Genomic DNA, 51,985 nt, shown 5'->3' with positions numbered 1-51,985 from the left:
GGCCCCTTGATGATCAAAATACAAAAGGAGCGCTTAAAGACGATAAAGTCATTGCGGAGAAACCAAATGGATTCTTTGCTTCAGTCTTCACGGCTGAGGATGTTAGGGAGATTCCCAAACCTGAGCTGGCTTTTGTAGGTGACAAATCTGAGGAACTGTCACAGATTGAAGTGTCACTAGAGGAGGTTTTGGAATTAATCGATAAACTCACCGGGACCAGATGGCATTCACCCAAGAGTTCTGAAAGAACTCAAATGTGAAGTTGCGGAACTATTAACTAAGGTTTGTAACCTGTCCTTTAAATCGGCTTCGGTACCCAATGACTGGAAGTTAGCTAATGTAACGCCAATATTTAAAAAGGGCTCTAGGGGTGATCCCGGCAATTACAGACCGGTAAGTCTAACGTTGGTACCGGGCAAATTAGTTGAAACAATAGTAAAGAATAAAATTGTCAGACACATAGAAAAACATAAACTCTTGAGCGATAGTCAACATGGTTTCTGTAAAGGGAAATCGTGTCTTACCAATCTATTAGAGTTCTTTGAAGGGATCAACAAACATGTGGACAAGGGGGATCTGGTGGACATAGTGTACTTAGATTTCCAGAAAGCCTTTGACAAGGTCCCTCACCAAAGGCTCTTACGTAAATTAAGCTGTCATGGGATAAAAGGGAAGGTCCTTTCATGGATTGAGAACTGGTTAAAGGACAGGGAACAAAGGGTAGGAATTAATGGTAAATTCTCAGAATGGAAAGGGGTAACTAGTGGTGTTCCCCAAGGGTCAGTCCTCGGACCAATCCTATTCAATTTATTCATAAATGATCTGGAGAAAGGGGTAAACAGTGAGGTGGCAAAGTTTGCAGATGATACTAAACTACTCAAGATAGTTAAGACCAAAGCAGATTGTGAAGAACTTCAAAAAGATCTCACAAAACTAAGTGATTGGGCAACAAAATGGCAAATGAAATTTAATGTGGATAAATGTAAAGTAATGCACGTTGGAAAAAATAACCCCAACTATACATACAACATGATGGGGGCTAATTTAGCTACAACGAGTCAGGAAAAAGATCTTGGAGTCATCGTCGATAGTTCTCTGAAGATGTCCACGCAGTGTGCAGAGGCAGTCAAAAAAGCAAACAGGATGTTAGGAATCATTAAAAAGGGGATAGAGAATAAGACTGAGAATATATTATTGCCCTTATATAAATCCATGGTACGCCCACATCTCGAATACTGTGTACAGATGTGGTCTCCTCACCTCAAAAAAGATATTCTAGCGCTAGAAAAGGTTCAGAAAAGGGCAACTAAAATGATTAGGGGTTTAGAGAGGGTCCCCTACAAGGAAAGATTAAAGAGGCTAGGACTCTTCAGCTTGGAAAAGAGAAGACTAAGGGGGGACATGATAGAGGTATATAAAGTCATGAGTGATGTTGAGAAAGTGGATAAGGAAAAGTTATTTACTTATTCCCATAATACAAGAACTAGGGGTCACCAAATGAAATTAATAGGCAGCAGGTTTAAAACAAATAAAAGAAAGTTCTTCTTCACGCAGCGCACAGTCAACTTGTGGAACTCCTTACCTGAGGAGGTTGTGAAGGCTAGGACTATAACAATGTTTAAAAGGGGATTGGATAAATTCATGGTGGCTAACTCCATAAATGGCTATTAGCCAGGATGGGTAAGGAATGGTGTCCCTAGCCTCTGTTTGTCAGAGGATGGAGATGGATGGCAGGAGAGAGATCACTTGATCATTGCCTGTTAGGTTCACTCCCTCTGGGGCACCTGGCATTGGCCACTGTCGGTAGACAGGATACTGGGCTAGATGGACCTTTGGTCTGACCCGATACGGCCTTTCTTATGTTCTTATTAGGGTTGGAAAAGGCCTCAGGAGGTCATCTAGTCCAACCCACTGCTCAAAACAGGACCAACCCCAGTTAAATCATCTCAGCCAGGGCTTTGTCAAGCTGGGCCTTAAAAACCTCTAAGGAAGGAGATTCCACCACCTCCCTAGGGAACCCATTCCATTCCACCCTCCTAGTGAAAAAGTTTTTCCTAATATCCAACCTAGACCTCCCCAACTGCAACTTGAGACCATTGCTCCTTGTTCTGTCATCTGCCACCACTGAGAACAGCTGAGCTCCATCCTCTTTGGAACCCCCCTTCAGGTAGTTGAAGGCTGCCATCAAATCCCCCCTCACTCGTCTCTTCTGCAGACTAAATAAGCCCAGTTCTCTCAGCCTCTCCTTGTAGGTCATGTGCTCCAGCCTCCTAATCATTTTCGTTGCCCTCTGCTGGACTCTCTCCAATTTGTCCACATCCTTTCTGTAGTGGGGGGCCCAGAACTGGACACAGATGTGGCCTCACCAGTGCCGAATAGAGGGGAATGATCACATCCCTTGATCAGCTGGCAACGCTCCTACTAATGCAGCCCAATATGCTGTTAGCCTTCTTGGCAACAAGGGAGCACTGTTGACTCATATCCAGCTTCTCATCCACTGTAATCTCCAGGTCCTTTTCTGCAGAACTGCCGCTTAGCCAGTCGGTCCCCAGCCTGTAGGAGTGAATGGGATTCTTCCATGCTAAGTGCAGAACTCTGCACTTGTCCTTGTTCAACCTCATTTGCCCAATCCTCTAATTTGTCTAGATCCCTCTGGACCCTATCCCTACCCTCCAGCGTATCTACCTCTTTCCCCAGATTAGTGTCATCTGCGAACTTGCTGAGGGTGCAGTACACGCCATCCTCCAGATCATTAATGAAGATGTTGAACAAAACTAGCTCCAGGACCAACCCTTGGGGGACTCCGCTTGATACTGGCTGCCAACTAGACATGGAGCCATTGATCACTACCCACTGAGCCTGACGATCTAACCAGCTTTCTATCCACCTTACAGTCCATTCATCCAGCCCATACTTCTTTAACTTGCTGGCAAGAATACTGTGGGAGACTGTATCAAAAGCTTTGCTAAAGTCAAGATATATCACATCCACCACTTTCCCCTCATCCACAGACCCAGTTATCTCCTCATAGAAGGCAATCAGGTTAGTCAGGCATGACTTGCCCTTGGTGAATCCATGCTGACTGTTCCTGATCACCTTCCTCTCCTCCAAGTGCTTCAGAATTGATTCCTTGAGGACCTGCTCCATGATTTTTCCAGGGACTGAGGTGAGGCTGGCCGGCCTGTAGTTCCCTGGGTCATCCTCCTTCCCTTTTTTAAAGATGGGAACTATATTTGCCTTTTTCCAGTCGTCCGGGACCTCCCCCGATCGCCACAAATTTTCAAAGATCATGGCCAATGGCTCTGCAATCACATCAGCCAGCTCCCTCAGCACCCTCGGATGCAGTGCATCCGGCCCCAGGGACTTGTGCATGTCCAGCTTTTCTAAATAGTCCTTAACCTGCTTTGGCCTTCCTGATTACACCCCTGCATGCTCGAGCAATATTTTTATACTCCTCCCTAGTCATCTGTTTGAGTTTCCACTTCTTGTAAGTTTCCTTTTTGTGTTTAAGCTCACCAAAGATTTCTGTGTTAAACCAAGCGGGTCGCCTACCATATTTGCTATTCTTCCTGCTTCAGAAGTCTCTCAATCATCATCCTTCTTCACCCGCACATTCCCGCCCAAACCCACACAGCTTTGCCATGTCACCCGGGGTGAGGGAAGTGAGTCCTGTGGAGTGAGAGGAAACCCAGGGTCTGTGTCTGTTCTGAGAATGCATTTGTGGAAGGAGCGAGGGAAACAACAGGGCAGATTCCTGTTTGGTGGCAGGGATGGGGGAGGCCGCCCAGGTGCGCAATACAGGGGGATGCAGCTCCTCTCACTCAGGCACGCTGAAGTCAGCAGAACACAACTTGTTCTCCACACCATGTGGCACCAGGGCATGCACCACTAGCATTTTACTCAGTCCCTGGTGCAGACCTGGGGCCCTGCAGCACCAGCTCCTGACAGCAGCGTATCGGCATCATAAATGGTGAAGGTGGAGGCCCAGCTAATGAACCGCTGCCTAGGCGGGAAGGAAATTAACACTAGCTCCTTCCCAGCTCTCGTCTCAGAAGCTGCTTGCCGTAATGTCCTTTACTGGGGGTTTGTCACACATTCTAAAGGTCAGCATTGCACCTGCCTATCCCACTGGGCTGGGTGCTGCAGGCATTCGATATGACAGATGCAAATGCAGCCCACGCACTGCAAGGGTGCTCATACCCTTCCCCTCTCCCACGTGATTGGACTGGATGGCGTGATGATTATGCAGAATGGCTGCTCTGGCTGTTCTGCATTTCAAACACTGTGTCTGACAAGGCGGATGGATGTAGAGTACATGCACCTTTGTCTTTCCTGTGCCATCGTGACTCTGGGGTCCATTTTGTTTTGCTGCCCCTACATTTGTTGTTTTCACGCTCTGTTGTTTGTGCACAGCTGGAGGGGGCTTGTCAGGCCTGGTGTGTGGCTGTGCAATGCCAGTGAGTTTGCACATGCGTGAACCAGATCTGAATTTGGCCTGTCCGTGTGCCTGCCAGCACTTGGGTTCCCCTTCACCTCGCCCATTGCCTCGGAGAATGATTTACAGACTCACCTTGGGGCAACTCCAAGAATGATTTTTACAAAGCCAAATAAGGAAACAACAAGTCACGCAAAACTCTTTAACCAACTTCATCCCGAGCACCTTTCCGTGCAATCGGTGGACTCCTCACAGTTTGTTCACTTGCCCCAGCTGCATTTTCACATGCTAACACGGCCGTGTAACCAACACGTTAGTAACATAAATAGCCTTGAGCAACAGCCATCCAACTCAGCAGTGAGTGCTGCAGGGTCAGGCTCCCCGATGCATTCTCTGGGACCGACGGTATTTACAAAAGGACAAGAGGAAGCCTTAGCCGTTCTGGTTTGAAAGAGCTTCCCACAGCTCTATCTGCTGCTGCATTACCCTGCGAACAGCCAGCATGAAACAAAACCTCAAGCCAGAGCAGTAACTTCCCCAGCTTCCTGAGCAGGTATTATTGCAAAGCCCCTGCTATGCGATGCCCATTCAGATCCCAACAGCGTGCACCTGGGGTCATCCTGGGCAAACTCCTCTGCTGCACGGACATTTAGTTAAAGAGACGGAGGCACCTGGTTCTGGTGAGACAAGGGGGCCCACAACGGGAAAATGAGTCGTCCCAATTAAACAAAACAGTCCCCATGGGGGGCAGAAGGCAACTCAATGGACTCCACTGAAAATGTGAGCATTGGGGAATATATTTTTACATTTCTGTTTTTACAGTGCTGAGCGGCAGCACCATCCCGTAACTTGGCATTTCACTGTGAGACTCAGTCCCTGCGTGGTCTTCTTGGGACCGGTTGTTATGTTGCGTGGGGAGAGGGATGGAGTGAGGGTCACACTCAGAGGCGCTAGGGAGAGTTGCAGGTTGGTTCTCATTGCTATTAGCTCTCTTGCTGTGGCACCCCAGGGCCCCTGTCAGGGATCGGGGCCCCAGTGCAGCAGGCTCTGGCCAGAGAGCTCACAGTACAACAGATGAACGGACAGACAAATGCAGGGACAAGTAACGGCACAGCCTGGTGCCAGCCAACCAGAAGGCCTGCCACCGCCCGACAATTCTGGCTCTTCCTCATCCGTGGTGGAACCTGCTTCCTGGCCTGTCATGCCTGACCTCAGCACAGAGGGTCTCCTGGGACAGACGCAGGAGAGAGCTCAGCAGAGCACAGAGCTCACCCAGCTCCTGCTCGTGTCTGCTACAGAACAGGCGTCATTCGGGTATGCAGGTGACAGCAGTGTGGGGCTGGTCCCCACGTACCCCTGAGCTGGGCCTGCTCCCCAGGACCAGCGCGTGGGGCCGCACCTCTCCCCAGCACCGGGGGGCTGATGTTTTTAGCTTTTTGATATTTTGATGGAATCTTGAGCCAAGCCAAACTTTCCCCTGGCGTCCTAGTTTTAATCTTTTAACTTGGGTGAATTTGAGCAAAGGAAAAACGTAGGGTGCGGCTCTGGGAAAATCTCCGAGTAATGAGAAGCAAAGAGCTGGGGAACAGACTCCCTGGGGGAAGCCCCGTTGCTTGGGCAGTTATAACAGGACTGGACACTGATCCTGGCCAATGCTCTGCAGTGCCTCACTCACCCTGACAGCAGCACCTGCCCAGAGCTAGTATGAACAACGAGCTCACTAAATCTCACAAAACACCCCACAAGCAGCAAAAATTCCTCCAGTGGAACCACACGGTGGTGAAGTGATGTGCCCAAGGCCAAGAGTGAGTCAGTGGCATAACCCAGAACAGACCCTTGAATCTCAGCTCCCTGTTCCCTCTTCTAACCACCTTGGCTGCCACTTGTAGGAACTTCACCGAGTTATCAAAACTCGTGTCACTCTCGAGGCCATTGGGTGCTTTCCAGTGTGTTGGAAATGTGGAGTAGGTGGTAAAAGCAGAGATTAGTCAATAGCTTTGAGCATGAAAGGGAAACTCAGCAGTGTTTTCATATTCTGATATGATCATGAACCTCAAACCTCACCTCCCCAGCCTGTGACCCGGTGTCCGCTCCTGAGCGGACCCCACGCCCCTCTCCAGGACGGTTAGCACGGAGCTGGACATAGGCACAGCCACGCTGCCCTCGTTTATCCTCACCCCCTGGTAGGCGGTGGGAGAGGGCTGGAGGAGTCTGCAAATGGAGAAGTGATCCAGCCCAGCACATGGCTAACCCATGAAGACGACTGCGGGATATGCAGAGGGCCGGGGCTGAGGAACAGCAAAATCTATCTTGTCTGCTGCCTACACAGGGCTGGGCAGCTTAACCCGCAGGGGAGTCCAAGGTCCTCTCCTCTTTCCTTAGTCTGACACATCAGCTCCCTGTAGCAGGATGCCGAGCCCATGTCCAGGGAGGTCTGGCTCGTCCTGGGCAGACAGATGGGAGGTGTCACATGTGGAACTAGAGGACTCCCAGAGTCAGTATGTGAACAGCTGCAGATACGGGGTATGTCTGCAGTGCATGGCACTTGCAAATGGCCCAGGCACATCCAAAACATATGTGCCTGCGATGCTGCCAAAGGCATGAGCCATGTCTGGAACACACGTGCTCGCCCTGCCGCTGAACGGCCCCAGGCCCCCGGGACTGCAGGTGCCTTTTGTGCTGCTGAATGCACAGGACAGATCTGGAAAGAATGCACCTGCTGCTCCGCAGAACCTCATAGGCACCTCTGAATCTCAGGCCTCCCGTGTGACAGCAGTGTCTGAAACACGTGTGCTGGGAACACTGCTGAAGCTACCTGACCCCTCTGGCTCTGAGCACACCTTGTGCGCAAACCCTGCCATGCTGCTGAACACAGGGTGCACCGTCTCCAGCAGAGCTCTCTTCAATTCATGGGGAAGCCAGTGGGTATGAGTGGCCATGGATGGGGGTGGGGGGCTAGGAGCAGCCCTCGATATTTCCTGCCAAACAAGCTCCAGCCCTGCAGCATCAGGCTGGGGTGTGAAACCAGCACTCTCAGAATGAGTGTGCTCCACAGCTGCGATTTCTCTTTAGTCCATTTCATTTTCTTCTAAACTGTGCACAGCCTCCCACAGGCCTCTCAACCCACTGCCCGGCTGGACATCACCGGCCATGCTCTGCTCTCCTAGTGCTTCCCCCTTCTGCATTTCTCTTCCTAAGGCTTTTTGTTTGAAGGGGTTTGCCTGAAACAGGAAGTAGCAGAGTGTGTGGAATGTTTCAGGCCTTGCAGGACTCTCTAGTCATCACTGATCAGCTCTGACTCAGGGGGCAGCTGTGAATTGACAGGGGACCAGCAGCCAGTCCCAGGGGAAAGCAGGGTATAGCAGGGCTGTTGTAGCAAGTGGAATTGTGCATAGCTGCTGCCTCATCCTTTGCCCTCCTGCTGCCACCACCCACAAACTCCACGGTACGCAGCCTGGGCCCGAGGACAGTGAGTGCCACTGCTCTAGAGCTGGGCTTGCAGGGTTCATTTTCCCATTCGTGTCGTTTCTTATGGGCTTGGGACCTTGCCCTGCATTTCTCAGCTCCTGGGTCCCTGCAAAAGCCCTGATGTTCCTGTAGGATTTCCAGGCTCACTTTGCAGGAGCTAGTTTCACAGCTGGGCTGGGTGAGGAGCTGAATTTAAGGGGCTCATCTGCAGGGGGCCAGCAGGGGCATACCCAGGAAAATGGGGACATTCAAAAGAGAAATTTCCTGCCTTCAAGATCTCATCTAGTAAGTTCTGGAATCGCCTCCTGAGGAGGGCAGTGGAAGCCTCATTGCTTAAGACATTTACAGGTACCCAGGACAAAGCCCCAGCGGACCCAATCTGCTGCTCCAGGAATGGGACTGGTTAGCTCTTCTCCTTTGTGGAGTTCTGCAAGCCAGTGACCTGAGCTCAGCCCAGGAGCTGGCTGAAGTTACCCATCACGGGAGTACCCTGGGGCTGACATCTGCTCAGTTTCTCTGGGCCTTTTCTGTCTCATTCTGTGTATTTACAAATGAGGCACAGGTGGGAAATTCTCCTCCTCCCTGAGTTCTTCTTGAGTTTCTGAAACAGAAACTGCCTCTATCACATGAAGACTGCTGCACTGCTCATCACCCGCAGGAAAAACCCTCCAGCCAGGGGCTTGGTTTGGATTCATTTTGCAACAGAAGAACAAAGCATTCAAATAAACTCAGTGACCTTACAAAGCTTGAAGTACAAAGCCAGTGCCACCTGTCCAAATCAGTCCTAGCATGCTGGGCATGAATGAGGCACTGTGGCATGGCCAGACCCACACCCCAGTGTGCAAGAAACCCCTGTTCAGTGCCTTAGATCTATATGCTCGGAGGATCTCAGAGAGACCACTTTGGCTTGGGCTGTAGGATGCCACCCAACACTTTACCCTGAAATCCGAAAAGCCCAGTGGCCCCTGCCAAAAAACATAAATGCCAAGATATCTTCAGAAAATCCCCAAAGCCTGCTGTTTAGAACAGGACATTTAAACACAACCAAGAGTTTAGGAAGAACTATCACACCTCCTGCTTCAGGGCATGATCTGACCTCTGACAACTGAGGGTCAGAAAGATTCTCTCTCTGGGGGTGGCTGATCTCATAACTTCAGGGTTTCTTGCATCTTCCTCTGAAGCAGCTGGTACCGGCCACTGTCAGGGATGGGACACTGGACGAGATGGCCCATAGTCTGATCCAGTCTGGCCATTCCCACACCCTTATGTAAAATCATTGTTAAGAGTCACTGCATGCACTAGACAATGCTGGCCTGTCTACATGGGACCGAATTTCTCCCCCTGGCAGGATGGATTGATTTAAATTATGATTTAATCACCAAGTGGAAAGCTGCAATTTAAATAATTGATTTTAATCAACTTTTCCATTTGTACTTCAGTTATTTTCTAAAGCAAGGTGCATTCTCATTTGTTGATATAACCTTTAAAATATGTAGGTTTGCTACGAAATAGAGCCTTTGCACCAAATCTGGTACATCTTTTTGCTACCAAGGAGTGGCCCTATACATATATTTATTTAAGCACAGCACATAGCTTAATATTTTCAGTTTCTTATTACTTACTTGTACATTTTACTATGTTAGAAAATGGTGGCTAAAATATTGCTTATTTATTAGATCATTTAACTGTTTGCTCATGATTTGTGTCAAGCTGCTTTAGGATGGTAACTGGAATTTAAACAAACACATCAGGAGATCAAATTATTTTATTAAACAAAACAAGCTCTTAGTACAGTACATGACCAACTGTGCCATATTTATAAAAGCTTGCTCTCAAAAGTTGGATGTTTTTCCATTAATTCTTTCTTTATATAGAAAAGCAGCCTTTAACTCAAAAGTTTTGAGACTCATGGATTCAGCACATTTAATTTTTATAATAAATTGAAACCTAAACAGATCTTGTATTAAATTCAGATTTCACTTTAAACTGGTTTATTTTTAAAAAGACAGACATTATAATTTAAATAACAAAATAAAAACTTTTTTTTAACCATTGATTTTTCTCCACCCTGCCCGCTGGGCATGAGTTGTGCTTTTCCATTCTATTGTATTAGCAAAGGGACAGTTGTCCAAGGGGTGGGTAAACTATTTGGTGCTATTTTCTTTTTTCTCTAAGTAGCAGTTTTTCATAGAAAAGGTCTGAAACAAATCATGCCAGGGACACTTGGAGGAAATACCCAATGGCTGTTGACAAATCAGCCACAGAGGAGTGGGCGGAAACTAGAGAGATGTGGAAACAGCAGAAGAGCTGTGGTGTTACACTGACGCCCCCTCAGACGTCATACTGAGCTCAGCCACCCAGAGGAAAAACAAGGGTGCTAGCGAAACCCACAGAGATCACTGCTTTCTGCTCTCCTAGCTAGGCACCTGCGGACAATGCGGGTCCCAGGATGGCACCAGGTTTCGCAGCACTGACAGTGGGGGTGTTGGTGTCCCTCTGCCTGCAGATATATGGTAAGCCATCTTCATCCCTTAATCAGCAGCCAGGTTCTTCCCTACTTCTTAAATACTAATCTAGGGGGTCTCCTACTCCCTTCCCTCCTCAGCGCTGTGATTCACAGCCCAGGGTTGGGGTTCGGAGCTTCGCTAGGTGGGCTGGGGGCAGGGGCAAGTGTGTGGAACCTCTGGGATTTTTAATATTTCATTCATATTTATTTGTACCCCTGCTTTCGCATAAGATTTCTCTGGGTGACACTGGCAGGGCGGCCGGAGGGAAGGGGTGTCGATAGCTTGTCCCTCACTCTCTCCTCTGCTTGAAGTTCACATCTTCAACGCCTGAAATCCCCATTTGTCCCTGTACATCGTCTGTCTCCATTCAAGGAATGCTAATCTGGACCCCAACTCCCTGTGAACATGGCCCCTTGTCGCTGCAATGACCCTCTGTGAAGTCAGTGTCACCAGCCCTCCTGAGCTTTGCTCACCAGTGCTGGTGCACCATGGCTTCAGGAGCAGGTGGTGGGTTCCTATTTGTTATTGAACAGCAGCTGCTGCAAAGGAGGTAAACAGGAAAGCAGCGACTGCCGTTAGCTGATAATATTTTGACATTGGACCAGGAAATGTTATAGCTCAGAAGACACAAGGTGTCTGGAGTCCAGAGGTCTTCCCCCTCCACCTAGCAGCAGGATGGCTGGATGCAAGCTGAGAACTAAGGCATTATACCCAGGGTCCCAGAGGCAGTCTGTGACAGAGTAGGAAATTGAACCCAGGTGTCCTGAATCTCACCCTAACCACTGGACCAGCCTTCCTAAGGTTTTGTCTGAAGGGTAGAGTCATTCCCAGATGTGTTCCTCCTCTGAGTGGTCTTACTTGCCATTGTATTCGTGCTTGTATTCGCTACACCAAGGAAGATGATGTCCCTCCACAGCCCACAAATCAAAATACCCAGGGCTTGCCCAGCTCAGTTGGATTAAACCCGCAGCAACTTCAGAAAGGAACACAGTGACCAGAAATTCTTTCCAAAAAAATTCCATGGACAGTGTTTTGTCTGGTTAGAAAATCCATTCTCCACGCCCATTCCCTAGAATGCCACTCTCACCTGGTCAAGGCTAGGAACTGGGTTTCCTCTGACTGGGATTTTTCTGAAAATCTCTCTGCATTTACCATAATCGGTCACTAGCAAGTACAGCACTTCTGTGTCATTTCAAATAACTGTCAGGTGGTTCTAAGTTCATCAAACTAGTGTCAGATAACCATTCCTCAGTCAAAGAGGGGGGGAGAGGATAACATCAAACAATTTAATTGTCAAGGCACAGTCAAAATATTAAATAAATATTCTTCACAACACTTCATGGTCCAGTGACTGATCAAGAGACTAGGATTTGTGGACCTGGGTCTATTCCTGGCTCTGCTACTTATTTCCTGGGTGATCTTGGGCTAGTCCCTTAACTTCCATTGGCCTCAGTTTTCCTATCTGCAAAATAAGGATACTGATTAGAGCTGGTCAGGAATTTTTCAACAAAAAAGTTTTTACCACTGAAAAAGGTGCTGATTTGTCAAAACTGAAATTGTGGTAAAGAGCCAGTTTCAATGAATTTCCCAACTCAGAAACCTGTGAACATTTGTTTATAAATTTTCAAGATGGAACCACAAGTTGGTCCTTCTCACCTCTGTTTTTTTTTGTTGGCATTAATAAGAAAGAAAGAAAGAAAGAAAGGTTTCACAAGTTCCTTGCTTGCAGTTTCACTCTGCGGCTTTCGTGTTAAGCATGGACAGCACCTAATGGATATTTTAAAAGTCACTGAAGGTGGCATGAGGCTGAGCTGCTGGCCCCAGGCATTCAGAGTTTAACAGTCAGGGTATGACCACTGAGAGTTCAGCACTCTGCTTAAAATGTTCTTTCCGTTTCCTTCGAAATGAGCGAGCCCAGGTGCAGTGATGGAGTCAAACACGCGCAGCTCACACTGAGCCCCCGGGAGGCTTGAGGACACCATACAGGGCAGCAGGAGAGACTAGGGGGTTGTGGACCATACGGCTGGCATTGCAGTCATGACTCTGTTCATGGGTTACTTATGTGGGGCTCTGAAGCTCAGGAAGGTTCTACTGGGGTGGAAGGTGGAGCAGCAGAAGACAGAACCTGATAGAAAGAGGGAGAAAGCAGAGCAGCTGATGCAGAGATGATGTAGCTGCTCCTGGGGAGGTGATATTTATGGACTATGACCCAATACTTTGCAGAAGCTCCCAGGGGGAGCAGATTTCATCCCTGTTGTTGTTTGTGGAGAGGGTCTGTGTCTTCTCCATGCTAAGTGCAGAGGAGACAGTCAGTCGGAGAAGGATGCTCTGGGCCCTGCTAGAGGATGAGTAGAATGAAAGGGTTGTTGCTTCAAATGCTGGGTTTCCAAGACAGACTGGAACTTCCCCGCTTTCCTGTCCACAGTGACATCTCCCCAGACCCAGCTCTGGAGTGTGTGCTGAGGTGAGCACATCACTGCAATAAGACCACACCCCACAATGCACCTGGGCCCCTTGGCTCCTCCCCAGGACTGGCCTGTTGCAAACTCTCCCTTTTGATTCCTTCCTGCAGGCGAGAGTCTGTCCCAACCAGGCAAAGTGCGATTTGTTGCTGACATCATAAACCACGTACTGCACTGGACGCCCGGAGTGAACCACTCCAGCGACACGTTGTATGAAGTGGAATATAAGCTGTAAGTACCCAGGACCATAGGGAGATGAAATCTCCTCTAAAACCCAAGTCACAAGGCATATTTCACATTTGCTTTACACTTGCTCTGATATTTAATGTGCAAATCAGTTCATAGAAATCTTGTGTTAACTTTCCAGCAGCCCTAATGCTTCCCACACCCAGAAAGTATTTCATTAAGGAGTGACATTCTCCCCACAGGTATGGTAAGTCTCCCTGGATGGCTGTTCCAGACTGCACTGGGATCTCTGGGCACTTCTGCAATCTGACCTACCAGACAATGGACCCTTCTAAACGCTACTATGCAAGAGTTAGGGCAGTATCTGGAAACCGCACCTCTGGCTGGACCAGGACGAACGCTTTTTCCCCAAAAGAAGGTACCTGGGGTTTTCCCATCATTTTCTCTTCTGGACCCTAAAATCTATAGCCATGAAACTGCATGCTGTAAACTTGACTTAGCTGTTAGCAAATAGCTTTCACGTGCTTGGTGTCAGAGCTATATTTCTGCTTAGCTGGGGAGCCTGGCCCCTGCCACATGATTACTCAGGTCAGTAAGTGCTAGTAATGACAGCTGCATTCATAAAGCACTCGCAGCCCGTGCTCTGGCCAAGGTGCTCAAGAGCGTCCGGGGGAGAATCAGGGTGGCAGAGCTCATTCTGACAAACTGTTTTGGTTTAGTTTGAACAAACCTCATGTGACAGGGGTTAGTCACGTCACTAATGCACTACTGCCAGGGGTGAGATGCTAGGATGAGGAGGGTGGGCTAAGAACTTGGATCGAATCAAATCGAATCAGAGAGCAGAACTTGAAATGCATGTGGGCCAAGTGCTCTCTGACACTGGGCTCCTGTGATTACTTTAAGAACTAACCTCTGTGAGCGGCATAAGAGAGAAACAATTCTCACAGATTCTGTATTATGTTTTTCCAGTTACTCTGCGTCTATCAGATGTGAGTCTGTCTGTGACAGACAACACCATCCACGTGAGCCTGCAGCAGCTGATCCTGAGAGTGGGGAATGAGACTGTCTCATTCAAAGACATACAAAAGTATGGTAGACAATACAGAACGTATGTCAAGCGGGCGTCAGACAATCTCCAGGTAAGACAGCCAGCACTTGTATCACCCAGACTCCATGGGCTGGGGGGCAGCGTCAATGGCCTTCATACTTAGAACTGGTTGGGATGTTTTGAACAAGACATTTTTAAGTTGAAAAATTGCCATGATTTAAACTAATTTTTTTTTTACAAAAAAATCAATATTGAATTTTTTTTTATAAACAATAAGTTGTGAGGTTTTCATCGACACTTGTACTGGAATAGATCCCAAATCCATCACTGGGATATTTTGTTGAGTTGGTTTTCGGTCAATGAAAAAAATGAGAATGAGCATTTCAAGTAAAAATAAAAAGAATTTCACAAAAAAACCAAAACATTTATTGACCATGAACCGTAAAATGAAAACAGCTTTGAAAGGGCAACATTTTTTAAGAGAAACATTTTAAATTTCTGACCTGCTCTAATACGGACAGAGAGTGAGACACGGGCCAAGGAGTTCTGTGTTCAGACTTGAAGGCAATCCAGGAATCAGGTGCAAGTAATTGCAATAGCACCTAATGGCCCCACCCTAGAGCAAGGCCCCATTGCACAGACCCAGAGTAAGAGACAAACCCCATTTTTCAGATGGGGCTCTGAGACCCAGGGAGATAAGTGTCTTGCCTAAAGTCAAGGAGGTCAGTGACAACACTGGCAATAGAACCCAGGAGTCCTGAGCTGCTGCCCCATGTCCCAGCCAAAAGGCGATACTTGCACCCTCAGCTATCTGCACTGTTGGAAAAGTGGGAATCTCATGAGATCAGCTGCTCACGGGAATGTCTGGCTATTCCCAGGACATGCCCAAGCCAGCCGGAAAACAGGCCCAGTTCAGACCCAGAACCACATCAGGTGAAGAAACTCCCCAGGTTCTGGTCTGCAGCCTCAGCCCAGGCCGCTCTGTGCTGGTCACTAGTGCCCAGCCTGCCAAAGGTGACAGTCCTTCTGGTGACTATTTCAGCAGGTGCAGGTGGAGAGGAGAGAAGAGTTTGACATCCCCATGCTCCTGTGGGGCGAGCAGTACTGCATCAGCGTAGAGCCCCATGTCGTCTCCAGGCCAGTCCCCTCCATCCGGACCGAGGAGAAGTGTGTCACGATCCCCAAGAAGGATGGTAAATGGACATGCTGGGTCTATTGGTCTGTTGTTACCACCTGGGTGGGTCTGAGCTCCACCCATCACTCCGGCAGAGCCACTGCTGGATATTTCCCTGCCTGCTCCTCAGCTGCCATGCAGACCCTTGGGGACCACATGCTGCTGACATTCGGTTCAGCAGCTTTTGGGCTGCTCTAACTCACGCCTGGGACTGGGTCCAGTGCAGAACAGCTCTCAGAATCAGAGAGCTGTAGCCATACCCTGATGCCTTCCATTCCCCAGATCCTCCTGTGCACCACGTGGAGCTTAGACACAAGGGAGACTGCCCCAGAGAGTGCCCCCAAGGAGGATGCTCTTGAGGTGGTATTGAGCCTCCCCACTCGAGGGACCCCACCAGGACACAGCAGAGCCACGTCCTGGGAGGTCAGGGGCATCCAGCCTCCGGTCCTGCTGCTGCTGCCTGTGCATAGCATATGGCAATAGCCACTGCGCACAGGGACAGGCGGAGAGGGAGGAGGGGCTGGAGGAATTTGTGTGGGAGGGAAGAAGAGATTGTGGTGATGTGTCCCTGGAGAATAAAGCTACTGAGGAGCCCCAAAATCCTATAGCCAGGCCATATACATGCCCAGAGATCCCCCTGTCACACATACACAACCCCCCCCCCCAAGATATTCCCCCTCACGCACACACGAGCCCCCCAGAGATCTCACGCACACACGAGCCCCACACTGATATGTTTTAAGCACATAAGCCTGTGAAATGTTACAAAGCCCAGATGGCACATTGGAGGGCCAGTCTAATCTAGGGTTCCCTCGGTGCTGGGGGTGGGGGGGAGGCTCATCCACTGAGCAAAGGACCCAGAGATGCTTTGCCACTGATTCACCAAGCGCCTTTGAGTGAGTCACTGTTCCATTCTGTACCTCAGTTTCCCCACCTGTAAAAAGGGGGATATTCCCCTATTTCACAGGAAGGCTGTTTGTGACGTCCTTGGGGCTCCTCAGATCGAAGGCTCTAGAGATGGGCACACCTTGTTTGTCAGAGCCTCAGCACGGTTCACGTCCCCTCTCTCTGAGGGCGCCATATGCGCCGATTGCCTGATAGGCAATGGCAGTGTGACTCAAGAGCCGTGCTACACGGCGTGCTAACTCCAGTCTGTTATTCCTTTCCAGAGAGCACGGGGATTATATCAGTCAGTGTTGGCATCTTTCTCCTCGTTTTCTCAGCCATTCTTCTCCTGGGCACTCTCCTACTCTGTGTATATATAAAGCAACCTGTGAGGACACCAGCCATACTGGTAAGCCAACCAGGCGCTAATGGCCACATGAGCATCGCTCTGACCCTGGGCGTGCCAGGGTCCCTCTGGCGTAGTTTTGCTAAGTGCAGGGGGCAGGCAGATCCCTGCCCCACACGGCATCGCCGGTCTGCGTGAGCACAGAGCTTTTCGGTTCCCGGCTGCGGGAGCCGTGTTCTCCAGGAGGCAAGGTGCTGACCCAGGACTCAAAGGCCCCGGGTCTAGTTTCAGCTCTTGCCACCAGTCCACACTGCTCCTGCTTTCCAAAGTGCCTCTGTCTTCCTGCCCACTTTGCGGCACCCTGGGCCTAATTATCAGACATGCAGAGCCTGGGTGGCTCCACAGGGCGTCAGCAGGAGCTGGGGCTGCTCAGATCCACTGCTGCAATGGGTCCAGCAGCCGAGCGCTGCCCCCGTGGCCAGTGCTGGTGTGGGTGTAGATATGGGGAGTGAGTCAAGTAGGGGATGAGGGAACAAAGCCAGATAACCCGTCTTTCTGCTTCTTTCCGCCCCACCCAGAAATCTCTCCTAAAACCCTCTGGGTCAGAGCACGAGCACTTCCCCTTCGGGGCCAGGGACGTGGTTGTGTGCTTCGATGAGGAGTTAATCCAGCAACTCTCCGTGTGCCAAAAGGACACCGTGCAGCACCACAGCACAGACAGCGGCTCCAGCCTGGCACAACAGCCACCAGACAAGGCTTGCACGTTCCTGACCTTCCCGGATGACCACGAACACCTGCTGGAGCTGGAAGGCCTAGCAGGGGGCGACAGCAGTTGCACCAGCACTGACAGTGGCATTTGCCTACAAGACTCTTCCTCTGGCCTCAGCCAGTTCTCGGGCTCAGAGAGCCAGGACTACAAAAGTCAGCTGCCAGGGAGTGACGACAGTGGCATAAGCCTGGCGAGACATTCCCTGTGCCTGACGCTCTCCTCCAGTGGCAGGGACTATACATCTGTGGATGAGGGGCAGGACCAGCGTGAAAGAGAGCGTGACTGTTCCCCGCTGGCCAGGGGACTCAGCCAGGAGGCTGTGGAGTTTCGTGGGTACCTGAAGCAGACGAAGGGTACAGTAGAGAGGCAGCAGGACAGAGCTGAGGGACAGCTGCCCACCCAAAGCCCTGGTGGGACAGACGTCACGCTGGAGATGGGTTACTCTGAGCCTGCCCTAGCCAAAGGCTATTTGAAGCAGGTGTCCCCAGGGCTCGCCTGCGGCAATGCAGACACGGTGCTCGCTAGGGAATCAGGCTCCCAGGGTTTTACAAGCAGGCTGGAGTGCAACAGCTCGAGTCTGCTGAACTATGGGGCATTGGGCATTTCTGTGCCCTCGAAAGCCCTTCCCGAGCTCCCCAAGGTGCCCTTTGCATTGGGCATCTTCAACACAGACCTGCTGGGCACCCTGCCTCTCATCTCCAGCTTACATTCAAATGAGCGGCTCTGCCTGGAAATCGACTCTCCGAGCCTGCTGGGGTCTGAATGCAAGGACAGTCGCCTATAGGCCAGGCTGGGGCGAGTCTGCTCCTGGACTGAGTGACGTGTCACAAGGGGAGCTGCGAGCATAGCAGGCTTTCTTTGTAGGACTTGTTCTTAACTACCTCATGTAGCGGTGTCTCTGTGGGGGCAGCTACTGTGATAAGCTATTCCCAACACCATGAAAGTCGTGCTGACATCAGAACTGCTGAGCTGAGGCAGCTGCTACCTGCCCCCCATGCACAAGCGCAGCCTCCATCAAACAGAGCCGCTGGCCAGGGCTTTCAGGGCAGAGATTCGCACACTCTTTCTCCCACCCATTCCCACTCAGACAGAGAACGTGTTTCTCCCCTGCTGGAAATATATAAAGTGTCTGTGGGGAGAAAAGGATAGAGGCAGTAAGTTGTATTACAATGGTGCAGCATTTCTGCATTGGACATTAGTCCTGGGGCCCAGAGATATCCTTTTCCTCTCCTTTCTCATGCAAGGGCTGTTAGCAGCAGCAAGATCCCTGACATATTTATGAGCGTTGTGTGTTGACTATTGGAAATGTTTTGCCTCTTTCGTTCAAAGAAATGTTATTTAATTTTTAAATATATAAAAGACAAATGGTGTTATTTCTTTCAGTGTATCTACTTGTGTGTGAGTATTAAAGCCACAGTTGGGTTTTCCCTTCTAGGGAGCAGGGAACTGCAACATTGTGCAGTTACTGTGCACACGAGAAAGAGAATTTTTAGATCAGAACTGAAGGAACAGGAGCAAGATAGTCAGCTCCTCTTCTGCGGTTCCACATAAGCTGGCAGCAGTGGAATGCAGTCTTCCCAAGCGAATCCTGTACATTTGGAGTATTCGGTGACAAATCACCAGCAAAAGGGAATGCACCAATTGTTGTGTTTATACCCGTGCAAACTGGGCAACTGGGACAGCACTGAGAGTCAGCTTGTGTTACACCACTTCCTCCTGCAAAAGAGACTTGCTGGTGCTTAACTGGGTGTCAGCTCCCTGACAACTCCAGTCTGTTAGCCCCCAAACCATCTCCCTTAGGTCTATCCAGGCCCTTCCTTTGCCTTGCAAGCTAACAATACATGCACCGAAGTCCCCTTGAAGCATTCCCCTGTAGACCCCTGTGTGGTGAACGCTCACAGTAATACCAGGTTTGCTGTCTCCAAGGGAACAGTGTACACAGCTTGGACAACTCAACTCTGGATCAGCTCCTATATAACACCACAGCACTGAGATCCATTTATAGTGAAACCACTCATTAGATTAAAACTGTAGCGCCGGGGATTAAGGGTAATGGAAACGGGATGGTTACGTATAAAACAAAACCATGACATGCTTTCTAAAGACTAAACTTAGCAGCTAACAGACGTTCATCTCACCCCGTTTTAGCCAAGCCTGACTGAGATCTCGGTTTCATGACTGTACATGCACTGTCCATTTGCCTCCTCAGGTGCCAGACAAAAGGGGTCTTTCTGCCTTGCTGTTTTATCCCTCAAAGTTCATTGTCTGCCCTCAGAGATAGGGCAACTGCCTGTGGATCATTCTCCAGTGTCTTGTCTCCCTCTTGACTGCCCAGCCTCCAGGAGACGTCCCATGGAAATAGGGCTTCCATTACAAAGCTCAATTTCCATTCCAACAGAGCTGCACCTCCTACCTCCTGGCTGGAAGAAACCTGTTTTTCTCTTGGTTGGTGACAGCCTTTGAACGGTATTATCAGCACCTATACTCAACTCCTTAAATGACATCCCTCCACACATCTCATGCTGATGATGCACATCAGCATGACATACGTCTTCTATTAGAGCCCTCACATGACATCATCGATGGACTCTCCCCATGAAAGAGGTGTGCTAGGCGGAGAGTGTTTGTCAGGCCTGGTAGGAGTGGCTGTTACCCAACAGTGAACCCTTTGACCGTTGGCAGGGAGAGATTCTTAAGGTCACAGCAACCCCTCTCCCTTCTGAATGGGAGTAATTTTACCTTCATGTCACACAGATTTAATTGATGAAACAAGCTACAAAGCAATGGCACACCTCACCCCATTTCCACTCTTCTTATATTTAGAAATGGAAACAACAAAAGGTCAAAATGTGTTTTGTTGTGGGTTAAATTAAACTCCTACCAGGGCATTTCAGGAATTCTCCTAGAGTCACCCAAATTTCACAGAAACTTCACTGTGGGTTTTTTCAGTAAAAACCGGTTACCTAAACACAAGCTGATGAGTAGGACTTTGGAGTAATACCATGAATCAGCTCTATTAGTACAGTCCTTATCGGAACAACAGGAAGTTTCCCCTTGTAACATTCAAGTTTAATTTCTTTTTCAAACTGTGCAGCATTTGGCAGAGGGCTGGATGAAACTGTTTCTTTCAGTGACAGTGTAGAAGTTCCTCTAATGAAAGGAGGAACTGACCCAACTCAGTTCTAGAGGAAATTCCACCAGTGTTGCACATTTTCCTATGTTATCAAACAGCTAGAGCCATGGAGGATAGTTACATCTGACTTTTGCAGGAAGTTGCAACTAACTCATGCCAGCAGCATTTCTGCCTATTTTTGCCACTTCCAGCGGGCTTACTTCATAATTTAATTCCGGCGTTGGCTAAAGAGAAATGCTAATTAGGGCTCATTTTTCGCTAGCACCTTGAGTGATCTCTTTATGGCAGGTTTCCACATATGGAAAAGACCCTCCCCTAATGGAATAACGACATAACCATATATACCCACATCTCTGGTATGTCTGTCAGTGCCTGCCCCTGAAGTGCTCTCATTTGAGGCCTCCTCTCTTTTCAGCCAATCAGGTTGCAGTATGTAAATGATTGTGCTTACTCTTCCCAACCAACAGGACTACACATGTGCAAATTCCTTTCAACCAACAGGCTTACAGTGTGCAACTAAATGTGGATGCTTACCAACCAATAAGATTAAAGTATGTAAATATTTAAGGGGACCTAGAAGTACAAGGAGAATCTGCGGCTCGGGATACCTTGTGTCCAATGTCCCAGGCCCACCATTCAGCATGAGCTGTATGTAGTGCAGCCACCCGAGCAGGGAGAAGGGGGAGGGTACGAGAAGCAGGACAAGGGGACAGGGAAGAGAAGACAGGAAAGGGAGTGGCCTCTGCTGTTACAAAGCCATCAGTCATCGCGCTAGGATAGATGGACAAATTAGGCAGACAGACGTGCGCACACAAATACAGGGGCGCAGCTCTATGCAGGGCTGGAATCCAGCTGAGAACCCTGTGGGAGTCCTTTATCATTTAGTAACCTCCCACCCCCAGAGGCAAAGGTGGATATTAGAGCCAGCCTCATTCCCGCCTTGCAGAGAATAACACTGTCTCCCTGGGTCCTCGTACTGCGCCATCAGGCTATCTGTATCCATCCACTGTTTCCAGTCTCATACTTTGATTGTCAGCTCCTTAGGGCAGGGACCGACTTTTGGTTTTGTGTTTGAACAGTGCCAAGCACAGTGGGGTCTTGGTCCATGGCTGGGGGTCCTACGTGCTACATGATACAAATAATAAAGAATACCAATTTTAAGAAACACTTTTTCAGAGCCAATACCCCGAGGAGTTGGGGGGGGGAGGCAGGAAGGAGGCGAATTTCATCTGGCCTCACTAATCTGGTCTATAAGCAGGGGCGGCTCTAGGCACCAGCAAAACAAGGTGGTGCCTAGGGCGGCAAAATCTAGGGGGCATCCCCTGCGGCCGGGGGGGGCGGCAGGGTGGGCCGGCGGACCTGCCGCAGTCATGCCTGCGGGAGGTCCACCGGATCCCCGGAACGACTGGACCTGCCGGACCCGCGAACCGTCCGCAGCCGCGGGAGGTCCAGCCGAGCCACGCGGGACCAGCGGTCCCTCTGCAGTCATGCCCGCAGGAGGTCCGCTGCTCCCGCGGCTCCGGGGCACCTCCCGCTCATGACTGCTTGGGGCGGCCAAAAACGTAGAGCCACCCCTGTCTATAAGGGCTGAACACACTCCCTCTGGCTGGCTCCAGGCCCAGGCTGATACCAGTTTCTCAGGTGCAGGAAGTGAGCGAAAAAGCCACAGAGCCCAGCCCCCAGGTGCTGCAGCCAGTCTGTAGCTCTCCAATCACTTCTCTTGCACTTCTCTAGTCCTACTGCGCTCACGAGTATTTACACAGCACCCCACCCCCAGAAGGGGGCCATGAGCAAGGACAGCTTCTTCCCCCTGCTGCGACTTTTACCCCTTCTGTTTCCTGTTGATGTCCCAGCTCAATGCAGCTGCAGATCTCCTGCACTCTCAGACTTAGCACCCTTCTCGCAGACCTTCTCTTGTGGTTGTAGCTCTGCTCCCCTGCAAACCCTGCCGTGGAGCTAGTCTGTTTTGATTCCATTCTCACTCCTTCCGCTGAACTAGACCATTAGTTTTGATGTGTGTTTTTCTTTCTGACAAAACATGCCCTGTTCAAGAATCCCTTCCCTTCTGCCCTGCGCAACCTGCACGCAATCCCCGAGGGCACCTACCTGCCTAGCATAACCAAACTGCCACAGGGCACTTTCCTAGGGTTATTTCTGTGTTCTTGGGACAGCCGAGTGTATGCATTTGTAGCAAGTTAAAGGTGGTCACTCTTGATGATGATGATGTTTATTGGCAGGTTTGCATTGCAGTGCAGAAGAGGAGGTGTCACGAAAACTCTGCTTATGGCATGTGCCTATACAAACCCCCTGCAGCCCAAAGGATGCAGAGAATACACAAGTGCACAGAGCAAGGAAAGCTGGTTCTGCTGCTCCCTCCCTCATGCTGGAAACACTGTCATGGCTTGCAGATTGTCCCCAGCTCTAGTTCGTGAGCCTCCTCCCCGAAAAGTCTGTAGCGAGCTGAACGCCTCTGCAAGAGAGCACAAACGCTCTGCAGCTGGGGACGCAAGGGCATGACCCACGGTTTGACATTGCTGCTGGCAATGTAGCTGACAATCACAGATAACCTATTCTAATGCCCATACATTTCCATAGCAGTCACTGCACAGAAAGCACGTTCGCCCACAGTGGGGTGAAGCATGCCAAACCCACTGCCATGACAAGAAGTGTTCAGGTAGACAGAACAATGCTGTTACAGCTTGATGCCTCAGGGTCTTTAATGGATGGAGCATCCCCCTAAGGTAGGTCAGTGTTCTTCACTCAGGCATAAGGAGGGGAAATGCCGTTCCTGAGGTGATGGAGGGAGCCAATGCCCAGTGCAGGGGTAACTTGGGAGTCCTAGCTCCTTGGCCTTTGTTCCGGTGAATATTAAGGGACATTCACGTCCTGAACCGGGCAACCAGAAAACCATGAACAAGCATTTTGGGCTTTTCTGAAGTATTTGCTTTCGTTATTCGTGTTGTACAGCCAAATTTCCATGGTTGTTAATTTGCTTCACTAAAGAAGGAAGTTTGTTGCAGTCTCATTTTGTACAAGGCATTTTCCCCGTCTGTACAAAAATAACTATCAATTTCTGTGGCCCATCAACACATTCTGTAAACTTCTGCTTGTGAGTCTTCTACGTTCCCTGTTTATTTTGTACCATGCAAAGAGTTCAGCACAGGGCCCTGCCACCCTTCTTCACATGCACATGCTAACGATGAATGGGTCTTGCCAGGCACTAGATCCTGGCATACAAGGAGTTAATTGCCTTTACCCCAGTGTATTTTGCATGAGTGATTAGTGGTGGAAAGCTCACAACTCCAGCTCCAAAGTGTGAAAATACAGCTCCCAGTTCCAAACAAAATAACAGCACGTCCCCTTCTCTAGCACTGCTCCAGAGAGGATCTCAAAGTGCTCTCCAGACAGCCAGGAGCTAGGCCTGGCCATACTGCCGGCGTTATTATCACCATCTCCTGAGGGTTCCACAGCAGGATTCCTGACACCCAGCCCCCTGCACTAGGCTCCACTGCGACCCTGCAGGAAACAATTCCACAGCAGAGAACAGTGGGAACAGAATCGTTTTCCTTCCAGCAGCTCCCAAGCAGTGCAGTGTGGGGTTTGGCGCTGAAGAATCTCCCCAGACTCCAGCCGTGGTGCAGACAAGGGAAGCCGAGGTGTGCACTGGTGTCACTTATCCTCATCGCAAGCGGGAGGAAATTGAGCCGGTGCACATGCAGGTCAGCTAGTCTACACTTGTAGCTTGCACTGGGTGGAGCTGCGTCAGTGGCTGAAATCAGGGCTCGCTCCCAATACAGACATGGCACATGTTTCCCTCCCCACCCCAAGAAGCTGGGCACAGCAGAAGAAACTGAAGACGACATAGCAGATGGAGAAGTTTTTTGACAAACAAAAATTGCAACACTTTCATTTCAGTGGAAATGGAGCGTCTGCTTTTTGGGCTCCTTTTCAAAGAAACCGAGAACCCAGGAATTCCCCAGCTGTTGTGACCACTCGAAACTAGGAAGAACCCCACACCAAAGCCAAGCACTGTGGAAAACATGGGGGAGTCAGACCGGAATCAGAGTCTGTGATGGTTCCTGTTTGCACAAAGAAATTGCCCATCTTCTTTTGGGCCTGGGACAGACCAGGTTTGACCCGTGGTCCCAGTACCTTGCTCCCTGAGTCAAGAGAAGTGGAGAAAGCTGCACCCCTTGGAAGGAGGGAATGAGATGTGCTTAGCCAATTCCGTGCCACTGGAGTCACCAGGACTGTCCCCATGGGAGCAGGTCCTACAAGATTCCAGTCTAGTCCTCCTGGCCTGACATTTGGGCGCTCGGGCAATAGGGACCGGGGGAGTGAACAGAGCAGGGTGGGATCCCCGTCACTGGGCAAATGGCAAAGCAATCCTGAAAATAAAGGGTCTGGGAACAAAATTGTCTAGGGGCCTGCTTGATTTCACACCCAAAGAACACCCTGCCATCGGCACCCCCGCATGGGGCAGCCCTGCCTACAGCCAGCACACTGGCCGGGTGTACCTGCCCAGCAGGCTCATTAAGAGCAAGCTACTTTGGGTCACAGAGCAGTTGTATTGGGACCTGGTCATGGAGAAGGGAGAGCCAGGGCCGGCTCCAGATCCCAGCGCGCACTTGAGGCGGCGTCCCGCGGGAGGGTGGCAGGCGGCTCCGGAGGATCTCCCGCAGGCGTGCCTGTGGAGGGGCCGCTGGTCCCATGGCTCCGGTGGAGCATTCGCAGGCATGCCTGCGGGAGGTCCACCAGAGCCGCGGGACCAGCGGACCCCCAGCAGGCACGTCTGCAGGAGGTCCACTGGAGCCACGGGACTGGCGACCACCAGAGCGCCCCCCACGGCGTGCCGCCCTGCTTGGGGCAGGGCAAATCCTACAGCAGCCCCTGGTGAGAGCACAGCATGGAACCAACCATAGAATCATAGAACTGGAAGGGACCTCGAGAGGTCATCTAGACCAGTCGCCTGCACTCAAGGCAGGAATAAGTATTATCTAGACCATCCCTGACAGGTGTTTGTCCAACCTGCTTTTAAAAATCCCCAATGATGGAGATTCCACAACCTCCCTAGGCAATTTGTTCCAGTGCTTAACCACCCTGACAGTTAGGAAGTTTTTCCTAATGTCCAACCTAAACCTCCCTTGCTGCAATTGCTTCTTGTCCTATCCTCACAAGTTAACAAGAACAATTTTTCTCCCTCCTCCTTGTAACAACCTTTTATGTACTTGAAAACTAGTATGTCCCCCTCTCAGTCTTCTCTTCTCCAGACTAAACATGCCCAATTTTTTCAATCTTCCCTCACAGGCCATGTTTTCTAGGCCTTTAATCATTTTTGTTGCTCTTCGCTGGACTGTCTCCAATTTGTCCACATCCTTCCTGAAATGTGGCGCCTAGAACTGGACACAATTCTTCAGTTGAGGCCTAATCAGTGCGGACTAAAGCAGAAGAATTATTTCTTGTGTCTTGCTTACAACACTCCTGCTAATACATCCTAGAATGATGTTCGTTTTTGCAACAGTGTTATACTGTTGACTCATGTTTATCTTGTGATCCACTATGACCCCCCAGATCCCTTTCCGCAGTGCTCCTTCCTAGGCAGTCATTTCCCATTTTGTATGTGTGCAACTGATTGTTCCTTCCTAAGTGGAGAACTTTCCATTTGTCCTTATTGAATTTCATCCTATTTACTTCAGACCATTTCTCCAGTTTGTCCAGATCATTTTGAATTATAATCCTACCCTCCCAAGTACTTGCAACCCCTCCCACCTTGGTAGCATCCACAAACTTTATCAGTGTACTCTCTATGCCTTTATCTAAATCACTGATGAAGATATTGAACAGAACTGGACCTAGAACCGATCCCTGCGGGACCCCACTCGTTATGCCCTTCCAGCATGACTGTGAACCACTGATAACTACTCTGGGAACGGTTTTCTAGCCAGTTTCCAATTCTCTGTAGATGTGGACAAGCCCCTGCTCCTGAGGCCAGGGGAGGTGCGGCTCCCACAGCTCTGCTCCGGAGGAGGAAGTGGAAGTGCTCAGCTGTTACTCTGCGGGCAGCAGCTTGGTGTTGGAAAGGAAGTCACTTCCCTCGGATGCCAGGCTGAGGCCACGGGCAGGCCTGTGAATGGGGAATTGAATCAGGAGACTGGGGAAGACCCAGAATTTCCCACCACCCAACAGGCCTCGGTCACAGCAAGGGTTTTTCTGAGGGGAATCTCAGTCCCCTGGCCAGGCCTGGGAAAGCTGGCCAGCAGCAGGACAAAAGAGAGACCGGTGGCTGCCTGGCTCCCGGGGAGCAGCCTCCTCTTCTCCAAGCACTAGGCAGCAAGGCCAGTGGGAAAGGCTAATTGGCTGGTCTGCAGCCCCACAGCTGCCTGTCCTTGTGTCCTGCTCCCACCCAGGGACTGCGACACGCCAGGGCAGCAAGGGCAGCAGGGCTGAATGGAGACCAACCCATCCACTTTTCATCCCCTCTGGAGGCTCTTGCTGGGATGATCAGCTGTGCACCTCTGAGCTGGGTGTCACCCAGAGGAGTTGGCGAGGGGCCATCACTGCGCTGTTACCTTGGGCTGTCCCAGTCCGTCCGTTGGGCCCAGCTGTCATTTCTCACGTGATCCTGAGACAGCAGGCTCCTCCGGGCAGGGACCATCTCTGCCCTGCGTGTGGAGCACCTCGCAGGGGCCCGGTGTGCTACCGGGATACCAATAACGAGCAGTGAGAAGTGGGACAAGGAGATTTTTCCACTGGGGAATGGAGGGAGCTTTCCAAAAGCCACCCGCCCACCAGGCTGTAATGACTCTCAGCTGCTGAAGAGCCTGGGCCTAGCACAGGGAGGACAGGGATACTCTCTCTTCTCCGCCCTGGGGACCCAAACCAGGCTTCTGTCTGAGCACCAGTGCCAGGCACGGGGCCAGAGCCTGGTGAGATGCTGAAGTCCAGCCTGTTACTTGCACCACATTGCTGCTCTGATTCCTTCTTAGCTGCACACGCAAGCTAAGGCGGCCGCGTCCCAGCCCAGTGAGGATGGACGGAGAGATTGCTCATGTAATGGATAGCAGTGACCCGAGCAGCAAAGACACAGGGGAAACGGATATTGCTCACACAACCACCTCTGCAGAGCCAGTGGCCTGTCATGAAAGAGGGGAAAGGTTAGGTTACCAGTCTACGTGCATTTCTGGCAGGCAGCTTCACCCTGGGGTGCTGGTGGGAAAGGACTCTCCTTGAGAGTGCTGAATTGGGGTGAAATGGACAGGCTGTCTGGGTACAGACAGGCAGGCTAGCCAGGCTCTAGGCGGCAGCTGGGGGGCTGGGGGGCCCGGCCCCAGGGGGGGGGGGGGGCTGGTGACCCTGCCGCCTGTGCCAGTCATGCCGGCGGAGAGTCGGGCGGGCCGGGACAGGGACGACCGGCCGGCATGATGACCGCTGGTTGGGCTGTCCCGCTGGCTCCGCTGGACCTCCGCAGGCATGCGCAGCGCAGCTCGAGCCCGCCCAGCCGCCAGCCCCCGCCCGCTGCGGGAGGTCCAGAGAGGAGCGCCGCGCGCAGCGGATCTCCAGTCATGCGCCCGCATGCCGCTGGCTCCGCTCCCCCAGGGCGGGGCGCCGGCATGATGATTGCTTGGGGCGGCCAAATTTGTGGAGCCGCCCCTGCAGACAGGCAGGTATGTCCAGTCACAGAGGACAAGCCTGTTTCCCTGACACCTGTTCTCATGTGCATTTGCTGGGTGTTTTCAGCAGCAGTGGGACTGAGGAAAGAGGGACCTCCAGCTGCTTCCTCCTCCGGCCCAGGGGCTGAGGGCCCACAGATCACAAGGCCTGTCCTGTGCAGCCATTTAAGGGGACAATGGGTTGAGGGTGGGCTGTAATATTTCATGAAAAAGCAAGAGCCACCTCAGAGCTGCCCTCTCCCACCCTGACTCACCTGGCCTGGGCCAGAGAGCACGGCCCCTCATAAGAACATAAGAACGGCCGTACCGCGTCAGACCAAAGGTCCATCCAGCCCAGTATCCTGTCTACTGACAGTGGCCAATGCCAGGTGCCCCTGAGGGAATGAACCTAACAGGTAATGATCAAGTGATCTCTCTCCTGCCATCCATCTCCATCCTCTGACAAACAGAGGCTAGGGACACCATTCCTTACCCATCCTGGCTAATAGCCATTTATGGACTTAACCTCCATGAATTTATCCAGTTCTCTTTTAAACCCTGTTACAGTCCTAGCCTTCACAACCTCCTCAGGCGAGGAGTTCCACAAGTTGACTGTGTGCTGCGTGAAGAAGAACTTCCTTTTATTTGTTTTAAACCTGCTGCCTATTAATTTCATTTGGTGGCCCCTAGTTCTTATATTATGGGAACAAGTAAATAACTTTTCCTTTTTCACTTTCTCCACACCACTCATGATTTTATAGCCCTCTATCATATCCCCCCTTAGTCTCCTCTTTTCCAAGTTGAAATGTCCTAGCCTCTTTAATCTCTCCTCATATGGAACCATTCCAAACCCCTAATAATTTTAGTTGCCCTTCTCTGAACCTTTTCTAATGCCACTATATCTTTTTTGAGATAAGGAGAGCACATCTGTACGCAGTATTCAAGATGTGGGCGTACCATGGATTTATAAAGGCCATAAGATATTCTCTGTTTTATTCTCTATCCCTTTTTTAATGATTCCTAACATCCTGTTTGCTTTTTTGACCGCCTCTGCACACTGCGTGGATGTCTTCAGAGAACTATCCACGATGACTCCAAGATCTTTTTCCTGATTAGCTGTAGCTAAATTAGCCCCCATCATATTGCATGTATAGTTGGGGTTATGTTTTCCAATGTGCATTACTTTACATTTATGCACATTACATTTCATGTGCCATTTTGTTGCCCAATCACGTAGTTTTGTTCTTCACAGTCTGCTTTGGTCTTAACTATCTTTAGTAATTTTGTATCGTCTGCAAACTTTGCCACCTCACTGTTTACCCCTTTCTCCAGCTCATTTATGATGCCTGTGAGCAGAGGAGAAGGCAGGAGGGGAAAGCAGACTGCAATGAAAAGAGCTGCAGGGAAAGGGGATTGCCCCGCCCAAGGTTTACAAGTGGCACACGCCTCCCCAGTTTCAAAGTGACTTTTTTATATCGCAGCTGAATCAGACGGAGATCCTTGGGAGGGTCTGAGATAAAGATGCCCATGGCTAATGATCAGCCGCCCCTGCTCCCTGCCCTGGAGGAAATGAACCGGTGCAGCCCCTCACCTCGCAGCATCAGTATCTCTGGCTTCGCAGCATCACATGTTCCTGTCATGGAACCGCATGTAGCCACTTCCCATGTTGCTCATGGAGCCGCTGACTGTGAACGGCGGGGCCAGCTCCACTTCCACAGACTTCAGGCTGCTAAAGGGAGCCAGAGAGAGGCAGATGCCTGATGGAGCCGCTCCAGGACATTAACCCACACACATGATTTATTTGTACAGGGGCTGCAGTGACAAGTCCTGAGAAGCCCAAATGCTGCAGATAGTTATCATGGCTGGAGCAGACTGGAGCCACCTTTGTTACATGCAGAAATGCCCCGACAGGCCCCAGTATCCCAACCCTGGAATCTCCATCTCAAGCTGAGGGCCCCGTGTCACCCAGAGAACCGCAGCCCAGATGCTGCCGACGTGCTAGTCCAGAGACCAGACCCCACCTAGGGTTTGGGATTTGGGAGTGAAGCTGAGTCAGCACTGGGCTTGGCTCTGGCAGCTGAAACCTGGCAAGACGTTGGCATGGGACTGTAGCCCCAAGTGCAGCTCCCACCTGTCAGCACACGGCACTGAGGCTGGGCTGCTGCCTGACGGGCAGGCACCAGGGGTAACGGGCCCTGAACGTCCTTTGCCTTCCCACTCCTGGGACTCGCAAAGTACAGGCACGAGGAGCAAGCGACCAGCACCTCTTCCAAACCGAGCTCTTCCCCAGGGCGCACCGGGAGGGGAGACAGATGCACAGATCAGAGCCAGGCTTTCCGACGGCGAGCTGTCCTCCTCTGCCTGGCTTAGCCGATAACACTGGGGGGAACTGCTGAACTACCCCCCTCCCGCCCCCAGGAGAGGCCTGAGGCAATGCACCGCACATGCCTGCCAAAGGGCATTAAATATACTCACCGGATGTGATACAGGTTGAAAACAAAATTAGGGCCTGGGCAGGAAAAAAGGGAGAGAGGAGAGGAGACCGTTAGGGGGGAGGAGAAGCGCTGCAGCCTGCAGATTACACAGTGCACCCGTAGCCATGGCATGGAGTAGCTACACGGCCCTAGGAAGCAGTAAGTGAGAAATTCCCATGCCCGGCCTGCACTGTCCTGACCTGCCTGCTCTGTGCGTCTCGCTGGATATCAGCAAGGGCAGACGGTGTCCACAGACCCAGACAAGGGAGATGGTGTGATGTGTGGAGGGGAGCTCCCTAGGCTCAGACAGTGACTCCTCCACTCCAGAACCCTGCCTGCCCCACGCCCAATTCTAACCACCCTGCAGACCCCATTGCCCTTTAAGCCAGGGCGGTCCATGCTCCTGGACAAGCAGAGCCATGAGAGCTCTGGCTTGGCCTCTGGGTGTCTGGCTTCATACACAGCAACTCCTTGGGGATGATCTACCCAACTGAAGCTGTGGCCACTAGGCCGCTAACTCAGACTAGAGGCCATTTGTTCCTCACTTGCCCGCACTCTCTCCCTCGGTGGGTCAGTGGGTAGCACAGTCCAGGCGTTTGTGGACACAATGGCTCAGCCCCGCAGCCGTGTGTGCCACCGCATGCTCTGAGCAAAGCACAAGTTAACAAAGCAACTGCTGCTCTCAAGGCAGGTGTAAATTAGTGCAGAGGGCAGGACCCTTTAGCTCCCCATTTACCTGCAAAAATGCTTCTCTGGATAATGGAATGTGTAAACACTCCATTGGTGCAAATGTCAGTGCTGATTTACACCAGCTGAGGATCTGGCCCTGCTTTCTGTCTCAGCCGAACAGTGCCACAAACATGCAATTCGGCACCCTACTAAGGAGCCCGGTGACACAGGGTCTTTGGACTCCAGCCCGCAGACACTGACCCAGAAGGTCCCTCGCTCCCGCCAGCTTGCTCCAGGATGGTCCCAGCCTCTAACTGCCAGCCGGGGCCAGGAGCTCCTGCCAGCCAGGAAAGCTGAGTGGCACGGGAGGGGGGGCTGTGCTGATTCACCACGTTCAGCCCCTCTGGCCGTCCGCAGCACCAGCCTGGCTTGCCTTTGTCTGAAAACAAGCCATGCTGTTGTCCTGGATCCTTGCTAGTTGGTGAAATTATGCGTGGAGGCTCTCTGTGGGGATAGCTACAGTCCAGGGGTTTCTCTGCTCTGAAACCTTTCAGGCACATATAACCCTGGCCCTTTTCTCTGGTTCGGGCCAGGCAGGTATGCTATTGACAGGCATTGCTCCAGCATACAGCACTGGGACCTTCCTTAACAGACTGAAAACGGTTTCCAGCTCTGAGAGCTCGGCTGCTTTCAAGGCAGGCTGGTAGGGTGCCCAGGGCCCTGGCTGGGAGCTCATGAGCGCTGTATGAATCGGGAGATAGCGGACTACAGGACTTCAGCGCCTCCCTTTGTGTGCTGGTCTGAGTCACTGGAAACAGGCACAGAGCTTCCCAAAGTGGAATGCACCCAGCGCTCCTCTTGGGCCAGCTGCACTGGCCTCTCCTGACTCGCTTTGGACAGCCTAGACCCTGGGATCACACCGCAAAGCAGCCCTTCGGGAGCAAGGGTTCCACTCAAGGAGTCTTTGGGATTCGAGATCTGAAAAGCCAAGCTCCCGTCTGCTCTGCATGGGCACTAAAGATCCAGCTTTGCAAGACAGCTGGATGCCCTGGGGCCTGTCCAAAACCCCCCGCCTCCATAACATCCTGGCAGATGCTGCTTGGCTGCTGCCTCCTCCCAGGGCTGGAGCAATTCCTGCCCACGGGTTGCTTGTTGTGCACACAGGAAATGGCAGGCACTGTCCGCCCTTCTGAGTGTGACCTGGGGAGGCATCAGCAGAGCATCATGCAGCAGGGGGCAGACGCCGGATGCTGGGCTCCTGGCCCTAGTCTCAGTGGGACGAACACTCCCTGTCTCACTCAGCAATGCCGGGCAGCACAGGGACTCACCAGCTGTGCCACACAGCTGGCTTGGGTCTGGACTAGAGACACAAACGTGAAATCCTTTTGCAGGGTCCCGTGGGAGCCCCTTCTCTGACCAGGGCACTGTCCCATCAGCACTCCCATTGTCTAGGGGGCAGCCCCCGCTCAGAGCCAGACACAGGAACGTACATGGAGACGTTCAGAGGGGACTGTGGTAGCGGTGTCCTCTGCTAACGGCTCAGTATGTGCCTCTGCCTAAGCCCTTCTCCACTGCCCCATACTTACGATGCCAGCCTGGTCCTCTCAGGTACCACTTAAGAATGGTGTAGCCCAGGATGCCCAGGAGCAGCAAGGCCAGGCCGATGCCCAGGATAAGCCCGAGGATGCTGATGGGCTCGGTTCCTGCAAGTCAGAAATAGGACATGCTCTGCAGAGGAACATTCCCAAGAGGCTGGGGAGGTGACCTGGAGCTCTGGTGCTCAGTGCTGCAAGGAGATGGGTCCTAGGGACCGGGGTGGGTTATAGAGCCCTTCCCTGCCAGCTCACCGGTTGCCCTGTTCTTCTTAAGGCATGGTGAGATTGTGCATGGCATTACTACTATATAGACAATACCTAACATGGCACAGCGGGGCCAACCCTCTGGGGCTTCTTGAGTCTCAGGATCTGGGGTTGTTCTTAAAGCCCCAGCTCTTGGAGTCATGGGATTGTGGGAGAAGCCCAGCTTTCGTTTTTAAAGAAACTCAATCCTCTCCTGTCTGACAACCCCACTCCCACTGGGTCAGTGGGTCCAGGCCAATGGTCCTTGGGCATCTGCAGCAGTGACACAGGGGATCCGGTAGGGAACAACCTTGCTCCCCGCTTGTTCCCTTTGACCCTCATGGAGGAGCAAGAGTCTCTTCCCCTCCTTTATCTTGTCTAGTTAGACTGTGAGCTCGTTGGGGCAGGGACTGTCTCTCACAGCGCCTGTGCAGCGCCTGGCACCATGGAGCTCTGGCTCAACCATGGCCTCTCAGCACACCCGTCATACACACGTGCTGCTAAGGAGCGATGGGGGCTTTGGGAGACGGGAGTCCAGCACTGGCAAGTGCAAGGCGCCATGTTTGCACACGCAGACGGGTGCTCGGGCTTGCAGCTCTCCCATGTTCACCCCAAAGGCAGGAGCGGGATGGGGATATTTGCAGGTGTAACAGCCTCCGTGCTGGAAAATCTGCCCGGAAAGGGAGCGTGACGTCTCCACAGTTCTGGGCAGCGTAGGAGACTCTCTGCCTTCAGTCTAAACAGGAAGCTGCACTGGCCATAAACAGAATTCCTCATTCCGCAGGAGCAGGACCCAGGAGTTGCCAATTCCCAGCTATTCCCAGCCTATGTTTACCGCCAGGAGGTGACCAGGTTTGACCTCAGCTCTGGGGGCCCCGAGGGTCCCCCAGGCTCAGGCTGTTCACTCACAGCTCTGCAATTCCGTCCCGGGATGGCCAGGCCCTGCTGCACCTGACTAGGACACGGCCATGGGGCAGGGCCTGGTGCTGAGCCCAGATAAGGGGGTCCTGACTGGACGGGGGAGCAGCAGGGAGGGCAAGGATTGTGGGGCCCCCATATCAGGGGACAGAGCCTCCCCTTCGCTGCCACTCTCAGCTCCAGCAGGGCCTAACTCCCCACACGGCTCGGTTCCTGGCGTAGGCGCCGGATCCAGTGCGTCACCCTGTAGGACAGGTCCCTCGGCCCCCCAGTGCCGCCAACAGCAGCATGTCTGGGCAATACCGGGCAGCCGGCACCCCCTAGTGGCCATGCCCTGCTGTGGCACTCCGAGTTTTACCCACCCTGAGACTCGAAGGAGCCCCAGGCCAGCAGAACCCCATCTCGATGCTGTCCCGTCCCATCCCCACTGCACTAACCTCCCTCTCGCCCCGGAGTCTGAGGGCACCATCCTGCCGCGGGGCTGGGGGCACAGACCGCCGGCCAAGGAGCCATGGGCAGAGGACTGGGGGCCCCGCAGCAGCCCTTTGATAAAACACCCCTGCAAAAGGACAGGGGGAGCGGGCTGATCCCTGCCGCGGAGGGGAGTCACCCCTTTCTGGGTAACCCGACGGCGACGATTCACCCCAGGGCTGGGGCAGATACTTCAGAGGCGTAAAGCTTTGCCTCTGGAAGGAGTCGATGACCCCACCTGTCTAGCGTGAAAGGGCCACAGCCCCCATCCCTGCAGCGGGCTCTCTGCCCAGCACCCCATTTCCAGGGACCCTGGGGCCACCGGGCTGAGCTGTCCGTACAATCAGTGTGTATCCCAGGGTCTCCCCAGACATGGGCTCCATCCGCAGCCAAAGAGCAGCTTCCTAGTCCCCTCTCCCTGCCCGCCAGGCACCCCAGTGAGTGCTGGCCCAGCCACAGGCTCTGCGGGGCTCCCTGGGGCAAAGCTGGGCAGCACACCCCAGCTCTTAGCATGGCTGGAGCCATTTCCCTGAGCTGTGAGACACTGACAGAGGCAGCTCTAGGTATTTTGCTGCTCCAAGCACGGCAGGCAGGCTGCCTTCGGAGGCTTGCCTGCGGGAGGTCCCCAGTCCCGTGAATTCGGCAGCAGCCTGTGGGAGGTCCGCCGAAGCCGCGGGACCAGCGGACCCTCCGCAGGCAAGCCGCCCTGCCTGCCACCCTCGCGGCGACCGGCAGAGCGCCCCCCGTGGCTTGCCGCCCCAAGCACGCGCTTGGGGTGCTGGGACCTGGAGCTGCCCCTGGACACTGATGGGTCTGGTGAGCTCAGGGCAGGCGAAGGGGACCGGCTGACGGCCTCAGGTTCCAAAACACGGCCCCAGCCTGGAACGGGACTGTGGGGGGCTTCCCCAAGCCAGCTGTTACCCGCAGCCCGGGCAGCTGGGCCACACACCCAGCGCGAGGGAGGCGCCTGCCTGCTCTGCGCTCTCAGCCCCCTGCTTGAGTCATTCCTCCAGCTGTGCCAGGCCCCTGCAAGGGAGAGTGGTAACCCCCTCACTGCAGGTCGCACTCACCCCTCAGGCAGGCAGCCCCCCGCACCTGGAGCGGCTCCACACAGGGCCATTGCTGGTGGAGGTGCAGCAGGGAGGGGGACGCTGCTCACAGGTGACTGTCTCTGCCCAGCCACAGTCAAAACCCCACAAAGAGCTGCCCAGAGGAAGCCGTTCGCAGGGAACAAGTGCCATCAGCCCTACAAAACCCAGGCGCTTTGTGCATATTCCTGAACCTCGTCTACTACAGGCTTCTTCTTGCTTCACTGACGCTTTATCTATACAGCTACACCGGCCTTTGTACCAGCCGTCTCCTCGGAGCTAACGCAGCTGGAGCCAGTGTTCAGACACCCAGCACAGCCGTGGCCAGTTCTCTGGCCGCCTTTTCTAAATGGGCAAAGAGTGATTTATAGCAGAGGCTGCCTCCCACTTCAGCTGGGCTCAGGGAACTCAGCATCTCCTCTGTGCCTGCCATGGCACCCTCAGCCCTACAGTCCCCACCTGCTGCCCCCTTAGCACCCTGTTCAGCCAGACACCTGCAATGGCTTTGTCTGCCATTAACCCTTGAGACAGTAACAAGGTTTGTGCCCATACGCAAAGCACGATCAAACCAGGATTGCCACGAAGCTCCTATAAATAGATCAATTGCAAATGTGGAGGATGACTATGGTATAAAAGAGTCCTTCAAAACAGTCACCTCCATGCTGTGGATCAGCTGTGGTGCACGGTTTGCCTAGCACGGCTCTCAGACAGAAAATCCCTGACTGTACCGGTCAAGAAATGGAGCAGGAAGCCTGCCAGCAACAAATGTGGTTAGACACAGCCACTGCCAGCACCATTCTGCCCCTCTGTGGGCTTTCTGCAACTCCAACACTGCAGCGTAGGCCAGTGGTTTTCAACCTGTTTTCATTTGCAGACCCCTAAAAAATTGTGACTGGAGGTGTGGACCCCGATGGAAATTCTTGGACAGTCTGCAGTCCCCCAGGCATCCGCGGACCACAGGTTTAAAACCACTGGTGTGGGTGTTTTTCTTAAACCCCAGCTGCTGGAGTCACATGATGATGGGAGACTTTCCTGTCTCCTGTTCTTAAAAAGCAGGTTTCTAGCCCTTGTGTTTGCAGAGCAGAGCTTGGAAACGTGACCCCTAAAGGCTCAGAAACCAGAAGGCCAAGAAAACAAAACCAAAATTATTATTTATTGATCGTACCTTGCTGGTGTTGCCTGTCTCTCTGTGATCAGACAACGAACTTCGCTGTCCCCGACAATGGGATGCTCAGGGTGCCTGCCCCCAAAATAACCGTAACAGGAGGCTCCTTCTCCTGAGGCTTGAGCTGACCCACAGGACACTGCACCTTGTAGCATGGGGGAATCCAAATGAATGGAAGCAGGGCCCCCCCCGTGCATTGGCCAGCCATGGCTGTGCAGGGAGCCGGGCTCAGCAGGACAGCCAGGTAGGTGCCACGGGCCTGAGGCTGCACCACCCAAGGGAGACATGAGACCTTTGGGGAGCGTATTCCCAGCCTTGGCCTCCTGGCCTTGTTGGGGTGGAAAGGGAGTTTAGCCAGGCCCGAGAGCCCAGGAGCATGGTGCCCCTCTGCCCACTGCAAAGGGAATTCAGCACAGGGAGCCCTGGCCTCTGTGAAACTCCTGCAGGTGACTTTCCCTTGCAGTGTCATGCCTCTCCGGTGTAGCAATGCCTTGTGTTTTCCTGACAGCGCGTAAAGAGGAGAACAAACAATGAAGAAAGGGCAGCCTGGCCCCCCAGGGAGATCTCGAATAGCATGGTGCTAACGTAGATGGCAATATTATGGCATTTTCCCCACCCCCCTACAAAACCTGCTGGGACAAGAGAGAGCCTCCCAGCTGGAAACAGCTGGCTAGGCAGATCCGGAACAGTTACCTGGGCATCTAGTGTGCTGTTTGAGACAGCCCATCACGAGAGGTAGCAAGTCATCCTAGCTCTGCCTTCTCCAAGGGCAGGATTCACACCACATGGCTTAACAAGTGCCACAGCCACAGGCATCCCTGGTGCAAGTCCCTGGAAGTCAGAGCAGTTTGCACCAGGCATGATGCTGGCCCCATGTGTGGCTGTGTGACCCTGCAGTGCACAGCTGTGAGATTGCATGCTGGATGCTAAAGAGCACACCAGAAGGAGATGAAGGGGAGCACGCTCTCCCATGCGTGCAAGCTTCCTCCCAGGGACATCCATCCTCGCGTCTGCGAACTATAGATTATGACCCTGGAGAAGTGCTAATTGCTGCATCAATAGAGTGCCACCTACTGGCAGAGAGCGGTATCCCAGCCCCAGATTAATAAAGCTGTCTGACTCTCCCTGCTGCTGGTATGGTGTCCCCTGTAGTTATTGCTATTATCTATTTGTGTTACTGTCACGGCAGGCAGCTCCAGCCACGGCCCAGGTGCTGGGCACTGAACAAACACTGGACAAAGAGCTGGTTCCCCTCCCCAAAGCGCTAAAATCCCAGCTCTTCCAAAGGTATTGCGTCTTATGATATTTGATACTTTGCTTAAAAGCCCCGCTCCTGGAGTGACGGGATTAGGTGCGACTCTCGGGGGTCGAGGTTCCAGCCCCTGTGATTGCAGAGAAAAGCTTGAAGATCTGAATGACCTTATCACCTCCAAGACCAGAGGGGAAAGAACAAAAACCCTGGACCCATTGTTTTTGAAACCTCGTGATTTGTAAACCAAACTCAGGATTTTCTGGGTCCTGACTCATGATTTTTTGAGCACATGGAGCTGGTAATACTGGAGTCCCTATGTTACCACTATAGCATTTCAGTGGTTCAGTGGGCAGAACACAACCACTTCCTAGGAAAATATAGTCAGCAACAGTGGCTGGGCTTTGCAGCTGATCTAAATCATGAGGGTGCCTTGGTTTGATTCTTAGTGTCTGTATTTGTATCACAGCAACAGCTCGATCCCCAAACTGAGACTGCGGCCTACTGTGCCGGGTGCTGCACGGACACTTAGCCCCTCCCCCGAAGAGCTGGCAGTCTAACTAGACAAGAGGAGGAGGGGAAACCGAGTCATGGAGTATCTCCAAGCTTTGCCCCATAGCCACAAAACCAACCTTTTCCCAACAAGTGATCCAGCCTGCTGGGGAGATAAAACCCTCACAAGCAATGGCACAGGGGGTTACGCCAGCAGATATAGCCCGAGATAAGGACCCTTTTTCACTAGAGGGTGACCTAGTGCCATGCACATGCCAACATCCTGTCCTGTGGCCCAATCCCCATCTTGGCACTGCACGAACCAGGCCCTGACCCAGGCAAAGCTTCGCTGACAGTGAGTGCCCCTCGAGCGACAGCACAGCATCCAGTGGCTGGAAAATCCTAGCAAGAGATTGCATCTCACAGCAGTGGAGAGCCACAACTCCGCTGTGCTGAATGTAAACGAGGTTCTTCCTTAGCGAGGCCATTGGACAAAACAGGAGCCGAGCCTGGGTAGATTCCCGCTGTCTGTCTAGCTCACAGTCTTGCCAGAGAGGGAGGGGTTTATCCTGCCTGCTAATCGTACCCCCCAGTTCTGCCTTGCTCCATGTGCCCCCAAACAAGAGGGAGCATTTCCGGCCGGGAACATAGGGCCTAGACATTGGTTCACTTTCCAGACCACACCTGGTTCCAGCTCAGCAGCTCCAGGGAAGTTTCTATTTTAGCTAGAAAGAGGAACAAGCTGTTCTTGGAGTCCCCCAGGGCTGCTGCCTCCAGTCTCACAGCTGCTCTGGGGTCACTCTGTTCCACCTGAGTTCCTGCAGCACGGCCACCGCTGCTCACCCAGTGAGGCAGGGAAGGGAACAATGCACAACATTCATAGGGCGGGACAGGAGCGACAGGGTACAAGGTGGGCAATGTCAAACAGTCCTCAGCTCCGCTGCACCAGCGGCTCAGGGAACAGCATGGCTGGCGGAAGCAGGCAGTGGGAGGATTGCTGCAGGTTCCTGACCCCTTCCACTGCCCCAAATCCAGATACTGCAGCTTGGGAAATTTGCTTCTTAAGGTGCAAGTGATACAAAGACGTACGGAGTGAGTGCAAAGCTGAGCTCTCCTAAGGCGCCCAGCATGAGCAGGTCAGCAGCACATCCACTCACGCCTGCAAGTCTGTGTCACCGGGGTCCCGAGTTACTGAATCCAATCGCAGCACCAGAGCGCGTCCCGCTGCCGAGAGCTTGGCTCTGCTAGAGTTCCCCAGGCCTATGGCAATGCTCATTAGCCACGCCGCCATGCTTTGAGCTGCCCTGGCCCCGGGTTCGCTGCTGCCCAATGGATCGGCTGGGGCAGCCCTTTCCAAAGGAGCCGTCCTCGGAGGTGGGTCCCAGGCTGGGGCCTGGGGTTGCCCTGTCTTGCTTTCAGTTAATGAGTCAGTTTCCATCCAAACCCAGAGTGCCTGAGGGCGGTTCCAGTCGTGGGGTCTGTTTTCACCCTTTGTCCCGGTGTGGTGACTGTCACGTCGCTGGGGGCTCCCAGCCAGTCTAACTCAGCCACGAGCCCTGGGCTTGCTGCAGGAATCCCTGGGGGAGGCCCCTGGCTCATGTTCTGCAGGAGGTCAAACTAGATGAACATCACAGTCTCTTCTGGCCTTCCCAGCTATTGTCACCAGTTATTGGGATGTTAAAAAACAAACAGCCCGTCCGTGAGAAAGGAGCAGGCAGGCCTCCCCACCTGGCCGGGAAAGGAGGGTGTGGTGCCACTCAGGTCAATATTACACAACGCACATTGTGTCCTCAGCTCCTTTGTGTTCTCCTCTGGGTTACAACAGTGCCAGTGCCAGTGCCAAGAGCCAGCAGGCCCGGCAGACAGGAGAGGCGCTGCACCGCTCAGCATGGGGAGAGCGCGAGACGGGGTGGCAGGGCCTTAGCCAGGGAGCGCTGAGGGTGACAGTCTCCGCCACAGACCAGTTCCCTGACTTTGTCCAGGGTGGGGGTTGAATGAACAAGCCCCCCCACACCAACTTGCGGGCAGGCAGTGAGGCTGCCATGCACCCCCTCTGTGGCATCTGCACCCACTAGTCCACTCTATGGGCTGGAGTAGCAGGCACTGGTCTCCAAGCACCGGATCTGGGGGGTTCCTGGCCACTGCAACTGCTGCCTCCCGTTTTCCAAAGGCTTCTGCATCGCACCCGGCCCGGGGAGCCTTCCAGCTACAAACCCTCCCGCTGTGTTCGGCCAGGCTGGCGTGACACCACACGCGACAAGTTCGCACCTTTCGCTGCCTTTTGTTTGGCACAGGTCCATCACTAGGCTACTCAGGACCTTGTCACTATGTAACAGGGTCTCCTGGGCCTGGGGCCTACTCCTCGTTGCCCTGCACCACGTGCTGCTGCTTACACCAGAGCCTCGTGCGCTGGCCAATGCACCAGAACGGCAGCGTTTCACACCCGCTTTGCACTGGGCACGGGGCAGTGAATATTTAAAACACTCGCACTTTGGAGAGTCCCGGGCAGAGGGAAAGAAAGGAACAAGCTGTGAGCCTGATAAGCTCACTGAGCCCAGGCCAGCGAGGGCTGAGACAATGAGATGGTGATTGCAGGTGACTAGCACAGCCAGGCAGTACAACACAATGGATCAGCGAGCAAGGCTCAAAGAATGCAGCTGGGTGGTTGGGCTGCCTCCTAACACCTTCCATCCCAGGGTGTCTAAGCACTGTGCAAACGTTAGCGGTTAGTGATTTAACGTCACAGCTGCCTCCCCCACCCCCGCCCGTGGGATGGGTGTTAGTGCCGCTTACAGACGGGGAGACGTAAGCACAGAGATTCATACATTCCAAGGCCAGAAGGGACCATTGTGATCATCTCGTCTGACCCCCTGAATCGCACAGGCCAGAGACTGGCCCCAGAATCATTCCCAGAGCAGAGCTTGTAGAGAAACAGCCAATCTGGATTTTAAAACCGTCAGTGACGGAGAATCCACCGCTCCGGCGGCTAATCACTCCATGTGCCTTACGTCTTGCCCGCCTTTGTCTAGCTTCAACTCCCAGCCACGGGATCACGTTAGACCTTTCCCTGCTAGACTGAAGGGCCCGTTATTAAATATTTGTTCTCCGTGCAGGTACTTACCAACTGGTCAGTCACCCTTTAACCGTCTCTCTGTTAAGCTAAATAGATTAAGTCTCTTACTATTAGGGCATGTCACACCAGTGCCAAATACGAGGGAAAATAACCTCTCTACAGCTACTTGAGATTCCCCGGTTTGTGCATCTCAGGATCACATTAGCTCTTTTAGCCACAGTGTCACGCTGGGAGCTCGTACTCAGTTGATTATCCACCATGATGACCCCCAGATCTTTTCCATCACGGCTTCCCAGGCTTGAGTGCCGTCCTGTAAGTATGGCCTGTATTCTTTGTTCCTAGATGGATGCATTTAGCCGTATTAACACACACATTGCTTGCTTGGGCCCAGATTACCAAGCGATCCAGATCGCTCTGAATCAGTGACCTGCCCTCTTCGTTGTTTACCATGCCCCCAATGTTTGTGTTACCTGCAAACTTTATCAGTGATGATTTTATGAACACACTCATTCAATGATGACTCCCATTTACAATCACATTTTGAGACCTATCAAGCAGGCATTGCAAAAGAATTGGCTCTGATACTGAGCTAGTTCCACTACTGATCATCTCATCACATTTGCCATGGGTAAGCTGCATGTATAATTAAGCAGTGAAGACTCTTGCCTGCTATTCTGGAAAGGTCCATTATAAAAGAAAATTCTAACTAACCAAAAATTAAAATACACACACTCTCAGTTTCTAATGAGTTTGCAAATGCCAGAGCTTTCTAGCCGGCTCTCAGTGATATTCATGCTCAGCTCTAACTACAATCCACAGACTCACTGATCTGATTTTCCTCCCTGTTTTCACAAATTAAATCCATTAGGCAGCAGCCAGAACATACTCAGGGGGGAGGCATTTTTGCCAAATTCTCCCTCTCCAGTAGGTGCTGAGATTTCACTCCACCTCCAGCCTGGTGACATGTGGGAATTGCTCTGAAGAACACAGCCCACCTCCTTTGATTAATTCATTAATTTCCTGTTCACCTGCTGAGACAGCAGTCAGGTAAGACAGACACAGCTGTGTCCATTGTCACTTCTCTGCATCCGTGTTTTCAAATGATGGTTGTGGCATGTTGGTGGTGAGCGGTTATCCGTGAGGTTATCCCAAGCCATCATCCCACTTAGCAGCCCCACAGCACAGGAAGGGCAAGAGTGAAGTTGACTTTTTCAGATGAATTATTTTTTAATTTAGTATTGCAACTGTTTGAGACAGTTTGTTAATGATCACTGCACCTCTTCCAAGCTCCAGAAAGCATCCCTAGTCGCGACAGTATTTAAACCTATGGAAGTGCCTGTGTTAGTGCTGTCCTGAACCAGGACCCGGGACGTTATAACACTAGGCTAGCCTCTTCTCCAGCAGCTTCCTGCCAAGGCTCTCAAAGCACGTGACAAACACTAGTGAGTTAAACTCCACAGCCCCCGCACCAGGTCCAGCAGTGCTATTACATGTCACTACTACCCTGCTGAGGCAGAACCTAAGGCCCTGCGTTACTCATTACTGTGTTATTACGGGAAAGCCATCGTAATGTCTCCAGCTAACCCCAGTGCCAGAGCTGTTAGTGCCTGTCCTGGCATGCCCAGGGTGGGGTCTGTCTGACAGAGGTGCTGAGCATCCAGACTGCAGTGGAAACCGAGGGAGGAAACTGGCTGTCTGCTTTTAGGGCTCCTGCTGCTATCACATCTCCATACACATGTAAGTCAAGCCCGGCCATTGTGCAGCCTCTGACTGCACCAGAGGCCAGCTAGCGAGCTGGTGCATGGCTGAAGAATTGGCTCTCGGGGCACCTGTTACACCATACAGATGCTCCCTGGGTTATTCAAGACCTGACTTACGCAAATTCGCATATACGGAAAAAGTTCCATAAGCCAGAAATAGGATTTTCGAGTTGCAGACATTTTTGCTTAACGTATGGGTGTGCGTTTCCGACTTACACAAAATTTGAGTTACGCAAGGCTTTCCAGAACGGAACGATGAACATAAGAACATAAGAACGGCTGTACCGGGTCAGACCAAAGGTCCATCTAGCCCAGTATCTGTCTACTGACAGTGGCCAATGCCTGGTGCCCCAGAGGGAGTGAACCTAACAGGCAATGATCAAGTGATCTCTCTCCTGCCATCCATCTCCATCCTCTGACGAACAGAGGCTAGGGACACCATTCTTACCCACCCTAGCTGATAGCCATTTATGGACTTAGCCACCATGAATTTATCCAGTCCCCTTTTAAACATTGTTATAGTCCTAGCCTTCACAACCTCCTCAGGTAAGGAGTTCCACAAGTTGACTGCGCTGAGTGAAGAAGAACTTCCTTTTATTTGTTTTAAACCTGCTGCCTATTAATTTCATTTGGTGACCCCTAGTTCTTGTATTATGGGAATAAGTAAATAACTTTTACTTATCCACTTTCTCAACATCACTCATGATTTTATATAGCTCTATCATATCCCCCCTTAGTCTTCTCTTTTCCAAGCTGAAGAGTCCTAGCCTCTTTAATCTTTCCTCGTATGGGACCCTCTCCAAACCCCTAATCATTTTAGTTGCCCTTTTCTGAACCTTTTCTAGTGCTAGAATATCTTTTTTGAGGTGAGGAGACCACATAATGGCATAAGTCGGGGGGCGTCCGTTCATCACAGCTCCTTGCCAGTTCACACAGCACGGAGACCCAGCTCTCCAGAGAGCATGGCTACTCTACACACTGCTGGGAGACTCCCTAGGAAGATGGAGATATTCCAACCCACAGGTGTAACATCTCGGTGTGACACAGGGACACAGAGAGCAACTTGTGACTCGCACACTCCGGGTGACTCAAGGGAGACATTCTTTGTTGCCTGCTGAGGACGAGACATCCGCTGCCTGCCGTGCTGAGCCTTGCGGTTACAGGGCGGGTGGCATCTCCCCCAGCTGACAGCATCCAACCCCTGGTTCAGTCCCAGAACGGTGCCAAGTGGATCCTAGGGAGGCAGCTCTGAAAAAGGGGCTGGATTTGTGGGGGAAGGGCACAGACCTCTCTGAGGTCCCCAAAACTCTCTCCCATCGAGCTCCCCCGTGTGCTGAAATAAGCAGTGCCCTTAGGGACACAGCGATGGCCCTACGTGAGCAGCCCCCTCGTGCCTGGCCCCCCGGCAGTGACCGATGCCTGATGCTGAGGAGAGAGGAGTAAGCAAGGTAAGGCTGCCAGCTGCCTCCCTCGCCCCTGGGGACTGGCTGCAATTTGTTTATCCCTTTCTTCACACAGGCACCCTCAGGCTGAATCCCACTCACACCTATTGTTCAACCTGGCCCCATTGTTATTCATTGGCATGGCACTGCCCATGCAGCGCCCAAGGACAGGTCTCTGCTCCCAGGGCCCAGCCAGACAAGCGAGAAGGGTGGGGGCGGGGGGAGAGTTATGGCAGGGAAGGGTGGGGCAGCAGGCTCACTCTTACCCACGTATTGGCTCCTCTGCTTTGGGGGCTTTGAACGTTGACATGTAATTGCAGGGAGGGCTGGCGAAGGGGGACGGGGATCTGGAGCTTGCGCGTCCCACGGGGCAGGGCGGCTGGTGCAGATGTTGGGCACAGCATCAGAAAGGGCCTCGAGCCGTTACTGGGAAAGGGAGGCAGAGGGAGGACCAAGCAGAGCGGAGTCAGCAGAGCGCCCAGTGCGCATGGGGGAGCCGGGGCCAAGCTAGGGACCAGGAGCTCAGCTACCCCGGTTAACTCCGCAGTGACGTCAGGGGCCTTAGTGGAGTTCCTCCGGATCTAGGCCGGGGAAACGAGGCCGGGATCTGTCCTGAGATGCAGGCAGGGTGGGGCTGTGCAAGGCGCTGGGTGTGAGGAACGATCCATTCCGTCCCCCCATGTGGGGCCAGAGGGGCTGGGTGTGAGGAACGATCCATTCCATCCCCCCCCCATGTGGGGCCAGAGGGGCTGGGTGTGAGGAACGATCCATTCCATCCCCCCTCCCATGTGGGGCCAGAGAGGCTGGATGTGAGGAAAGATCCATTCCATCCCCCCCCCCCCCCATGTGGGGCCAGAGGGGCTGGGTGTGAGGAACGATCCATTCCGTGTCCCCCCATGTGGGGCCAGAGGGGCTGGGTGTGAGGAACGATCCATTCCATCCCCCCTCCCATGTGGGGCCAGAGGGGCTGGGTGTGAGGAACGATCCATTCCGTGTCCCCCCATGTGGGGCCAGAGGGGCTGGGTGTGAGGAAAGATCCATCCCCGCCCCCACGCCCATGTGGGGCCAGAGAGGCTGCATGTGAGGAAAGATCCATTCCATCCCCCCCCCGCAATGTGGGGCCAGAGGGGCTGGGTGTGAGGAAAGATCCATCTCTGCCCCCACGCCCATGTGGGGCCAGAGGGGCTGGCCTGATAACAGTGGATGAGAAGCACCCAGAACAATCAGCCTATCACAGCAGATGGGTTTCAAACAGCCCTGCCAAGGCCACCGCGTTGCTTTTCCGCTGCGCTTTCCCTCTGTCCCCAAGGCCCCCCGGGGGAACGGGGCCTCAGCACAATGAAGGGCCAGGCTCCCATCCCACCCAGACCCTCACAGTGCGGGACAATGTTCTGCAGCCACCAATGTGCAGCCTCAGGCCAAGAACCCAGCTGCCAAAGGTGGCACTTGGACTGATGGGCCCTGGCACTCGGTATCCCAGCCCGACACATGTCGCAGTGCTTGGCTGTGTAACGTGCATGCGCCAGTCGCCTGTGCCATTTCCTACCCAGGGATTCTCATCATGAGCCACCCACCACAAGTTGGCTGTAACTCTTTTGGAGGTGACATGCTGACTAGCAACAAAAGCCACGCAAGGCGTCTCCTACAGCTGAGCAGTGAAAGCCTTGGAGGAGAACAGAGCCCCTTGTGCCAAAGCCCCTGGGACGAAGCAGCCCAGCTCAGCAGTGAGAGCTTTCGGTGAGACAGCAGCACCATGGCAATCTTCAAAATGCGTTTTTGTAAAGTAGCTGCGGTTGGCCCCTTTCAATCCGAGGTGCTCAGCGTGCTTTACACGTGCACACACAGGGTAAGCTGCAAGGGATAAATGTATGGAGCATGGCACCCACCCCTGAAACAGAGCCTCTTCTGAGGTGCAACATGGCAGCTGTCTAAGAGTCAACAGCAACACAACACACCAGCTCAGCTCAGGTCAGGACAAAGAACCCTGGAGCAGCTGCGGCTGAAGAAAGGAAACTGGGTGAAGAGGTGGGCGACTTGTGCTCACTGACTCACTGTAATGAAACAGGGTGACTCACCTAGAAATATGACGAGCTGGTGACCTTAGAAGTAAGGGCATAACCGTCTGGTAACCTTCCGTGTCACATTCTCTTCCTTCCCCCTCCACCCTAGAACATTTCTGACTCAAAACCAACTTTGTCTGGCCTTCCGCGTTGTTCAGACAGAGGGAGAGCAGCGTGGGTCGGGTGCCTGTTATCACACGGAGAAAAGCCTTGCTCCATCAGTTCCCTCCTGATAGGCTAATCTGGGCAATAGCTCTGCAGGTGAGTCACTCACCAGGGGCAGATGCAGAGAAGATTATGCAGGTGATGTTGATGCTGACAGATGGGTGTCAAATTACAATCCAAATCATAATTCCTGTTTGACAACTACCATTGTGGGTTTTAAATAGCACTCCCGCTGTCCAGCCCTCAGTGCTGGGAGAGAGCACCAAAGAGCAGCGGCTGCTCAGCTCAGGCAGAGTGGGGACAGCCGCAGAGCATCTGAGACTCTGGACAAACTGCATGGGTTCTGGCACCTTTCAGGCACCCAGCGATAGGAGGGCACGTGCTGCGTTCCGGGCAGCCCTTGGATCTGGGAAACGGACTCTCTCCACAGGCTGAAGGATACCTTGCAGCTGGGCAGACATGGTGAGTCACCAGCATGGGAGCATAGAACAACTCTCTTTCAGCTCCCAGGGCCCCCTGGCAGATCCCACCATCCTTCCCACAGGGATGGGAGACGCTCACCTCCCTATTCGCTGCCATTTCACCGCTCTCCCGCCGGAGTTTCAGACTCAGTCAGATAGAGAGCAGCTCCATGTTTGAACGAGGCAGATTTATTATCCCTGGGTGTGAAAGAAAATGAGGGCACTCCTGTTCCCCCTTTGCTCTGAATATCCAACAGCAGTTCTCAGCCCGGGTGTGCAACCCATCCTCTGCCTCCTTTCTTCTGCTGGTCTTTGCTTTATTGCTTGCTAATATATCATGAGACGCTACTGCCCAGAGCCCGTGGCTCCCCAACTTCTGCATGGCTTCCCCTCCTGCCTCTCCCCCTAGGAACTGCACAAATACGTCACTGGAATTAGCTGCCCCTCAAAAGTTTGCTTGCTGGGTCCAGGGCTCTTCCTGAGGTCAAAACACATGTGTTCTTAGAAGGGTCATTCCCTAAAAGAGTCACTGCAACAGCTGAGCAAAGCATGGGCAAGAATTGTGCCAGCCTCCCCCACGCTTCTCAGCCAGTGCACCTGGAGCTGGCCTGTGGAACGTGGGTGCCATCGTGTGCACTAACACGGCTGTGTGCACGAGGGTTTTCAGAAAATCTGCCCCATTGTCTCTCCCCCAATGGCAGCTGCAATGCGAGTGCACATGGGTGTTTCCATCACTATGTCACCCAATGCAGGTGGAGAAAACACTAGCGCTGAGCAGCAGCATATTTCCCCAAAAGATCTTAGTGCAGACCAGGCTCAGGACAAGAGAATGACCATTGATTTCAATGGGAACAAAGCCCCAAATCTGCACCCCTTACTCGCACTGAGGAGTACACACTCCTATTGAAGTCAATAGGCTTAAAGGGGGCAGAATGTGACCGTAACTCAGGCTTCTACAATGCATGTGTAGGAGGCATCCCTATGGAGGTCCCATTTCTATGTCCCAGAGATCTGACTGCCATTTTTAGAAGGTTCTAGAAGGTTCTAGAAACTTCCTTTGCAAAGTCTGCACAGAGCACAGCTCACATTAGCTAGCAGGCTTCTTTGGTAGAAGGAATGGGAGACGTTTTCATGCCAATGATGTAGGTTTTGACGCAGTGTAATTACCCATTTAATAGTGCCCATCACAGAGCGAGCCCTCTATAGACCCTGACAAATCAGCCCAACCCCCTCGCAGTGAGAGAGGGAGGTAAAGGAATACCATCCCCCATTTTATAGATGGGAGAACTAGATAAAAAGAGGCGGTGTGATTTGCCAAAGGTCAGTGAGTTTGTACAACCCAGGAGTTCCTCACTCCCACTCCAGAGTGCATACCATTTACCCACTAATTAATGAGCCCTTACAGGTTGATGCTGCATGGGAAGATTTCCTTCCTCTCTTTCTTAAAAGTAAAAAGCAGTAAATGTAACCGTTCAGCACGCAGCTCTGCCCCATCACCCCCGTGTTGTCTGACCACACAGCCAGAGGAATCAGGAAAGTCAGAATGACCCCTGTAACAGGTCCCTCACACAAGCAGGGTGCAGCAAACCAAGGCTTGGGTGAACCCCCCCGCAAATGTCCTGGATTCCAATGCTTATCTCCAAGTCAAACACTCATTGGTTTGCGTTTGCCAGGACACGGTTTGGGGCACCACAGAACCAGAAGCTGCATTGATGTTCCAACAGAGACGCCAGCAAGGACATTTTAATTAGTCATAGCAGCTCCAGGTTTCCAAGGAAAGTGTTTGCTTTACATAAGCAAGCTGGCACAGTTCCTGTCCGGCTTTGAATTTAGCCAGTGCAGCTACAATTACCATGGGCTCTGTTTGAAGTCAGTTAGAGAGACACTGCGCACACACTGACTGGCTGCCTCCAGAGACCAGACTGAAAGCAAAGAATTCCTTTGGATACGAGGAGATTGCATAGACCCAAGGAAAGCTAAGACCAGCTAAAGCTCAGATGTTATCCACTCCGCGCAGAAGGATTTGACATGCACAGGATGTCCTTCTACTGGCCACTTCTGTCTCTAGACACTAGTCTAGTCTCTAGGCAAGTTTTCATTCCAGCATCGCCTGTAAATTTCACCAGGGCTGAATTGTCTGCAATGAAACATGCAACAAAGACCGACCCGAGGCAGCCACAGAGAGACAGAGTTCAGCTGGTCGAAAAGGCCTTTGAAAGGCCAAACAGAACCCTGAGCTGGGCTCCAACAAGCGGGAAGCTCTGTGGGAGAAGGCGAAGGACAGGAGCTCAGCAGAGTCCCTGCCAGCACCCGGGGGCCAGTGTGGGAATTTGGCCCTAAGCATTTATGTAGAGTGGGCAGCTGCCAGAGATTATTGCAGTACATCGCGGTGAAACCCCCATTCTAACTCTGCACTCCCGGGAGTTATGGACACCGCGCTCCATAGGGTTTACAATGATGAGAATAAAAGCTTGCATTTCCACAGTAGTCAGGAGGGTTGAGCAGCGGACAGGGGATCTGCGGATCCTGGATTCGAATCCTGACCCTGGCCCTGACTTCAGGTTGGAATGCAGGTGAGGGAAGGCCTGACTCAGGTCTCACTCCTTACCCTGTACAGTGACCCCAAAGCCAAGAGCCAGCCCGGGGCAGCACTGCGCTCCAGGCAGACAGCCCAGGGCAGGAGAAGGACGAGATACCCCGATCCCAACGCCCAGCTGAGAAGTCTGACATCACTCAACAAGCAGCTCCCATCCCTGCCCCCAGGCTCCTGAATCGCAGTCCCTGTTGAATCTGTCTCCTTTGTGGGCCATTTTGTCTTAGAATTTGATCCTCTTCTCCCTGCTCATCCTGGGCACAGCCCCAGCACAGAGCCCTGACGCTTACCTGCCATTGCAGCGCCCAGCAGCGACACTGGAGGGAATGGTCTCGCTCGCGCAGGGCGGGAAGGGACGTTAAAGTGACATGGAAATGGGCCGATTTCCATAGGCCAGGAGCTTGCTTTGCAAGTGAAAGCAGCCAGGGTCAGGGGGCAGCTCTTGGCGGCACAGTGAAGGCATCCATGCACATGTATGGCGGCCACAGGAAAGTCCAGCCCCGCTGCCCTGGCTCTCTCTGTTTAGCATCAATACATCAACCGAGAAAAGCTGGGCTGCTCCTAAGGCAAAGCCTGGGTGATGTGTTTATCAGGGCTTCTCCTTCGGTAAGCAGGTGTGGAGAGGTGGAGGGGGCTTCCTGTCTTATTTATCACTTTCTCCTGAGACTGGCTGCTGCAAAGGCGTTTGTTTACACGTCTCCTAGCAGCTGCAATAGCTAGCCCTGCTCTCCTTTCTTCTGTTTGTCCCAATAGGCTGGGGGTGGATTCCCCGCCCCGCCCTGCAGGGACATGCACAGCACGATGGAGAAAGGCAAAAGACACGGGAACAGCCTCGGGGGGTGGGGCAGCCCAAGTCATCAAATTGGACCTGGGTGGCAATGCAAGACAGATACAGTGGAAAAGCCCCCTGCCCCTTGCTGCTGTGCCGCCTGCTTTATTCCTGAGCTGGGGGGATGGGGGTTTGCCTTTCTCCAAAGTTCATCCCCTGCCTGGATAGTCGTCAGGCTAGTCCCACAGCACACCTGCCTGCACAGAAGGGCAGGGCCAACAAAGTTCTTTCCAGGGCCAGAATCGCCCACACACCAATGCCCTAGTCTCCTGGAAAGGGTCCCCTCTGCTACCAACCAGTGCTTCCTGCACGCCCTCGGACACTATCGAAAGTTCCCTGCCAAGTGCCGGTTAGGGGGGCTCAGGAAACTCTCAGGCAGGCAAGAGAGGCCACTTCCGGCCAACAGAGAGAGCCCCAGAACAAACCTTGCCTCCAACACCCAGGCGCCAGGAGTGCTTTCAAATCTGCACCTCGATCTGGTTCTGAATTTTTCATCTCTATTTTTAACATGGGTTGAATTCAAACCTTTGCTACTGCGGTGTTTGAAATCTGGTTCTCGGTCAAATGGCTGAGGCCTCGCTGTAGTTAATCCCTAGCCTAGATCTTCACGTCCCCTTGAATCAGACCCTGGGCAGCCCCTCTGCTCTGTCTGTGCCCAGACTTTGAATTCCGCATGACTTCTCAATACCGTTCAGTGATGCTGAGATGATGCAAGCTGTTCCTTGGCAATGCCAACTCAGAGACTCTACCCGGACTTTAGTAATGAGCTCCCCAGACGATTGTAGCCTTTGTTCTGTTGGAAAATGACTTGGGTTTCAATGGGGTTATTTTTTTCTTTGTTGTTAGTTTGTTTTCAATTAACTGTGGAAAAAATTGCACAGGCTGAGGCGTCAGGTCCTGATCCTACCAAGCATCCTCACACATAAAGCCACAGAAATGTGGGGCTGGAAGGGGCCTCAACAGGTCATCTGGTGCAGCCCTGCACTGAGACAGGACCAAATGAACCCAGGCCCTCCCTGACAGGTGTTTGTCATCTGTTCTTAAAACCCTCCGGTGACAGGGATTGGACAGCCTGCCTTGGAGCCCGTTCCAGAGCTTAACTCCCCTGAGAGTTAGGAAGGTTTTCCTAATATCTAACCGTACTGCAGATTAAGCCCATTACTCCTTGTCCTGCCT

General features: G+C 52.5%; 2 protein-coding genes across 2 annotated transcripts; one reads left to right on the top strand and one right to left on the bottom strand.

Moving 5' to 3' along the window:
• Window positions 1-10,214: 10,214 nt before the first annotated feature.
• IL10RA (interleukin 10 receptor subunit alpha) lies at window positions 10,215-18,632 on the top strand. The gene is made up of 7 exons (XM_039496029.1): window positions 10,215-10,416; window positions 12,983-13,103; window positions 13,301-13,476; window positions 14,028-14,197; window positions 15,149-15,299; window positions 16,450-16,574; window positions 17,090-18,632. The coding sequence occupies exons 1-7, from the start codon at window positions 10,353-10,355 to the stop codon at window positions 18,062-18,064; spliced, it is 1,782 nt and encodes a 593-aa protein (XP_039351963.1). The 5' UTR covers window positions 10,215-10,352; the 3' UTR covers window positions 18,065-18,632.
• Window positions 18,633-29,651: 11,019 nt separating this feature from the next.
• SMIM35 (small integral membrane protein 35) lies at window positions 29,652-51,723 on the bottom strand. Its single transcript, XM_039496914.1, has 5 exons — window positions 51,717-51,723; window positions 51,498-51,602; window positions 32,792-32,908; window positions 30,538-30,571; window positions 29,652-29,791 (listed from the first exon to the last, which is right to left on the bottom strand). Exons 1-5 carry the CDS (start codon window positions 51,721-51,723, stop codon window positions 29,686-29,688), a joined length of 369 nt encoding a protein of 122 aa, XP_039352848.1. The 3' UTR covers window positions 29,652-29,685.
• Window positions 51,724-51,985: the final 262 nt, after the last annotated feature.

This window comes from Mauremys reevesii, linkage group 12 (genome assembly GCF_016161935.1).
Source record: "Mauremys reevesii isolate NIE-2019 linkage group 12, ASM1616193v1, whole genome shotgun sequence".
Lineage (NCBI taxonomy): Eukaryota > Metazoa > Chordata > Testudines > Geoemydidae > Mauremys > Mauremys reevesii.
The sequence above is the reverse complement of the archived record's forward strand: the minus strand, read 5'-3'. Positions and strand labels throughout refer to the sequence as shown.

What these genes read in the sequence shown, in the direction of transcription:
- IL10RA (XM_039496029.1), top strand. Translation starts at nt 10,353, where the DNA reads ATGGCACCAGGTTTCGCAGCACTGACAGTGGGGGTGTTGGTGTCCCTC. An exon ending in TATGAAGTGGAATATAAGCT is followed by an intron (nt 13,104 to 13,300) that starts GTAAGTACCCAG and finishes TTCTCCCCACAG; the next exon opens with GTATGGTAAGTCTCCCTGGA. An exon ending in TGAGGACACCAGCCATACTG is followed by an intron (nt 16,575 to 17,089) that starts GTAAGCCAACCA and finishes CGCCCCACCCAG; the next exon opens with AAATCTCTCCTAAAACCCTC.
- SMIM35 (XM_039496914.1), bottom strand. An exon ending in CATCTCAGCATCACTGAACG is followed by an intron (nt 32,909 to 51,497) that starts GTATTGAGAAGT and finishes TCTGACTTGCAG; the next exon opens with GAACCGAGCCCATCAGCATC. An exon ending in GAGAGGACCAGGCTGGCATC is followed by an intron (nt 30,572 to 32,791) that starts GTAAGTATGGGG and finishes TTTCCTGCCCAG; the next exon opens with GCCCTAATTTTGTTTTCAAC.